The sequence below is a fragment of the Sabethes cyaneus genome, chromosome 3 (genome assembly GCF_943734655.1).
Source record: "Sabethes cyaneus chromosome 3, idSabCyanKW18_F2, whole genome shotgun sequence".
In the NCBI taxonomy this organism is placed as follows: Eukaryota; Metazoa; Arthropoda; class Insecta; order Diptera; family Culicidae; genus Sabethes; species Sabethes cyaneus.
In genome coordinates this window covers 77,437,700-77,506,010 of record NC_071355.1, presented here as the reverse complement: position 1 = coordinate 77,506,010, position 68,311 = coordinate 77,437,700, and the positions used below count along the sequence as shown (strand labels likewise).

Below are 68,311 nucleotides of genomic sequence, written 5' to 3'. Positions count from 1 at the left end.
CAGAAACGTCCCGATCAACGTCTGTTACAGCAAAGAATGTATTCCGATCGAAGCGCAATTTCTGATCGGATCCGGCTCCGATCGGTATGTAGAATAGAGGCGATCATTAAAAAATAGTGCGAATTACAGAGGCCCCATGCAACTGCCTTGTGGGACACCAGAATTTTATTGGCAAACTCAGTAGAACATCATTTGTCGAGATTTACCCGCAGAACTCTATCGCGCAAATACGAACTAATCCATACAGTGAACTTCTGTGATAAACCAATTGCCATGGTCTATCCGATCAAACGCCGCTTTCAAGTCGGTACAGATTGCATCAACTTGAACCATGTGTGTAATGCATGTAGATCAGGGCCCAGCACTGTCGAAACAAATAAATAAAGCTGACTTTCTCCTACCTTCGCATCATACATAAAGCGATTTATTGAATAGAACGTTTCAAGCAAACATCAGCTGAAGTTGGTGACTGGTTCAAGTGACGACGACTGAAAGTCAGGCACGATTTGTCGATATTGACTAGAATAGACATTATATGCGTTATATTGTGGGAAATGTTACTCAAATTCAATTCATTGGCGTTAAAAGTCACTGGCCGTCCACAAAATATTTGGTAGAAAAGTGAAAATGAAACTTTAAGCCAGATCATCACGATGAAAAGAAACCTATTTTACTGACGCTGATTGAAGTCAGTTTTGAACCGAAACGGTGCTGGTTTAGTTGAAACCCGAAGCTTCATTACTTCGTTGTCGTTGTCAGGCCTTGATGTAGATGTAGTAAAAGATTCGTGCAAACAGATCAACCGGATATAAATCTGTGTTGATCAGAGTAGAGATATAAACCTTTATTCTTGTTTGCAACCGTATCCTGCATTCGTACGAATAGTTTGTTTTGAGCGAATCAGGAAGCGCTATTCTCAAATTCGAATGAACAAGAGGAAGGGCCGTTCGAAGGTACGAATTGATTCGAACGAAAACAAGAATACGAATCGGCTTGACTTTCGATCGAATATTATTCGAACGAAAACAAGAATAAGGGTGATAGTTGATTCGGGATAAAACAAACGTGCTTACAATCATTTCGAATAGTTTAGAAGCAGTACAGACAGAGGCTAGTTATGCCACGATAATTCCTTACATTCCAACGATCACCACTTTTGAATACCGGAAACATAACAGACTGCTTCAAGATTGTAGGAAATTTGGCTTGTTTCATGCGAAAACGATGCACCCTTCATGTTTTTATCACCACCTGGTAGGCACTGCTATGCTTGAACTCTTTATTGAGCGCCAACCTGGCCGCTATAACTTCAATCCCACGCACATCGGTTCTGCCCCCAGCATAAGCCTTCGAACCCTATATGGCATTTGATGCGAACGAGACCAATTGTCTCATTCCATCAGAATACCGAGCGACGACCGTTCGTTGGCTGCATGTTCCTAGACAAAGTTGAGTCACATCCTCTCGTTAGGACATTTGTCAGCGCATTAGATTTTAGCAGTCAGGTTCGAGCGATTGTTCTCTGCGCTACTGCTTCCACGAATAGATCTTTATCGAAGACTGTCATCTTCCACCTACAACCAGTCAACCATAGTCCTCGCGACGGTGGCTTTCATCGGATAATCTTGTACCGTATAGCTATGCGTGTCTTCATCGAACACCCTGCAGCCCATGTTAGCCAACAACGTTGGGCTGCAGAAGGTAAATGACCTATTGTTGTTGTACCCCTCTGTAGAAGGTGCTAACAGAACTCTCGTTTGCTAAGTCCGGTCAAACTATTTCGGTGATCAGCTAGGCGGAGCGTAACGACTATAGTTGTGAACGCCATTGACTACAGCGATCACGTACGGTCGGTCGATCGCTACCATTCGATCCTTGTCCGTCAACCGAGGGACACGGTTGTCTGCGATAGTGATATCGCACTTCGTCTCGGCTGTCGATTGCCAGAACAAATGCTGCGCGTGAATTAATCTGTGAACCTCCACTTTATTTCTTTATGACCTTCTTGAAGACTTGACATATTGGCCACGCTAGTAAAATGAATTATGGAACAGTATTACTATACTGGGACTGGGTAGCACTTTGTGAAAACGAAAATAGAAGTGTAACGTTTGAATGAAAGATTTCAAATGCTAATAACTACTAAACTACTGAAAGAAACTGAAGAAATTTATATGTCGTTGGATAGATAAAATGATCAGCAATTTCGTGGAGGGGGTGAGAGATCAATGTTATGGTGGGCGTAAGAGGGGGGGGGGGCTATTTGGTCTGTACAAATGAAACACAAATTTCCTCAAAACTCGAGAATTAATCAAGCAAATAGAACCGAATTTGGCATGTGGGGGTCTTAGAAAGTAGGATTTTTTTCTATGCTGTACTGAGACCCCTACCCCTTCTAAGAGGGGGGGCACCAATATAAATAAAATACCAATTTCCTCATAAATCTCGAACTAATTAAGCAAATGGAACCAAATTCGGCATGTGGGAGTTTTAGAAAGTAGGATTTTTTTCTAAGCTGTACTGAGACCCCTTTTCCTTCTAAGAGGGGGGGCTCTCAAGCAAATGAAATACAAATTTCTTCATAACTCTTAAACTAATCAAGCAAAAAGAACCAAATTTGACATGTGGGACTCAGAAGGCTGGAATTTTTTCTATGGTGTACTGAGACCCATCCGTCTTTTAACAGGATGGGCTCCTACACAAATGAAACACAAATTTCCTCATAACTCGAGAAATAATTAAGCAAATAGAACCAAATTTCGCATATGGGGTTTTTTGGAGGCATGAATTTATGGTTTGAGATCCTCACCCCTGTGGTAGGAAGAAATACAAAATAAATACAAATAAAACAGAAATGTTCGCGTATGTGCCGTATTTTCTGCTATGTAACAAGCGGTAAGCTGTGAAAATAAACTGGTAAAACCTTCTCGAAGCAAAAAACAGTGAATCTACGCCGCTATCTTACGTACCTGTTGCCATTCATGTCAAAAAAGAAGGACATTTGAATGGCACGTCATATTTGCGATGAACGTGATTTGGCTCTAATACTATTTGTAACCAATGGCCCCTTTAAAGGCCACAAGCAAGTTAAAGTAAGATCATTGAAACATGTCAAGCTACGCATAATCATATTTAATACAATAATCTGTGGGCTGGTCCTTCATTACTATTTCAACCTTTATGATGCACACAAGTGATTTTTAAAATAAATCTTTATGTCTCAATGGTTGCAGGTTTTATACTTATGAACCCCCGTCCACGTATTTTCAAAGCCACCATTGCATTCAATGAAGAATTGAATCTAAATATTTCGCTCTTCTCTTTAAAACATTCACTTAATCAATGGCACTCACAGATTCTTATAAACATCCATATGCCAGAAATGCAGTTTACATTAGTCTTTGATCTAATGATCTGATATAGTCCTACGTCACCCTTTCGTACAACCCTTAGGGCTGTATACCTTGTAGTTTCCTGGTTTATTGGCAAATTTTGTTGACAGGATACAACCGGTGGTTCTTCGAATATATGCCAGTCATCAGCTGTTAGTAACGTTTGCTGTCCTCATGTTCGTCATTTAGATCAACACGCCGAGTAATTCTAGACGTGCTCTGAATGTCCGTCGACACAGAAGGTTGATCGGCGTAACTAGCAGTGACTAGCAGTAAACCATAGTGTAAGAATGGGTCAGGACATTTCCGTTATTATAGGTAACTGTACTAAACCGATAGTTGGAAATGGCAATCTTTTTAAAGTCTTAAAATTTATTGCCAAATATTAACCGTTCCGTTGGAAATATGGTGATTTTTCAATTTCCAGTACCCAGTAATTGTGCTGGTGTCAATTTATTTTTTGTTAAATGTATACAACGTGAAAACTACTATATATTAATTTTGACAAGTCATAGCAGTTTCTCCTGCAATGTTTACATACCAGTGTATTATCGAAGTAGAACTAAACGATATCATTTTCTGCAAAAACAATATCGGTGTGTGTTTTAAATTGAACCCTCGGATCAATAATTCCTTTTTGGTTTTTCCGTTTTTTTTTTCTTGTATAAAAGCATTTCCAAGACAAAAATGTTATCTTCAAACTGACGAAATTTTCTCTGCATAACCTGGATTATCTTCTTGTGAATAATATAACACTGGGAGTAGCTTAAGCATTTCCCTTTCTTGTCTAGGGAGGGGTTCAAACTTCTATCAGAATCAGGCTTCATTCTCGATTTTTTGCTCAGTAGATGCTTATTTAACTGCAGCGCCTCAACTAAACAGAATTCGAAAAAGTAGTGTAAAAGGCAATTGTAGAGCTAATTATTATCTACATTATTGTTGAAGAAAGTAAAGTTTTATCTTTTGTATTTACGGCACTATGCGATTGCTACCCCGTTGGTAACCAAATGAACGCTCTTTTTGCTACCAACGGTGTAGCAGCCCCATTGCGCCGTAAATACAAAAGATAGAACTATACTTTCTTCGACAATAATGTAGATAATAACTAACTCTACAATTGCCTTTTGCACTACTTTTTCGAATTCTGTTTCGTTGAGGCGCTGCGGTCAAATGAGCATCTACTGAGCAAAAAACTGAAAATGAAGCCTGATCAGAACAGGCTTCTGACCCGAGAAATATACATTTAATGTTTTAGTTGCCTGGATAATTCTCATGTTTGGTTAAAATTTGTGCTTCATTTGTATGAGAGTCCCCCTTCCAGAAGGGCGAGGGGCTTCAAACCACCATTGAAACATTTTTTGCCTTCAGAAACCTGCACCTGCCAAATTTAGTTCCATTTGCTTGACAGGTTCTTGATTTATGCTGTATTTTGTGTTTGATTTGTATGAGAGCCCCCCTTTCCAGAGCGGGGAGGCTTCTCGAACCACCATAGAAAACCAAATCCTGCCTCCAAAAACCGCCACATGCTAAATTTGGTTCCATTTATTTAATTAGTTCTAGAGTTATTTGTGCTTCATTTGTATGAGACCCCCTCCCTTCCAGCAGGGGAGAGATCTCGAACCTTCATAAGAACTTTTCTCGGCCCAAAAACTCCTGCAAACAAATTTTCACGCCGATCAGTTCAGTAGACAGTAGACAGGCAGAAAGAAATTATTTTTATAGGTAAGTAGATGTTTATCGAGGGTTCCACATTTCTACATTCTTCGTAACACGCAAAAGTTTTACCTTTGAAGAAAACACTCATTGTGCAGTTCCAGCTCAAAACGCTGAAAAAAGGCCATTTTGACTCGACCTTGTTTAATTGGAATGAAATTTTCCTAATGTGCACCACGCAAGAACGCATTTTCCGCTAAAATTGATTTTTTCGTCAAGAGTAACTTTTCAAAAGGGTGTATTTAGAAATGAGATTACATTTTTTCAAAAAATCATCTTGAAAACTACTTGCTTTTTACTTTTTTGGCGACAATCCGCTTATCGAATCCATGCCGAATTCAGGAGCCGTCTCCACATTACTCGGTCTCGGACTGCCACTCTCCAGTCGCCCCTAACACCCGCTGTTCTAGCATCTTCGTCAACAGCGCTCATCCAAGGGGTATGGGGTCTGCCTCGAAATCGTCGGCCTCTGTCGGGTTCTCTGCTAAAATTTAGCATTTAATATTTAATTATTTAAAATTGTTTTCGCTGGTCTCTCATCCGGCATCCTTGCTACATGGTCATTTCATACCCTAAAAACTTGATGGCAATCGGATAAAAACTTGAATTTTACGAAACAACATTGTGTGTTGCATTCGACTATCGATTAGCCGTACCGCCATCCGGGGTGACATTGTGCCACGGGGGTGAGATTGTGCCAAAAACCAAAAATGTTTATTTGTGAAAATTTATTATATCTATAGAAACTGGTGATCTAAATTCAAAATGATGATGAACATAACATATTTATTCATAACTTAGAATGGAACGCAGATAATATTAGCAAACTATTTAACCTAAACAGAGTTTCAAAGTTCGCGATCAAAAATACTCGGAAATAACGCTTGTAAAAAATGTCCGCCATAAACCAAGCCAAACAAGAAATTGCATCAACTTGCTATTTTGAAGGTATATAAACTAATCATTTACAATGTATTGAAAGGTTTTTATGCGGTGGATAAGTTTTGATTACGAAAATAAAAGGGGAGTCTCGTCATGGTTGGGGCACGTTTTGGAACTCGCCCATAACTTTCGTTTCAAAACGAATTTTGGAAATCTAAATACATCGTTGCAAAGGTCTAAGAATAAGGTATATTTCCGGAAAGTTTTGAACTGATTGCTTGAAAAATAAAAAAGTTATAGGCTTTTACGTGAAAACAAAAAATGTTGTCATAGTCGGACCATGTTGTACAGGTTGGGTCACCACAGAAAATCTAAGACATACGTATTGAAATTCTACATAGAGACATGAAAAGAATGAATTCCGGGAACAACGGCTCATATAGGTACAAAACGCCTATTTTTAATTGCATTTTTGCGAAATTTTGACGATCTTGTAAAATCAATATTGCTACAATCGCCTTTTCCGAAGTGTACAACTACAACGAAAAAAACAACAAAAATCTAGGTTTTTATCGTATTAATTTTGCTTTATTTCATCACATTTTACGTGACTGACATTCTCTAGCGATTATTGCGTTTCTGCGCTTAAAATTATAGCGCTTTTCTAGTATTTCACCTTAGCCTTCCCAAACACCTTACTGGAGGGGATTTTCCTATAGTCTTCGTGTGCAGCACAACACATTTCACACATTTTCAAAATTTATCTCGATAATTGCATTTCATGTATCATTTCTTGAAGAAAAGTTCATTGCGCCTGAAAAACTTTTTTTGAAAGATTTAGTCACTGAATTCAGTACGGGTGTTTTGAATACACGATTGAAACTCACAATATTGTGAAAAGTTAGCTATCTTACTGTGATAGCAGATTTACAATGGTTGTATCAAAGATATCATGAGTTACTAAAACTGTAAAATCGTAATGGGCCGACCATAACAGTGGCCCAACGATAACGACAATACCCTATTTTTCGAAACTTTGCACTTTTCGAGCTTCACGGGGGTGAGATTGTGCCAAGCCATAATGATCGATCCAAGTTGTGGATTTCACATACACAACAAAAAACATCAGTATACACCAGTTCACTCACATTCTTTACTATTAAGTACAATATTTTGACAGATTAGATTGCATCATCCATTTTGGAACAAACAGCATCATAGGTCTGCTAAATAATTTAAACTAATTTTTACTTTTTCTCTGGAAATTTCAGATGCTTTGAATAAACGCTCTATTATAAGACGAATATATTATACCGTATATAAACTGCCGGTTTTGAGGAGGGGAGAGGGGGCGGGATGGGCCACATGTTCTGCAGCCGAGGGTTCTCGAACGAAGTAATGGCAACTTTTGTTAAATGATCAAATAGGTATGCCCCCTTAGAACACACCAATTCATATATATCCCCCTTGTTAACCCTAGAAACGCTACTGGCTATATAAAGGCTGTCCATTGATCTAAAGAACAAAAACATGCTTTTTGGGCACAATCTCGCCCCGGATGACGATACTTCCACTAGTACGACGAGTACAGTGAAACGAAAACTGTCAGAGGCTGGTTCCCAAATCAGCCCCAATGTTTTAACTAAAGACGATGACGAATCGAGTTCTAGGGTACCTCGATTATCCTTAAGCTCCTGAGGAACAGTCGATAGGAGTTCTGCGCTATTCGAATTCCATTTTCGCAGCATAAATCCTGCCGAACTCATGAGCTCGATGACCTCTGCCGCAAGCATCTTTCCTTCTTCCAAATCATCTGTACTTGTCAGTATAAAATCGACGTAAAAGTCTGTCTTGATGACCTCTGATGCAGCTGCGTGTGTAGCTTTTCCTTCGCACGCTAACTTCCAAAGATACTTGGTTACCACGTACGACGCTGACGCTGACGCTGTCCTATATCTCTTTAATTGAGTGTTTCAAATCACAGCAGAGCGTGCAACCGATTAGCGCCTAATCGGTTGACCGAGCAGAGGGATAAATTTAATAAAGCAAGTGTTTTTCCAAAAGAAGGATGGAATATGGATCAAAACATTCCCCCGCCTTTCATTCGGTTTGCGCCCTCAACGTACATGAAAGCCAAGGACAAGGAAACATATGCGGCAGCATGTTGCCTAACTTGCCTCTAGCTGCAAACTGCAAATGTATGAAACAATGCACCTGATTTGTACTTTTTGACTTTCGCTAGCACACCATCGTCCTACGACGAATTTTTGTAACATCCGTGAAAACTGACTGAATTAAATGTCGGATCGAAACACTGACAATGCTAAGCGATGACAACGGAAGGGAGGAAATTATGACAGTTTTATTAAAAACGTGAAACGAATCGCCTAGACAAATTGACTTATAATTTGAGAGGGGTGATTTGTGCCATCTACGGACTTACCTCGGAAGGGTGAGCCAGGAGTGTATTCAGAGTATGTGGTGAAATCACTGTTGCTTTCCAGCTGAGTGAACGATGTTCCGACAGGAAATTAGCAGATTCTGAGCATACGGCTGTTGTGGATAATCTACCTCTCAAAAGGATTAAGCCATGGTTGGTACAAGTCGATGCTAATTGTTCTTTCTAAGCTAAATGTTTGTTTCGAAGCAAAAATGAAAGTTCTATTTTCCGAATGGCGAGAGGGTAATAGTGCACCCTTCTCATTTCCATTTGAGTTTAATATTTTGGATGAATATGATTCAACCGTGCAATTGGCGTGTGAAAATCAACACTCGCATATGCAGTGAAACTAATTTCTGTGGCGTAAACAATTTGAAAATTTATCACCGCTATCCCATTGCTACTGTAGTATGTTCAAAAGCATCTTTCCTCCATTCGAGATATGCCCGACGGCCGACGGCTCGTTGCGTACTTTACAATCTATTAGTTTGCTATTAGATTATTACATATTATTGCTAGATAGTGGAACATGTTATAAAATGTTTATCAAATCATGATGTAAATTAAAGATTGTATGTAGTTTTGTAACTCATTTCAATTATTCGCAATAAAACTCACATCAGATGTCCTAAACTATTAATAAAACAACTTACCTTAATATCACGATGGTCACTCATTTTTTATTACTTATTTTAATTACTGTATTATAGACACGTGAATTTCTTATTCGCGTCTGTCACTAATATTTGTTGATTGTTACCAACAATTGCATGTTACATGTTGCTTGATAAAAAAACAGCAATTTGATACTGAAAATGGTTTTACTGTTTGTTCGATACATACCTGATCCAAACTCTGCTTTGTATAGGGCCGAAAATCAGTTTTTTCTAGATCATCGAATAATACTTTAAATGAGTGTTGTACAAATATTGACTTCTATACTTAACTTTTGTTAATAACCATGCCACATGGGGTCAGTCCCGATGTAGTGGTTAGCTCTCACGCCTCTCACGCCGAGTACCTGGGTTCAAATCCCAACCCCGCAGAAGTCACGAATGACCCAAGCTGGTTAAAGTGACTATAATCTAACAAAAAAAAAGCATGCCACATCATATTTTAAGCAATTCCATGCGAAATCTTCCTAAAAACGCTAAATTTTGAAGTTAATCTTACTGATTTAGATTAAAGGGTGTCCCACATCAAATTGCATCACGGAAAAACGCTATGTAAATCATAGTTCGGTTGTTTTCAAACTTTCAGACAATAAAATATAAACCATTAGTAAGTTTTTGGCATATTTATTTCATTCTACTTCAATATCATAACGGTATACTCGCATCTTACGCTTAGCTCCACTCAAACGGTTTAGTACAAAATCTAGCTGCAGCTTCTTCTGTACGGAAACCCACTTTTCTTCATGTCTTCTTCAGATTTGCCGTCCTTGGGATGCTTCCGTAGTGCCTGCTTCATAATAGCCGTGTATTTTCGATGAGCCTTAGTTCCGGTGCGTTAGGGAGGTTCATGTTTTTGGGAAAGTGCTCCGTTGGCTTCGTACCACTCCAAGAAAATCTTTTGAATAGTCGCACAAACCTAGATCCGGCCAGAAGTCCGCCTTGACGTAAGTCTCATTATCCATGATGAAACAATGAGGTTTCGTCAGCATCTGGGTGAACAATTTCCGGGTCCGTGGCTTTCCCACCATATTTTGCCGTGCGTCACGAATTGGAGCCTTTTACACTTTGCACGTATGCAGGCTCTCCCGTTCCTTGACTCTCTGAACCGAAGTATTAGGATTCCGCTTAAACGCTTACACAACACGCTTGAGATCCTGATCACTAATAGAACATCCATTCTGACCGCATTTCTTCTTCCAATGCTCAGAGTTTCGTAGTAACGTTTAATCACATCACATCCATCACAATTCCGAGTTGTTTTCCGATGTCCCGACGAGAGAGTTGAGGATTTTCCAGGTGCTTGCGTAAAATATCACTTCACGACGTTGTTGATTTTCGAGTGACGCTATTGTTTCCAATTTTTAATAAACTGACAGCGATAAAAATAAAGTGTAAACAATGCACTCTAAATTACTTTTATCCAAATTTCAACATTACTTATATCCAACAATTTTCATTTCTTTTTTCTTTTTTCAGTTGGCTTTCTCTTTATGTTGGGGAAGAATAAATGCTTAATGCGAAAAATGTAGATTCAGGCAAACTGAAAATTCTTGATATTAGGTGAAAGTCGAACTCACAGCTCTCAATCTCTAGTCGAGCATGTTGTTTAACCAATTACACCACTAAGCTGTCTATTAGTGGTGTAATTTGCTGAACAACACACTCGACTAGAGATGGAGAGCTGTGTGAGTTTTTGCGCATCCTCTTAAATTAAGTGCTCAACAAACGTGCCCATTTCTACAATCGTAAGGATATGGCCAGGTGTCTGGTGAACTTTGAGGTACACTGTGTCAGCCGCCCATAGAATTTACGGTCGTCTATGCTATGCTGCGATACAATACCACCCCGCTAATCCGACAAATTTATAGCCGGATTATCGAATTTTGACTCGATAATCCGGCAGTCAACTGACGTCAATGCGGGTTTGAAATGTGGTTTTGTTCACGTCCATACGTAAACAATACCGGAAACTTTTGAAAATTTTGGTCGTAAATACGCAGCTCTTAGTCAGTGTCGAAATAAGCACAAGCACATCAGTCAGGTTAGAAGGAGCACCATTTACCATTTATTTAAAAACAGTGCCATCCTGACTCTAACGGAGACGCCAAACGAAGGTAGTTTTCGATTGAAAGAAGTTAAGTACAATACTTTTTAATTCAGAATTTTCCGGATTAGCGAGATCCGGATTATTGAGTCGTCGAGACCATGCTTGGCATACACTTTTCGCTTCGATTTTGCTCTTTTGATTACTGCATCTCAGCCAAGCAAAATTTGAAAAAGTGATGTATGGGGCGTTTGTAGAATTTGTTTTTATCTACAATATTGCTGAAGTAAGCATTACTGTGCATTTTGTATTTATGGCGCTATAAGGCTGCTACCCTCTTGGTAGCAAAAAGAGCGCTCTTTTTGCTACCAACGGCATTGCTGCCCTACAGCGCGGGAAATACTAAAGATAAAACTTCACTTTCTTCAGCAATATTATAGATAATCACTAGCTCTACAAATGACCCATACACCACTTTTTCAAATTCTGCTTGGCTGAGGAGCAGTAGTCAAAAGAGCAAAATCAAAGCGAAAAGTGTATGCCAAGCCTGGTCGAGACTATTTAATATCGGATTAGCGGGGGGATGCTGTACCATATTATTCACGGAAAAACGGTGGAAAATTAAATTGGTCAATTTCACCCCAAAGCGATGTTTCATAATTTTCTTGTAAAACGTTTTCCAACTAATATTTAACAAAATATTTCAACAAAGATTACCATCGGTATCTTGTGAAATTCTGTTTTCGGACGAAAAAATGTTCCTATTACACAGGGCTGTCATTCGGTCACATTCCCCATTCCCAAAAAATCCTTCATTACTTTCCCTTACCGTCCTTTCATCAATTGTAGAACCATCGTTTCAAAAAATATTAATATATGCCTGACCGCATTTCAAGGTCATGACTAAAATCACGAGGTATGGTCGATGTGGATGTTTCTCCAAAAATTTTAAGGTTCCATTGCTGCTCATTGAACTTGGTGTCAACTCTATATATTACATCGATGATTTTTGGAAAACCGATTTGCTTCCTATCGTCAAAAGCCCTACAAGAATACACCAAACGGCTTCCAACAAGATTGTGCACCGTCTCACCATGCTAAAAGCGCATAGGCTGGGTTTGAGCAGGGATGATCCGATCACTTTGACTCAATTTTAATTCATTTGACACTTTGACAGTACCGTCTCAGCCGAGCAAAATTTGACAAAGCTATATGTGGGACATTTGTAAAGCAAAGCAAAGCCTAGGTGCTACATTCCGTTATCGAAACTTGGCCTTCTGTTTTTATACGACAGACTTCGCAGCCAGCTGTTAGAGTGCAGGACAATTGCAGGGCCAGTTGCTACAATCCTATTGACACTAACAGCCTCTCCAAGTCGAGATTCGAACATACGACGACTGGCTTATTAGGCCAGCGTCATACCTCGAAACCAACTGGGGGACATTTGTAGAACTAGTTATTATCTAGTTGTTATATTACCGTTCACTTAGTTACTAATGAGGCACTAGCATTGTAGCACCGTAACTACAAAAAATATAACAAAACTTTATTCAGCAAAATTGTAGATAATACCTAGTTCTATAAATGTTCCATTTAGCCTGCGTCTATTACCGCTCCACAATTTTAGAGCAAAAGTTTCGAGATTTTATTCTCGGCATTACAAATACAATAAATATTGTCCGCAACGAAACCGAGATTTCGAAAATGTTATTTAATCGTACAATGTCATGCGACCAGTAAACAGGATAAAATCATACTGACTTACCTTTTAATATGAGAAGAACACAGTTATAATTTGTGCTCAGCGGATTTTAGGCCACAACGTCTGTAAAAAAGATAAAATCTCGGGTAATTTTTCAAATAGACCTAAGTGACAATGAGAGATTCTCTTCGCGTCTCTAGTCTTCTGCTTTTCACGGCTGCATAAATGCATAGAAAAGGAAATTTTCAAAACATTTAGCTAACTAGTGACTCCGGCAACTGAATCACGTAAAGCTTATGTGTTAAAATGCATTAGTATCGCCGTTTGTGTAGAATTGTGTAGAAACAATTGTGTAGAAAAATTTATTGGCTTTCTAAATCTATACCTATAAAGAAAGGATTTCTGTCTGTCTGGCTGTCCGTAGGTTGCTTATAGAATCGAAAACTACTGAACCAATCGGCATGAAAATATGCATGTAGAGGTTTTTTGAGGCCAGGAAAGGTTTTAGTGATGGTTAGAAACCCCTCCCCCCTAAGAGGGGGGGCTCCCATACAAATGAAACACAAATTTCTGCATAACTCGACAACTAATCAAGCAAATAGAACAAAAGTTGGCATGTGGGTGTTTTCGGTGACAAGAATTTATTCTATGGTAAATTGAGACCCCTCCCCTCTTTATAAGGGGAATTATAACTCCTCTCTTTAAAAGGGGGGGGGGCTTCCATACAAATTTCCTCATAACTCGAGAACTAATCAAGCAAATGGAACCAAATTTGGCATGTGAAGGTTTTCGAGGGCAAGAATATTTTCTATAGTAAATTAGGACCCCTCCCCACTTTAAGAGGGAGGGCTCCTGTACCAAAGAAACACAATTTTCCTCATAACTCGAGAAGTAATTAAGCAAATGGAACCAAATTTGGCATGTGGGTGTTTTTGGAGACAAAAATTTTTTCTATGATGAATTGGGACCCCTCCCCGTTTTAGGAGGGGGGATCCTATACACATGAAATACAAATTTCCTCATAACTGAAGAACTAATCAAGCAAATGGAACAAAATTTGGCATGTGAAAGTTTTCGAGGGCAAGAATATTTTCTATGGTGAATAAGGACCCCTCCCCACTTTAAGAGGGGGGGCTCCTATACAAACGAAATACAAATTTCCTCATAACTCTAGAACTAATCAAGCAAATGGAACCAAATTTATCATGTGGGTGTTTTTGTAGGCAAGAATATTTTCTATGGTATATTTTCTATGGATTTCCCCACTTTAAGAGGGGGGGGGGGGCTCCTATACAAATGAAAAACAAATTTCCTCATAACTCGAGAATTAATCAAGCAAATGGAAGCAAATTTGACATGTAAGTGGTTTTGGACGCAAGATTTTTTTCTATGGTGAATTGAGACCCCTCTCTTCTTTAGAAAGCGAGTTATGGCCCATCTCCCCTTTAAGAGGGTGGGCTTCCATACAAATGAAATGCAAATTTCCTCTTATCTCGAGAACTAATCAATCAAATGGAACCAAATTTGGCATGTGGGAGTTTTAGATGGCAGACATTTTTTCTATGGTGAATTATGACCCCTTCCCCTTTTAAGAGGGGAGCTCCCATACAAATGAAATTCAAAATTCCTTATAACTTGAGAACTAATCAAGCAAATGGAACCAAATTTGGCATGTGGGAGATTTTGGAGTCTTGAATTTATTTTACGATAGTTAGAGACCTCTCACCCCTGTGGTAGGGGGATATGGACTCTCATACAAATAAAACAGAAATTTTTGCGAAACTCAAAAACTAATCGAACTCGAGAAATTCGAGACTCTTCCATAAAACATTATACATGAACACAAAAACTATCTATAGTAACACTAGATCATTCAGGACGAGACGGTCGCGAGTGTTGCCGGTGACCCGCCGTCGGGTCTTAGTCACTTAGTTACTAATGAGGCACTAGCATTGTAGCGCCGTAACTACAAAAAATATAACAAAACTTTATTCAGCAAAATTGTAGATAATACCTAGTTCTATAAATGTTCCATTTAGCCTGCGTCTATTACCGCTCCACAATTTTAGAGCAAAATTTTCGAGATTTTATTCGCGGCATTACAAATACGATAAATATTGTCCGCAACGAAACTGAGATTTCGAAAATGATATTTAATCGTACAATGTCCTGTCATGCGACCAGTAAACAGGATAAAATCATACTGACTTATCTTTTAATATGAGAAGAACACAGTTATAATTTGTGCTCAGTGGATTTTACGCCACAACGTCTGTAAAAAAGATAAAATCTCGGGTAATTTTTCAAATAGACCTAAGTGACAATGAGAGATTCTCTTCGCGTTTCCTCTCTTCTGCTTTTCACGGCTGCATAAATTCATAGAAAAGGAAATTTTCAAAACATTTAGCTAACTGAGCAACTCCGGCAATGATTTACGTAAAGCTGATGTGTTAAAATGCATTAGTATCGCCGTGAAAAGCGAAAGAGAGGAGACGCGAAGAGACTTAGGTCTATTTGAAAAATTACCCGGGATTTTATCTTTTTTACAGACGTTGTGGCCTAAAATCCGCTGAGCACAAATTATAACCGTGTTTTTCTCATATTAAAAGGTAAGTCAGTATGATCATTCCATGTAGAAATTATTTGTCTAAGCACATTACGTACTAAAAAAATAATTGCTTTGAACAAAATAATTTACTGAAGTTTTTGGAGCGTCTTAGCAGAATACAAAACCTAGACATTAAATAAAAATAAAACTTATCCAATTTAATTCTTCTATGTATATTTTATTCTTGACAGATACGTATTTCGCCTACGACCTACTCAGTGTCTGTTTTCGAATTCGAAAACGTTTCTTTTTGTTTAATTTCCAGACAAAATAATTGATATGGAATAGAAATGCTGCTGCAAGCAGTTGCTCCATATAGTCCTGCAAAGCTTTGACCGGTTTTTAGGAGCAAAATCGATTTACCTGACACCATCTTAAACTCAGCATCTTTATTACATGCAAGCTGCCACACCACATCGGGGGCGAATGAAACCGTTCTGTGCACAGGACGCGCCACATTCCATGCTGAATAGACTCCGCCCCACTAGTAACACACTTTGGCAACCAATGGTGAAACGTGTTCGCCATCCGTGCGCGTTTGTATGGCTCACAGACGGCGTCCGTCCTTGCTTTGCTGGTGTTTGTGGCCGCACGGATGCAAAGCGCCATTTGTGCCACACTGTGCTCGCTACCGTCACCATGGAAGCCGAAGGATGGTAACGACACGGTACTGATGGATATAAATTTATTTTGCTCGAATTTCTTCTTCCGCGGTGTTCCAATAATAGCGTTGAATTGTAAAAACAGACCGATTGTAAAATTATAAATTTTTACCTTGATATGATAAAAAAAGTAGTAACTATTGAATAGACGTTTCATTTTCGCCCAAATTGTAATCAATTAATGTAGTCAATAGTCAGTAGTCAATCAAGAGGGCCAAAGCTGTTTTGATTTACTAGTACTTTGATTGATTTTATTAGTACTCTGACTCAAGCGGGTCGTTCCTTGAGATCTGGAAAAACTATTTTGAAATCATGCTGGCAGTTGGGTAGCAAACACAAAAAATTTCATCAAAAACGTAATTAATCTTTTTTTGCTCGCAGTAGAAATATTACAACAAAGATTTACACTGAACTGTCGTACTGTCGAGATTCGGTCATATTGCGGAGGTTGGTATCCTTACAGAATGTTACCTTTCTACTACGTCGCGCTACCTTTACGACGATGGACAATTCGCATGTGCGCTATGGAGGTCACGAAGGAATAGCACGTAGCAGCAATATGACGCCCATTGGCGCATCCCAGCTTCCCGAAGCGGGCTGTGCAAAAACGACAGTGTGTGAGTGAATGTATGAACACAGATGGAAAAGGATATTAAATTTATATTAAAAAGGATGTACGGAAGGCGTTAGACGTCACTGCACTGGCGAGGGGTTGTGATTTAATGTAACAGACAGTGCCAGCCGGGGGACGTAGTAGGTTATACCGAAGGAACTTCAGTCTTCCGCCGGACGTCGCATCGATTGGACCGAATTTTAGGACTACAAGCCAAGTGGTGCAAGTTATGAGTGGTTTTTCCGGTGATCCACACCATCATTGGGACAACGCTAACGGTGTATGTGATTGATTTGCTCATAGATTGCTAGTGTTGACAAGTTTGGTGCTGTATTTTGATAATTCTTTGCTGATCTGGATTTCTCACCATTCATGCTAAAGCACATGGAGCCCCCATTTCCACCGGAAGTATCACCGTTTACCCCGATTTGGGGTCAGGAGAACCCATCGCCTATGGTGCACTATCCTGAGTTGATGGCCGCCGGATTTCCTTGTGCCGATTTAGGTAACCATCCGAAGATTTGTGAAGCTTAATAATTATTACCTTGTATTTGTTTAGTGTTGGATGCAGAAAATATAAAACGTGTTTTAATCAAATATCCGTGCTTACATGAAAACAAACATTGAGTATAGTTTTGTTTAAACAATTTTAGATTGTTGCTGTTGCGAGCGATATAATTATATTCGCGAAAGATTTTCTCTTTCTACTAATCTGTACACCAAACCTGCCAGTCATTTAGTCATTTGACACTATATGATTTTTGAAGTTCTGTTCATCAATATAATAGAATATATGGTGATAGGTCCTGGAAAACATAATTGTTAAAAATTACACGAGCGCACTCGGTGTCAAGTATCGGTTCGACTGCGAAAAATAGAGATGGTTTTTATAAATTGGTCGCTTTTCTGCAAAATGATCAATTCCAAAGAAAAATAATCAAAATTTTATGGTTGAGTCTCTTAGTAGAAACTCAACTACACTAAAGTTGTTTTTCACGTGGTTTGTTTTTACGCGAATTTTGGAATCTACGCGGTTTTTGACGCGATTTTCGGAATTTGCGCGGATGTGCTCTATGAGTCTATGTTTACACGTAGTTTTGGAATTCGCGAGGATTTTTACGTATTTACGTCCGACGTCGCCCTAGTAAATATTTATGAATTTAGGCCTCTACGTTTTATTCGGCTCAAAACCCCGCGAAAAAAACTAGGCGTGACCGTGATGCAGCTACAACCCGAGCAGGAGCGAAGTGCAAAATAATATAAAAACAATATCAAACTGTGTTATAATGCTATATTTTGTTATTGAATAGATATGGAGATACATTGATAACACATTTTGTTATTGAGTAGATATTTAAAACAGTGGTTGTAAGATGAGCTTAATAACTGATTTTGTTATCATCAAGGTGAGTTAAAATAGGTGATCTAGATTTCACAGTTTGTAGAACAGAAGTACGCGGAACGATTGGTTAGCAACCATCGACATTGTTTATACATTCAACAGTTTTCGCTTTGAAAATTTCGGTTATCGTCAAGGGTAACCCAGCGGAGGTGAAAAACAAATTTGAACATCAGTAAACCTCTCTTAACTAACCTTGGTTATCATATCATATTATGACCTTAAAATGACATTCGATATATTTCATAAAACTTCATTTTATTGATTAAAGAGATTTAAGATTATAAATGTTTCATAAAATGATTTTAAAATGATCTCAAGGTTTGCTCAAAATTCATCTTTTTTTGAAACTGTTAGGCCCCTTGGCGAACGAGGGGTCCACTATTTCGAGGTATCAAAAGTGTAATTCTTATTTTTTAACCATTTTCAACCAATTAAGCGCAAAAGTTCAAATATTTGAAGACCTCGTGTCAGTAGTGGCCCGGTTGCAGCGAGAATTAGCGCAAATATGCTAGCGCCACGTAGTGAGGCAATTCCGCGATACTATAATGCAATGAAAACCCGTTGATGTACTGAACAACTTTGTCGAAGACACCAATTTTCTATACGATCAGGATCACGAGTTATTCCATGTTGGAACCAATTATAAGTCAATTCCCATATGCTACGCAGACTCCAATAAGGACGTTCGACCGCGTTAATGGAATCACTCGAGACCGTCCTTATTGGAAACGTTCTTATTCGAAACCGCGTTATTCGGGGGACTGATGTAGAACTCTAAGTTAGACATGAAATAGGACTTGAAATGATATATGGAATTGGATTTGAAATAGGACTTAACATTAAACTGAAATCAGGAATAAAATTAACCCTAATATCGGAGTTAAAATTGGTCATTAAAGTCAAAATTTGGAAACACAATAGTCAGAATATTAGTTGAAAGTCAAAACTAAAAATTAAAAATCAAAAATAATTAGTCACAAGCAAACAGTCAACAGCCATAGTTTAGAATATAAATACAATACCACCCCGCTAATCCGACAAATTTATAGCCTTTTGACTCGATAATCCGGCAGTCAAACTGACGTCAGTGTGGATTTGAAATGTGGTCTAATACGTAAACAACACCGGAAATTTTTGAAAATTTTGATCGTAAATACGCAGTAAGTTTGTTTTATACCCAGTAATGCTCAATTTTATCAATAAAATAATTTGAAATTCTTAGTCAGTGTCGAAATAAGCGCAAGCACATCAGTTAGGCTAGAAGGAGCACCAATTACCATTTAGTTAGAAAAAGTACCATCCTGACTCTAACGGAGACGCCAAACGAAAGTAGTGTTCGATTGAAAGGAGTTAAGGACAATACTTTTTAATTCGGAATTTTCCGGATTAGCGAGATCCGGATTATTGAGTCGTCGGATTATTGAATATCGGATTAGCGGGGGGATACTGTAGAATAACTTCAAAAGTCAAACGTCCAAGTGTCCAAAGATAAAAGTCAAGCGCTAAAATTTGAAAGCCAAAACTAAATTAACGAACGTCAAAAAGTAAAAGCCAAAGTTAAAAATCATATGCCACAAATAAAAATACAAAATTCAAAAGATAGAAATCAAAAGAAAAATAAAAACAAAAATTGAAAGGCAAAGAGTCAATAACGCGTCGTAAGACGAAATCAAAGGTCAAAAGTTTTTCGACTCAAAAGAAAGAAACCAAATATAAAAGTCAAGGGTAAAATCGAAAGTTAAATGCTGAAAGTCGAAAGTCAAGTCACAAATGAAATCAAAACTTTAATCAGTCTTAATCATGGTAATAAGTCTAAGACTAAAATTCTAAAACCATAAGTTAAAAGTTGAACGTTGAAATTCATAACTTGAAAAACAAACATTAAAAGTCAAGTTAGAACTCAAAGGCCGAAGAGAAAATCAGAAGCTATGAAGAAAGTCCATAACGTCAAAATTTGACTCAAAAATCAGTAAAATAGCAAACCGAATAAAATACAAAATCGAGAATTCAACAAAAATTAGAAGTCAAATCAAATTTCTACATGCGAAAGTCAATACAGTTGGATTTCGAATTTGGCATGGTTCGATTTTAGCATGCCTTGATTTTGGCAGCAAAAGTATCGAAAAAGGGTCTCGATTTTGGCACGGTTTCGATTTTGGTAACATAGGTGACACGCATTTGCTGCCAAATTCGAAATCCTACTGTATTATCAAAATATAAGAATAGTACAGGCCATGTTGCGAATCGACCGAGAAGTCAACCATGCCTACTCACACGCGAAAGAGTATGAGAAAAATAGCATTCAACACTTACGTCGCACACGCGGGCCTATAAGAAACAGCCGCCGGTGCTGTGTGAGACATTTTGCTACCCACGCACTCGCGCACGCTCATCCTCATATCATCTTCCTGCATACTTTTTCTTCCTCTTAGCTTATTTATATCATTTTTTATCATGTCTTGTCCCATTGTGTTTGGATACTATCAACTCTTTTGTTTAATAAGTTTTTTTTTCTACTACCCTACCGTCAATTGTAAAAAAACTACTGTTATAAAAAATGAAATGCAAAACGTTTGAGGGATTCATATTCAAACGGTTTTTGGCAACAATGTTCTAGACATCACACATATTAAAGAATGGTAAGACTAATTGAAAGTAAACCACGCATCGGTAGGTAGTAGCATAAGCCATCAACTCTGGACCTGCCGAAACAATCCCGAATGGGTTCCATAGGGTCAAACAATTATCAAAGAATACTATTAAAACTTACAGTGATGTCCTTCGTGGCCTACGTTACACTGTGAGGCACTCTAGAACGGACTGGTGGTCAATATGCAATTGGCACCTCCATCACCGCAAAACTGTAGCCTATTCCGCGCATTTGATTTAGATGACTCAGACGTCTTTTATTAAAAAGCAAATTCGTAAGATTAAATAGATTCAAATTCTTTTACTGCTAACAAATTCGAATGCGATGTGCGATGTGAATGCGATTTTCACAAAAACGAATATTACGCATATTTATGCATAAAACCGACGAGTGGCTGGTAAACGGCTGAATAATGCGTACCGTCGGTGCCATGTGCACGTGTAGGCATAAAATAGACCCTACAGTGGTTAATAGCCTCTTATTCAGCAACTCCTATTCCTACCTCCTCGTGGTACCTGCCGGGATACGAGCAACTTTGGTGGAGATCGGGTAACCAACCCCGGTGGAAACCACGGTCGTATGCCGAAAGGAAAGGAGGGCTCTTTCGAGCTTCGTTGGCCCTCCGGCGAAACAGGGGTTGGTGTAGCATGCTTTGCAAGCCGTCACCACGAAAAATCCTAAAGCACGGAACGAAGAACAAGGAAATTCTTTCTGGAACAATCGGAATAGACCCACGCGACGAAAACGGACTATGGATTGGAAACTCGGGACGTGGAACTGCCGATCTCTCAACTTCCAAGGGAGTACTCGAGTGCTCTCCGACGTTTTGATGGCTCGCAAGTTCGACGTCGTAGCGCTGCAGGAGGTGTGCTGGAAGAGCTCAACGGTACGTACGTTCAGAGATGGACATACCATCTACCAGAGCTGCGGCAACACACACGAGCTGGGTACAGCTTTCATAGTGATGGGCGAGATGCGGAAACGGTGGTCAATCAATCCTCGAATGTGCAGGTTGAGAATCAAGGGCCGATTCAATATAAGCATCATCAACGTGCACAGCCCTCACCTCAGAAGTACCGATGACGACAAGGATGAATTCTACGCGCAGTTGGAGAGTGAATACGACCGCTGCCCAAAACATGGAAATATGACATCAAGATCGTCATAGGGGATTTCAATGCTCAAATCGGCCAGGAGGAATACAAACCGGTGATTGGAAGGTTCAGTGCACACCAGCGGACCAATGAAATGGGCTTATCGACTTTGCCGCCTCCAAGAAAATGGCCGTACGTAGTACCTTTTTCCAGCACAGAATCCATCACAAGTACACCTGGAGGTCACCAAATCAGACAGAATCACAGATCGACCACGTTTTGATCGACAGTCGGCACTTCTCAGACATTATCGACGTCAGATCCTATCGAACGCGCTAACGTTGGCTCGGACCACTACCTAGTGGTGGTTAAGATGCGCCCAAGACTCTCCGTTGTGAACAACATTCGGTACCAACGCCAGCCTCGGTTAGATCTCGCGCGGCTGAAGCAGCCAGACGTCGCCGCAAACTACGTGCATTCACTCGAAGCTGCGCTACCGGAAGAGGACGAGCTGGACGAAGCCCCTCTCGAAGACTGTTAGAACACTATCAAAACAGCCATAAGCAGTGTAGCGGAGAGCTCCATCGGGCATGTGGCCCGGAATCAGCGGAACGATTGGTTGTAGGAGATGAATGTAGGAGGGTGATGGATGAGGAGAACGCTGCGCGGGCGGCCAAGATGCGCAGTGCCACACGACAGAACGTGGAAAGACACAAACAGAAGAAGATGCAGCGAAACCAAATCTTTCGGGAGAAAAAGCTCTACCTGGAAGAGCAGGAATATGCAGAGTTGGAGCAGCTGCATCGTTCTCAGGAAACGCAAAAGTTCTACCAGAAACTGAACGGATCACGCAGAGGCTTTGTGCCGCGAGCCGAAATGTGTCGGGATAAAATGAATGAATGGCGGTGAAGTGGAAAGTGAATGGCGTCCAGGTGGAGAGCCATGGCGGCGGGGAAAGCGATTTCGACGGTGCAACAAACGGGGAAGAGGTGCTAGCCCCAACGATAGGCGAAGTTAAGGAGGCCATCATGCAGCTAAAGCACAACAAGTCAGCTGGAAAAGATGGCATCGGAGCGGAGCGTATTAAAATGGGACCAGAAAAGCTGGCTGTTTGTATACACCGGCTAATTGATAGAATTTGGGATACGAAACAGCTACCGGAGAAGTGGAAAGATGGGGTTATCTGCCCGATCTATAAAAAGCGCGACAAGTTGGACTGTGAGAACTATCGAGCGATCGCCGTTCTCAATGCCGCCTATAAAGTGCTGTCCCAAATCATTTTCCGCCGACTATCACCAAATGCGAACAGATTTGTGTGGAGTTATCAAGCCGGCTTCGTCGAAGGTCGGTCTACAACGGATCAAATATTTACACTGCGGCAAATCCTCCAAAAGGGCCGTGAATACAGAGTTCCCACGGCGCATCATTTATTCTTTGACTTCAAAGCCGCCTATGATACCATCGACCGGAAAGAGCTATGGAAAATCATGGACGAGAACGGCTTCCCCAGGAAGCTCATCAAATTGATTAAATCTACGATGGATGGTACACAGTGCTGTGTTCGGTGTTATGAACCGAGCGGATATCAACACGCGGGGCACGATATTCAACAAATCTAGTCAATTCGTCTGCTCTGCCGATGACATGAATATTATCGGCAGAATATCTGTGGCGGTGGCTGAACAGTACACCGGACTAAAACGCGAAGTAGAAAAGATTGTGTTAAAAGTAAATACGTCTGAAACAAAGTACATGCTGGCCAGCGGAACCGAGGCCGAACGACACCGCTTGGGCAGTAGTATATTGATCGACGGCGATGAGTTTGAGGTAGTCGATGAATTTGTCTACCTTGGCTCACTGGTAACGGCGGACAATGATACCAGCCGTGAGATTCGGAGGCGTATTATCAGCGGAAGTCGTGCTTACTATGGGCTCCTCAAGCAATTGCGGTCGAGCAGACTAAGTCCCCGTACAAAGTGCACCCTGTACAGGACGCTTATTAGACCGGTTGTTCTCTACGGGCATGAAACATGGAAAATGCTCGAGGAGGACCTACGAGCTCGGAGTTTTCGAACGAGTATGGAGGCGGAGGATGAATCATGAACTCGCACAGCTCTATGGCGAACTCAGTATCCAGAAGGTGGCTAAAGCTGGACGGATACAATGGGCAGGGCATGTTGCAAGAATGCCGAACAACTACCCTGCAAAGATGGCGTTCGCCTCAAATCCGGTAGGAGCAAGACGAAGAGGGAAGAGGGTCAGTCCCGGCGTAGTGGTTAGCATTCACGCCTCTCACGCCGAGGACCCGGGTTCAAATCCCAACCCCGCAGAAGTCACGAATGACCCAAAACTGGTTAAAGTGACTATAGTCTAACAAAAAAAAAGACGACCAGGAGCGCAGCTAGCAAGATGGTTAGACCAGGTGCAGCGAGGTCTGGCGGAGAGTACTCGGTGTCCGAGGAATTGGAGAGCGGTAGCCCTCAACCGAGACACTTGGAGAAACTTTGTTCAACAGGCTTTGTCTTAGGACGGCAAGCCACCTTAGTAAGTAATAACCGACGAGTGCACTGCTGCACATTTCATTATTGAAACGCTACTTGTCAGCGTCTGACGCTATTAAAGAATAAAGGTTCAATGTAAAGATTCAAAGTTGGTTCATCCAAGCGCACTGGTTTGGAATCCATCAAAAAAGAAATAAGGTCGGTTACTTTTTAAAAAATACGAATAAAAAACCAACAAAAATAAGTTGACAAACTGTCAAGTGACTTGCTGCCAAGCGAGAATGCTGAATGAACGACCAGCGAAGATAAAGAGCTCGCAAAAGGCCGACGACTTCGAATCGAATCTCGCATCCGTCGGGTGTGCGCCTTCAACGAGGAAGCTCGAGCAGTGTTCGGGGCCATTGGAGAACGGAGACCGATTAACTTCTGTAGTTTTTTATTACGATTCTTGAATTAACACGGTTTTTCACACTCCACGATACCCGAATGCGAAAAAACTTCAATATTCAGTATTGTAATATCTGAAATTGTTTAAAAACTTCCAACGCCCAAAAGGGAGCCATATTTTTCGTTTTTGTTTTTTCTTTTCAGTATTACTTGTATTGCTCAAATGTTTATTACCAAACGTTTCTTTCTCAGCCATTTGGCCTCGGCAGCAAGTGGGCAGTTTTGTGGCCCAACGACTTTCACCCCGAGCCGCTCAATCAGGATCACAGTCAACGACCAAAAAGACTCGCCGTCGGGTGGCCTCTATGGCGCAGCGACGGGCTGCCAACATTCGTGAACGACGGCGAATGTTTAACCTGAACGAGGCTTTCGACAAACTGCGAAGAAAGGTAGCAAATAGTCAACGGTCAATGGGTTTCTGAGTATTCTAATCCGTGTTTCTAAAATTTGCAGGTACCAACGTTTGCGTACGAGAAACGTTTGTCACGTATCGAAACATTGCGATTAGCAATAACCTACATCGGCTTCATGTCGGAACTGTTGAATGGAACTCCCACTCATGACGGTCGTTCTCCAGAATTGTATCCGACTCTCGTTCATCCGCATCATACCAATCACATTCATCCTTCATTTCATCAGCGAGAATACATATCTCCGTACAGTACTCATACAGGCTGATTGGTGCCATTATGGTATTTAGCTTCTTAAAATTATTGTTTTGTGATATGTTCTATTAGGTGTAATTGTCGGTTCTTCCATCACTAATAAACATTAAGTATATCAATGGCAATATATTGTTACAGGTAATTTGAACGTTGGTTTTTTATTGCGTTGACAATGTTACATATTACACGTTAAAAATACTGCTCTAGTTTTATACAAATCGTTGAAAAGATCACTACGTATTGATTTTTAGCACCAAAGCAAATTTAACTGTTGAGTGGAAGATATTCTATTCCAGTAAGCCCCATACATCGAACAATTTCAACATTGGTTCTAAATGCTGCTGATAAAGTGAATTGTTGTAAACGTCGAGTCTGAACTTGACATTTTCTTCCGCTTCACCGAAAAACCCATCAAAATTGGCATTTTCATTTTTATCCGCCAACACGATCGGAAGAATCCCGAACAGAGATTGCGTTGCGAAGAAGCCGCGTTTAAGAAGATCTATTCGAAAGTCTCGCAGACTGGGAATGCGCTCCGGATAGTCTAGCTTTTGTAAGCTATCTGCTAAACATTCATGGTAGTACTGAATCAGTTCGTCGAATTGGCTCGTCTTCAAATCTAACGTGGTCGATGATATGATGTAGTAGTAGAGGTCACAAGCCGGCGATCCGTAGTATGGACCTTGATAGTCGATCTGAAATCAAATTTAGTTTCTTATAAATTATGTTCGCACTTAAACGTTGAGTTAAGCTTACCAAGAGAGCATCTTTAGGTTCGCCTGTTTCCCGGTAACTGTACATGTGATTGTTAGTCCAAACATCACCATGGCAAAGAGTCACAAATCCAGAGTCATCTTTTGCTGTTGCCTCCTTCATTTTATAAAATAACCCTTGTAAAGCTTTCACCTAAAAAAGTAAACCAAAATACAAGTGTATAATAATTGCCAAAATGGTTAAGTGTGTTCCTCACCATTTTATTCTGATATTTTTCATGCCCTGGCCATGCTTCCATTGATTTTAGGAACACTGGTTCTACTGCTTTTACATATTGTTCAAATAAGGCTTTTCCTTCCTCCTGCACCATCCCTTTATTGTATAGCGGATTAATTGGACCATTCTGAAGCAAAACTTCGATAAATTATATCAAAACTTGTAAAAAAGTAGTTACTTTCAAACCTTTCTATAATCCACTGCTCCGGCAGCGTGGAATTTCGCCAGCTTAGCCAACAGAATACGCGCATGATCCCAATCGGCCCCTACCTGACGGTTCGCCACCTTATAGCCCTTCGCGCATAGGTCATCTAGAGCGATGATTTCCACATCTCCGTCGACGGTTTTCCAGCAGCGTGGACCAAAACTAACGCTTTCGCCATTTGCTGCCCACAGTTGCTCCAACTTCGGTAAGAGCTGCTCATAGGCAAACTTTTCCTTGATGAATACACTAAATGCTTTCAGGCCAGGGTTAGTGATCATTGCTTTTAGGAGCAGTTTGAGTGTTTTGCTGCTGCCATCTGAAAAGTAAGATACAGTATTTACGTTATTCCTGAATAGAAAATTTTCGAAATTTTCATTACATTTATTGTTCACAAAGATAAACTCTCCACTTCATATTTAAGCTTATTAGCATTGTTTTATTTTCTATAACTAGTTGGTCATTTATTGGGGAATACTAATGAAACCTTCTGGATTTAGTAGCTTTTATCGTCTGGTTTCTAAACAACTTTATTTAATTTACCGCCGTCTAAACATAGTCGAGTAATTCGGGGTCAAAGTTGAGGTATTTTTGACTTTAAAAGATCTACAGTTTCTAAACCGGCAAAGATAGAGGTATATTATTTTCAGCAAAGTTGTGTATTTTTACTATTTGTACAACTTTGTAGAACATGAAAAAGTTATACAACAACTACGAAAAACGCTAAAATAGAAAAACTGATTTTAACGGTTAATTAATAGTAATAAGAAACAGGAGAAAGAAGATTACTCTCTTCAGCAAAATTTCTTGCAATAGTATGCTCTAAAACTTCATAGAACACATCAACGTGCTAAATTGAAACTGAAGAAAAATAAAATTAACTTTTGAAGGGATTAATCAAAAATTGAACTCCACCAAACAATAGAGCTTTTAATTTCAATAAACTCTTCAAAAGATAGACCAACCTCGTGTTTTTAGTCTTGACCTTGAAATGCGGTCAAGCATATAATTAATATTTTTTGAAACGGTGGTTCTACAATTGATGAATTCCCCTACCATCCGTAGGGGAAAGTAATTAAATTTTTTTGGAATAAACGGGAAAGAGCGCAAAGGTGAGGGTGGGGGGTTATTGGTAGCTACGCATAACAAGCGTGGACAAAAAGCAGGAGTCACAACGACTACTTGTCTAAGTCTAAGAGGATTAGACTCAGCTTTCACTGTGGCGTAGATTACCTCCGACATCGCAAAGTTACTGGCTATAATATCAAAGTCATCTGCAAAGCCTAGGAGTTGGCAATCCTAGATGAAAATCGTACTCGTGCTCGTTGGATCACCCCGAGCGATGTTAAACAGCATGCAGGACAAGCCGTCTCCTGGTCTCAACCCCGAGATGCGCACAAAAACCATCACTCGATCCAATGTAGCTCTGATCAGTCACGTCAGTTTATTCGGAAAACCGTATTCGTGTATTATGGTGTACCATGGCTGGTTTCGATCGACTGTATCGTATGCTGCTTTGGAATCAATAAAGATGCGATGAGTGGGCACATTGTACTTCCGACATTTTTGCATGAACTGCCGAATGATAAAAATTTGGTCCGTAGTTGCGTGCCTGGTAATTCCCTACAAAATCGTGAGCTATCGATGACAGCGGGCGTAACAGGATCTGCAGCGTTAAACCAACGTTGTGCAGCGATAGTTGCAGCAGTCGAACCGATCACTCGTTTTGTAGATGGGACAAATCATTCCTTCCATCCAGCTTCTCCCCCTCCTATGAAATGAGAATACAACTGGTGCAAAGGAAGATAGGTCGTGTTCGGAGAAAATTACGAGCAATGAGTCATCTATGGGTAAGGGGATAGTAATGCATCAGGCACAAAGCTCTCTATTAATGAGGAGAACTTGCTGCTTAAATCAGAAATACTGATGATTCAGGATTCAGGATCACATCAGGTAATGAGTCAGAATTTGTGACTCGAGCAGCACGTTCTTCGAGCAGTTATGCATACTCGATATATTAAAAAAATAAAACGCATAGTTTAATCTAACAAAATTTTCGCACCCGAAATTTTTCATGTTCAGCCTTTAGTGCTGCCCAACAAGCGCAATAACCAGGAAGCTATTATAGAAGTAATTGTTTGCAGTTCTTAGCAATCATCATAAAATCCAGTATAGTGGAAGGTGTTTCTTATCATACCGGGCCGTGAAGACGAAAATTAAGTGATCTAACAAAGCCCACTTAAACGTGCATCGATAAGCTGAGGATTATCATCAAGGGTCCCTCTGCGCACGATACAATAACCTCGCTGTCTAGACTTTGAAGTGAAGTAAGATAGCGCTAAGGATACAATAAGACGCAAGTAACAATTCAATTCATTTATTGTCCGATAGCGTAAGGCAAGCCTTTTTTAATCTGCTATCTCCGATCTTATTATGTCAGTATTGTACAGTTTTCTATTATATCTAATACTAATGCTGAAAAAGTATTGGAGGCTTGGAACCAACGAAAGTCATAAGAAAGAAACGTTGAAAGCAACAATTTAGACAGTCCGAGAATATACTACAAGAATACTGATCAATTTTCTACAAATTTATTCAGCTGCAATCACTTATTTGTAACTATAATAAGTCCATTTATTATGTATCAACTATTATTAGGATGTGCTTCAATGTGTTTTCAATAACAAATACTCGTGTTAAATATTTTTCCTAGTTGGGCAGCAAAATCACAGTTGAGAGGTCATACAGAAACGCAGAGAAACCCGATAATATGACGTGATAATGATAGATGTCACATTACCTGTCCAGGATTTATGTTCCATTCGATGTGGTCCAATACTGAGCAACGAAATATATAAAAGTGCAATGCTGTGCATTGTTTCCGGTAGCGATACTACCGCGAATACCGAAAATGGTATTGGCGATCCTGCCGATATGAATTTCCGGCACGGTTGGGCCAATCACAGATGTATCTGCATATTTTTCGTTTAGGGTGTATTCAAGAGTCAAAACGGTTTGCAAGTTTGTTTTGAATTTTCGTTCGTTCGTCCTTGTGAAGATATAGGATATAGGATATCCGACCATGTTTGGATTCAGTACCGTATCACCTTAAGAGTCGTGGTAATGGCCGTGGAGTTGTGATAAGTCTATTTTTGAAAAATTTAGACAGTGTGATATTTTAAAGAAGCTGAAGCCACTCGGAATAAACGAAAGATTCATCTTTCATACCATCAAGCGATAGAAGGAAACCGGTCCTTGGTAAAAATTCCCCAAACCTGGCCGTAAACGCACTGTAAGGACACAAATAGTGACTACTTTTTCATGAAAGTATACTTAAAAGAAGCTCAAGTTTTGATGTTCATGCAAAAACAATCATCTGCAATCATAATTATAGCCTGTTTCTCAGAGATAATCAAACCGATTTATACGCTGTTAGTCTCATCTGAAAGGTAATATAGCCGGATAGATCACTATTGAATTGTTTTTTAATTGGACCTTTAGTTTAAAAGTTATGAGCGATTTTAACCAAGATAATTGATCTAGTTTCAATTATTTTAGTATTAAATGAGAGGTCTTAACACTGCAAGTGTATCTGCCAAATTTCATAAGGATTGGTTCTACTAGTAAAAAGATATTTAAAAATGATTGATGAAATTTATTCAAGAAAACTTTAATGACCAAACATTTAATGGGACCAAACCAGAAAAACAGAATAATTTAGTAAAAATGTGTAATTTTTCAACGGGTGTTTCTTTGGAGCAGTTAATTAATAAAATATAGCACATTTTCATATACTTTTGGGATGATCGTGAATCCGTCACAGGGTGACACAAATTTTTGTTTAATAAACTCCAAAAAATAGCGTTTTCACAAAAATTGTAGAACACACTAAAATAAGTAACTTTGCTGCATGTAGTAACTATCTATCTCTTACTGATTGCGAAGTTTAATGATTTGTTTAAAGGAACCATTCTAAAATCAATTCTGTACAAAAATTTTGCACACTATGTTTTTATTACATTCAAATGTTCTACAAAGTTATTTAGTAGGTTAAAATACACTCTGAAGATTGTTTATCGCTAGGATGCATATGGACGATAACTATCACAGCGTTAACAAACAGTTGAATTAAGTTCCAAAGACGTGTCGATTTGTATATGATCATTTCCAGCTCAAAACACTAAAAAAGTCATTTTTACTCGATTATTTTCGTTTGGAAACCTAATATTCAATAGATAATTTATTTTTATTTTACTTTTAATATTTTTTTATTTTTAGACTTCACATCTGAATAACTTGAAAACGGCTGGGCCTAAGAATAAGAAGCAGTTTATGTAAGAATTTAGTTCAAGGTGATGCCTATAGGCATAGATAGAATTTGACTCTGTCAGTTTTATAAAAATTACAAATTTAGATACAAATCAAAAATAATATTTGAGTTGGAAATGCTCATATCAAATGACATATAAGATGGTATAAAAAAGGTTTCTTTCACCACTAGGTGGATTAAATCGAGTTTTTACATTTACTCCTGGTGAAATTTCCTAACAAAAACCGGTATTTTTTGTTATTTTTGACGATTTTTAGCAAGAGTCAAAACAATTATGTACGTGCGAGGCTACCAAATCTCTTTTTACTCCGTCAAAGCCAATTATGATTTTCGAGCCGCATTTATCGCTCATATTAGGAAAGAACTAGAGGTCAGTACACCTACATAAACAAGTTCCGCTCTTTCCCCTTAACGCCTGGGCTCAATCTGTTAGATGTTAGATCCTATCAACTCTTTGTGTCATGAATGTCTTCTATCGTTCCCTCCGTCAATTGTAAAATCTACCGTTATAAAATCTTAATTGTATGGCTGACCTCATTCAAGGTCAAGACATAAAACAACGAAGTTTATCTATTCCATAGGAACGGAGCTTTTCCCCGAACAACCGCGATGAGTTAGAATACTCGATCGGTGGTTTCTACAGTAGACGGAGGAAGAGCCACAATTTATGTCTAAAAATAACTCAACCTGCCAAGGATTGGACCTTAGAGAGAAATGATTTACGGCGGCCATTTGCTTCGAAACAATTTGCATTGCTGTCCAATTATACAAAAAAAATTCAAGAACGGTACAGTGAAGTTAGCGCATAAAGTGTTGTAAACAGTAAAATTCATAGTAATCTTAATGTTATTCCATTAATATTCGTTATGCATTTCTATGCGGGTTTCCAAGAAGAATTATGCCAGATATGCGCTCTCGTAATGCTCGGTTATGCCTCAGAAGATGAAACATTATTTGCGTTTGAAAACTAACATTGATCAATGGTTTATACTAATAGGTATGTATAATTAACCCTCTAACGGGCAACACCGTAAAAACGATGCGATCAAGCTAACGACTATTTTATCATGAAAGTACACACAAAAAAACCAAAAGTTCTGATTTTCATGCAAAAATAATTATCTGGAGGAGCGCCAGATAAGAAAAAGTTCAATTTCTCTTTTTCTTTTTTCATGTCTAACGCTCTGCCCAGATATTTTTTCAATTCAAATATATTACAAAATTAAAATAATGCATAAAGTTTACTCATAGAAAAACTTTTTAGGTCAATCTAGATGCCCTTTTCCTTCAAAAGTAAAAAAGGGAATATTCGCGCATTAATTATTTTCGGAATTTTTCGAAATTTTTGTTTTTTAAAGATGATAACTTTTGAGTGCATGGTCAGAATGTTATGATATTAGTATCAAAATGTCAATAAATCTGTTCTGAACACATTTTGCATATTGCCAATTAAAAACAAATTTCGAATGCGGCTCTGGAGCTCCAAAAGCGAAGGCCGTCTACAGACGGTCTTACCCGTTAGAATTCAATATTTCTCTTTCTAATGTATGCAAAAAAAAACTTGTCCACGCGGACATTTTCCATACCGCCTGCCCCCCTTCCGTGGACAGGTGTGGACATTTTCATACCCCCCACACCTCTCTAAGCTGTCCACGTAGTATATGGATAGCCCCTTACCGATATTTTTATGAGGTTATAAAATTTGCCAATAATATCTCGCAAAATTAAATTATTAGATATAGAAACTTAACAAACTTATGAAATGTTTTCACGAAATAATTTTTAAACTATGCAACTCAATTGTAAAAAGACTAGACAGGATGAGAATAAATGTTGTAATCGGTGAAACTACTGAGAAAAAGGCAAATTTGGAATAACTTCCAAACTAAAGTTATAGCGATGGCGAATATAGCGAAATTTTAAAAAACTTTTGAAAAAACTATTCAACCAAAAAATTTACAACTTTCATCAATAAGATAAAAACTTGTCTGAAATGCATTTAATAGCATACAAATCGATTAAACCATCTTCGAAAAATACACGTCTATTTCACAACATAACAGAAATTTATACATTTATACCCGAAAATATACTGTACATACGCAAAGTAGCTTAAATGAGTTATACTATCTGAATCGAATAGCATATGTTATTTGAATCTAGTTTTACCACTGACTTTACCCTTTAACAAAAGTGAAAAGATTTGTTTATTTATTTACTTTTTTAATGAAGCTTTTAACCGGTGGTTGGTTCGCACCAAAGTGGAAAGATAAAAAATCACCTTCACATTCTGCATCCACATCCGCACGGTATAGTTTCGAGGTATAGTTCTCGCCAGCTCCACCTGTTGCAACGATTGATTTTATCTTGACCTTAAACTTGCCCTGCTCCAGCTGGAGTTTATCCACAAAAATATCCTCAAAGAATGCTTCATTTAGCCAGGTGGGATTTCCAGATTCGGCAACAACTTCCACTTCTTTGGGTTCTAATTCACCATTCGTGTGTACTTCTTGTGAAGTCATTTTTTATTTGTTTGATATTGTTATAACACGATTGTATTCTGAATTCCCAGCGTTTTGGCACTTCACCTGTGTGTACGCTCCGCGCGTGCGCAAATTAAATCATCAACGTCTCGACGTCAACGGCAATAGCACCAAAACGACGCGACAGCGCGCGAGTAACTGACAATGTGGTTGCTTTGCAACTTTTATGAACCATCCGTTGAAGATTTTATCTACCCTTGAAGCCGCCAAAAACAACACAAATGAATGACAATATGATTGTCCACACCACATCGTAGTGGTCGTGTGCCGGTTACTGTACCGTATTTATCTCTTCAACAATGATAGCACACTTAACTGATTACAGTACAGCTTCTGCTATGCTAGTCTGTCGGCCTGGCAGTGGAAACAACAAAATGACGTAATACCTGGTGAGTTTTTTAGTTTGATTTACCGTTCTGGTGGAATTATAGGAGTAGAAGGGGCAATACCGCCATCGTAAGTTTGAAAGCGTATATTAACTGTATGTTTTAAAACTTACCGAAATCCTGCAGAAGGAATTACAGAAAATATTTCTCTGTACCATTAAAAATAGTTTTCGTTAAGTTTGACCAATATTTTATAACTAGTCATTGCATTAAATGTCTAAAAATATCTCATGTATTTGTAGATGGGATGATACCAAACATCATTGACACAAAGTCACTGCGCTAAATTGAAAAAAAGCTGCCAAGGGCATTTGAATTGACTATTCCTATGTATAGTGAGGCAGAGCTTGTGGTAGGATAACGACCCCATTAGGATAGATAAACAAATATACTACCAGTTCGGTTTTGTTTGGCACGTTTTATTATTGGTACGGTTCGTTTTTGGAACATGTGCTAAAATCGAACTGCTATTTAAAGGCAATTCATATTGTTTTAAAATAATCGTCTGTTATCAAAAATAAAGATAGCGACAATGAAGGATATAGCATTCCAACATATAAGCAGGTAAGCAGTTTGAAAAAGAAATTAGTCGGATTTACGCCACGTTGAAAGTTTTGATTGATTGAATGAATAAATGATTATTTGTATGTGATGTTTTTCAGTTTTCCACTTTATGAACGTTCCAAAAATGAATAAAACGTAATTCATCCATCTATCAAATTTGTGATTCATAATGCCACGCGAAGCCTGAATGTAATTTTTTTTATCTCAATGGCATTCAACAGGAAAATCCAGACTTCCTCTATTGAAATATACTTAGGAAATGTAAAATTATAGAGGATCTAGGATAGACTCAGAAGTCAAAACCAACATTAACAGAACATTTCAATACCATTATTATGTATTTGGGCAAAATGGACTATTCTTGCATTTCGCACAGTATGGATTGGGTAGATTTGATTCTTTTAACATTTTGACAACTATTTGAGTTCAATTCACGAGCGGCAAATAAGTCTTTATGCTATATGATTACCTATTATTATGATTTTTAGGGATAATAGGGCAAAATAAGTAGGACTGCGTCATATTTTAATAATCCAGCTAGCATTTTTATATGTATAAAAAGTTAAAAATCAGCATTACGTACATATATACATGCTAATAAATCGTATTTGATGCGGCAAAACTGGCATATTCGTACTATTTTGGAGGCGATATACGTAATGAGGAACAAATATACGCGTTTCAGTTATATAAGTAACTATATACGATAATATCCGGTTAAGCCCGGCTCGCTCCGTGCTGCAATACGATTTTGTGCTGAATATCGTATGTGTGTCATTATTTACGACAGAAAATCAGCTTGGGCGCACTTTATTAAGCATTGCTTACGATTCTGAGTTTATTAAGAAAAATTTACGATAATTTTTGTACTCTGATATACGAGTTGGTGCTGGCTGGGAAGGTGGCACGCTAGGAAAGTAAAGATAATCATGACACAAAAAAGTGATAGATTTTGTACCTACGCTTATACCTGCTGCATCAATATCCGGACACTTAAGCAGGTCATATGTTTAATATGCTCCGTAAACAATAATTTCGCAACATTCTCGTAATTGCTTTGTACTATAATCAAATATAAAGCTTAAATTTGCAATAACATGTCAATTTTACAATGAAAACTCAATAAAACACATTAATATAAGAGAAATAAACAGTCTTGTCTTGTTCATAAATCCGGACACCTCACATCTCAGTGAATCAATATCCGGACACTTTTGAATCATTTTCCAGACAGGTAAAACTTTCTCGTATTTTGTCTAAGAAATGTATGCCTATCAACATAACAGAGATGGATATAAAACTATGTGGGTCTATTTGCCCACCAATACATAAACTTCTATTTGGTTTGAACTTGTATGATAGAAAGAGAAACACATATTTGTCTTAATCTATAAACCTACTCTAAGCATCCTATGGACCTAAGAAAGATTCAAATCAGCCAATCAGGCTCAAGGTGAAAAATTACTACCTTTTCTATTACCTGAACCTGTATAATTGTTGGCGTCTTTTCTTTTCCTTTGCCTCGTAGGACGAATTCTTTGGCTACTACCTGTTTTACTCGCGACAGACGGTCTAGACTAATGAAACAAGGGATGAAGCTGGTTGTATTGAAATCATTGTTATTTTGGGTTTTGCCGATTATATAATGCCTATAAGCAAACAACTTATCACTTGTAAAATGTACCTAGTATTAAATAATCAGCTCTCTAAACATTTTTTTAATTTTAATGCCACTTTGGTGTCATTAACGGTACGCTTTTAGTCAAGTGCTACACTGACGCACTTACCTAACCAGAGAACGAAAGTGATTAAGTACTTCTACATTAAATGTCTTGAAGTATTTTGGATTTCGAAATATTTTGACGGTTCCATGGATCGAGACTCCTTCTTTTCCCACGCCTTCTGCCTGGTTCAACGTGTCCTTTCGCATTTTCTAAGAAAAACGTTAGGTAGTTACCATCAATATTCAAACATGTCCGGATTTAAAAACATGGTTTTATATCCGGACAGCGTAATTATTTATAAAAATACACTTTATTTCAACACGTTAATGAATGACACCATTTCAATTAATTAAAACTAACCTTCTTTGTTGATACTTACCTAAAAAGTAGGTTTCTTTGTAATAATAACCTCCCAAGACCTTAAATTGCGAAAACACTACTGTTTAGTAATCTGAGAAAAACTCGCAGAAAAAAGACACTGTTCGACACCAACGTTACGTTTGTATTTATTTAAGTTATTCCGCGCAGCCTACTTTACTACCGATTATGTTTCAACAATCTTAGATATATTTGCAAAATAATCTACATAGCTACATCTTACAAATTGCATATATTATTACTTAATAAGGATAAATTAGTGAAGGTGTCCGCATATTGGTACCGTCCGGATTTTGATGCAGCAGGTAGCTCAGCCAATTTGAAATATATTTTTATGGTTCGCATACCATGCTGCATCAAAATCCGGACGGTACCAATATCCGGACACCTTCATAAATTTATCTTAATTGTTACAGAAATTTATGTTATTTACGAGGTGTAATTATGTGGAGAGCTTTTCAAATATATCTAAGATCGTTTAAACATAAGCGGAAGTTAAGTAGGCTGCGCGACATAATTAAAATAAATCCAAACGTAACGTTGCTGTCAAACAGTGTCTTTTTTCTTCGAATTGTTTCGGATTATTAAGAAGTACCTAGTGCCTTCAGTTTTAGTGGTTTTGTGAACTTATGATCACTGGTACAACAGTTTCTTAAGCTTAGAATTGATATAAATAGTAAGTTTCAAACAAGTGAGAAAGTATTATTCAATAAAATGCTGAAATAAAGTGTGTGTGAAAATAAATTTAAATTAATTTAAATTTAAATCATTTAAATTAATTTAAATGATTAATTACACTGTCCGGATTTTCAACCAAGACATCAAGATGTTTTTAAGTCCGGACAGCTTAACTATTGATGGTAACTGATTAACTTTTTTCTAAAGTAATGCGTGAGGAGATATTGAACCAAGCAGTAACTGCAGTACGAAAATGAGCTTCTATTCGTAGAACAGCTAATAAATATGCAATTCCAAAGAGTTCGCTGGAGGTCAAGGTGAAATCGAGATATGCTGGGAATCGAAAAGGTATTCAGCCTGCCCTTTCAAACGATGAAGAGAAAGTCGTATTGGAATACATCAACGTTATCTGAGCTTCAACAGGCTGACATTGTTTCTTCAAATGTTTCAGAAACCAGTACGAATTTACCTCCAAAGATAGATAAGAGACACCGGAAATGGCGTGCGTTTCCAGCAGTAGCTACTAGTGACGAATGGATGGAGATGTATCAAGCGGAAGCCAATGAGAAGCAGCAACAAGAAAATTTGAAGAGAATGAAAATTGAGGAAAGGCATTCGAAGCAGATTAGAAGGGAACAGGAGAAACTCAGAAAGATCGAAGAAAGACAGATGACGCAAAGAGCCAAGATGGAGGAGATTATGAGTAAACAATCTATTATTAAAAAAATGTTATAAATCTAAATAAACTAACTAATAAGTCTGAAACTTTCTACCGAATTTACTCACTGTAAAATACACTTTCTATTAAATTCTTTCAGTTATTTAACTTTGGAATAGTTAATCACCATCGTTCTGGGAAGGCAGGTATTTACCAAAACCACGGATGGAAAATCAGTGATTTGGATCAAATCTGTCAGTTACCCCCACATGCACAGATCATAATCTGTACAGTTCATGACAGCCAGTAAATCTTTAGCATTGATCATAAGATTTTGTTCTCTTGACAACTCTCAGCAGTCGATTAGAGTTAGATCTTACCTAGTTGCGATAAAAAGGTTTACCGCACTGCTTGAATCGAAAGGCACACACTACACACAATCGATTGTCTGTATCTATTATATTTTTCACTACGAGCAAGCAATAAACAAGATCTGTTGTGAAGATTGTCATATTCTGTACAGATTACGACAAATTGTTTACCGCTTACAATGTCAATAAAACTGAATCAGATCGCTCGTATGTTCATTATTGCTAGAGTCGTTTTTTCCATCCTTGTTAACGACACAAAAGTGTTATTAAATGTAAAAAAGTAAAGAAAAGTAATTATTAAACGCTTATTATTACAATTGATGCGTTTTTACTTGTAGGTATTAATTTGTTAACCACAATATAAGAAATTTTTACCTGTCCGGAAATTGATTCAAAAATGTCCGGATTTTGATTCAATCAGATTGAGGTGTCCGGATTTATGAACAAGACAAGCCATTTTATTTCGCTTATTTTAATGAATTTTATTGAGTTTCTATCATTAAATTGATGTATTACTGAAAGTTCAAACTTTAAATTTGACTATAGCACAAAGCAAATATCGAAGTGGTGCGCTATTAATTTTTACGGAGCATATTAAGAATGTGACCTGCTTAAGTGTCCGGATAGTGATGCAGCACGGTATCATTCGAACCACAAAAGGTGTGCCTTTCGAATAGTCTTCATCAAAAGATTCAATTTTGCAAACAACTCCTGGAATTTCCACGTAAAGTTGAACATTTTATATAAATTCTCTACAGTTTTCACCACATCATTTCCTTGTTAGTTTTCGTTGCTAAGTTGCTACAGGCAACACCCTCTAGCCACGTCGCTGTTAAAACGGAAGAAATTAGAAAAAAAGAAGGAACATTGAAAATTTGTTTGAATGAAGCCAAGACTACTTGATCACATCATCTGTTTCTATGCAGCATGTTGTACGTCAATTGCACCATCGCATCATTAGAATGACACCAACAGTTAGTGACAAGTTGACCAAGAAGAAGAGCAAGGCAAATGAATAAAGGGCCAAACAGAATGCTGCGTCAACGCGTCCGTCAGCGTTATTCTGACAGTTTTCCCATGGGTTTACTGTCAAATTGACGCTGACGGATGCGTTAACGCTGCATTCTGTTTGGGCCTTAAGTCACGCCATAAGGAGAGCTAGAGCAGTGTTTTCCAATAAACGTTCAGCAGCATGAACTGTTTAATCAATGATATCTTCAAATGTACAACCACTAGGTTTTCCGGTATGGCTCACTACCAGAAGTGGTTCACGATTAGCTCTCGCGGGCTTTAGATCTCTATTAGTTTATTGACTTTAAATTTAAAGAATTGGGTAAGCTAGTTGTCTCTGAAGCTACCAATGTTGTTATCTAGTACACTTATTCTAAATTAATGTTTTAGAATAAGCTCTATGAATCATCAGTCAGCCTTTTCAAGGGCTATACGGGACTTCAAATTATTTCATTTATTCGCTTAACAAAATAGTTTTTTAACCAGGAAGGATTATTAAATCAAATGCAAATAAAGCAAAAGGTGATGCTATCTATCGGCTGCAGTTTCTTAGGAGTCCAAAACCCAATGAGATAAATTTTTTGAAAGGCGCTAGTACTTATTGTAAGCTAGGCAATTATCAAAAATTGGCTAATTGACCTGAAGAATATTGAGGAACCACAACGGGTGAACAGTACCGTAGGCTTTTAATGATCTGCACCAGTATTTTATTGCATCAACTTTGCTTAGTCCTACGTTAAACAAGCGGTTGAGTCTTGAAAACAAACTTCCACTTTTTTTTTCATTTTTTTTTTGCAGGCGAATAGGTATCTTGTAAGATTCCAATCTAACGGCTTCAATTAATTGGGATTACGAGTTCTTTTTTGCCCATCGTGCATCGTTAGACTAATACTGTTAACGAAAATATACCTATGTATAATCAAATTTCCTCCGCTACTCAGTAAACTGGTGATTCACTATAAGGGAAAATTTAAAGCCAAGCCAGAAAAACTGAAATCACGAGTTCCATCTTAGTAACTTTATACCCATTTTTTTGCTGATGGTTTAAAAACTAATGACCTTTTGTATTTTCTCAATATAGGACAACATGGAAAGGACACTTATAGCGTATAACAGCGATTATAATGCGATAAAAGTAAATTTACGTAAATAGATAAACTAATGAATAAGTTTTTCGAGTAATCATTTGAGCCACTAAAACCAGTTTAAAAAGTTTTGGCCGGATGTATGACTCAAAGATGATTGTTCGATTTATTATGATTGATTATGTAATGTCAGAAATCACATAAAATCTGGACTCATGTTTGATTTGATTGAAATGATCTTACAAACTTTTTTCGGCAGATATATTCGTACTCTCCACAGCTGCTGCTGATAAGTGTGTGAGCAAATTTCATTCACCTTCTAAGGGTACAGTATTATCAGTATCGCGTGCGCCATCCGCCGTTTCCATAAAAGGGAACTGATGAAATGTCTTACAATCAGTACTTACTGCTTATTGTTATTTATGGTGTGAAGCGTGTGAAACAGTATCTAACATCGTACACACTAGATTGATTGGCATATTGTTATCGCGCCACTCACTACTGGCCGATAACACAGGTTTGCCAACTCATCATTTTGGTTTCCTATTGAATTGTTGTTCTAGCATGGGATCACATCCACATGCTACCGCATTATAATCAGTGTTGATACTAAAATAAATAATTGAAAACAATTTTCATTGGTTTTTATCATAATAATGTAAACCATAGATATAAATAGGCTATTACCTGCATCATTGGCAACGTTGGTTTTCAACGCATGTTGGTCAATTCAAGGGAAATATCAATGTTCAAATCTCGGCTAGGTAAAGTCAGTAGGATCGTTGCCCTAGCCCCGCAATTGTCCTGTACTATATAAGTCGTCTGTGAACTCTGTCGATAAATAAGGGTCAAGTCTTTGAAAGACGTTTAAGCCCAAGACTTTGCTTTTGTCAATAAAATATTGAAAACTACTCTAAACCTAAATTTACCAAATGCTCTGAGCATAGACATCACAAGAGGCTTCCAAAACTTTTAGCATGAACTTACATTATGGTCCTATATAGAAATAATTAAGAATATCTGTTTATTATCTACTGAACAACTTTTTAATAATATAGTACTCGTACTGCCATGTTTTATAAACTTTTCAAAGATTTCAAATTGTGCAAAAAAATAAATCGTTTCGAATCGCAACCACATAATGTTTGTTTCGGTTAGGATTTAGTCGCATAAAGTAGGGCATTTCTCAGCATAGAAAAAACGTACAAAAAAGGAAGGGGTGTCATTTTTTAGTGTTTCGTGAACTTTAAGGAAAAAACATGAAAATTGTCAGCTGTCCGGATGAATTTTCGAACTTTTCGTGTGATACCACCCACCATTTTCTGCACAGTTTCATCTTGTTTCACCACTTTTCCATTTGAGCAGGTTTTTTGATGGTTCTGTCACATTTCTTCAGTTTTCCTTTGATAGGATATGTTGCTGCTTCGTCGTAATTGCCTATTCCCGTCCTATCCAACACATATTATTAAAAATATTACCATTTTTATGACTCACAATGCAAAACTAGTTATTTCCTAATATTTTAGTTTGTTGTCTATCATACACGATCAATCAATGTGAGCTGAGATCTATTTAAATGCTTTTTATCATTAAAGAAGTCCTACTAGCCAGCTGGCCGTTTGTCTACACCGACTAATTGTTAGAATTTGGGATACGGAACAGCTACCGGAGGAGTGGAAAGATGGGGTTATCTGCCCGATCTACAAAAAGGGCGACAAGTTGGACTGTGAGAACTATCGAGCGATCACCGTTCTCAATGCCGCTTATAAAGTGCTGTCCCAAATCATTTTCCGCCGTCTATCACCAATTGCGAATAGATTTGTGGGAACTTATCAAGCCGGCTTCGTCGAAGGTCGGTCTACAACGGATCAAATATTTACACTGCGGCAAATCCTCCAAAAGGGCCGTGAATACAGAGTTCCCACGCATCATTTATTCGTTGACTTCAAAGCTGCATATGATACCATCGACCGGAAAGAGCTATGGAAAATCATGGACGAGAACAGCTTCCCCAGGAAGCTCATCAAACTGATTAAATCTACGATGGATGGTACGCAGTGCTGTGTTCGGATTTCGGGTGGATTGTCAAGTTCATTCGAATCACACAGAGGGCTTCGTCAAGGTGATGGTCTTTCATGCCTGCTGTTCAACATAGCGCTACAAGGTGTTATGAACCGACCGGATATCAACACGCGGGGCACGATATGCAACAAATCTAGTCAATTCGTCTGCTTTGCCGATGACATGGATATTATCGGCAGAACATCTGTGGCGGTGGCTGAACAGTACACCAGACTAAAGCGCGAAGCAGAAAAGATTGGGTTAAAGGTAAATACGTCTAAAACAAAGTACATGCTGGCCAGCGGAACCGAGGCCGAACGACACCGCTTGGGCAGTAGTATATTGATCGACGGCGATGAGTTTGAGGTAGTCGATGAATTTGTCTACCTTGGCTCACTGGTAACGGCGGACAATGATACCAGCCGTGAGATTCGGAGGCGTATTATCAGCGGAAGTCGTGCTTACTATGGGCTCCACAAGCAATTGCGGTCGAGCAGACTAAGTCCCCGTACAAAGTGCACCCTGTACAAGACGCTTATTAGACCGGTTGTTCTCTACGGGCATGAAACATGGACAATGCTCGAGGAGGACCTGCGAGTGCTCGGAGTTTTCGAACGACGAGTGCTAAGAACGATCTTCGGCGGCGTACAGGAGAACGGAGTATGGAGGCGGAGGATGAACCATGAACTCGCACAGCTCTATGGCGAACCCAGTATCCAGAAGGTGGCTAAAGCTGGACGGATGCGATGGGCAGGGCATGTTGCAAGAATGCCGGACAACTGCCCTGCAAAGATGGTGTTCGCCTCAAATCCGGTAGGAACAAGACGGCCAGGAGCGCAGCGAGCAAGATGGTTAGACCAGGTGGAGCGAGATCTGGCGGAGAGTACTCGGTGTCCGAGGAATTGGAGAGCGGTAGCCCTCAACCGAGTTACATGGAGAAATTTTGTTCAACAGGCTTTGTCTTAGGACGGCAAGCCACCTAAGTAAGTACTAGCCAAATTTCCTACGTTTTTTCGTACGACGAAGAAGAAAATGTTGACTAATCGTTTTAATTTCCGTCATTAATAAATGAAAATAACTCATGCAAGGCATTGTCATTATTCTACAGCCAGGAAAACTTACCTGACCAGCAGAAATTTTGCAGAATAACATTTGTCATGCCGTCCTACACAAATACACGCGCGTTAACTTCGAAAACATTGTTGTGATTTTTAGGTTGGACGATGAAAAATTTTGATGAAATAAGAAATAAGGTCAGTTGCGTAATTTCAATAATATACTTTAATAATCGCTTTTCAGTGCTTTCAAAGTTGATGAAAATTAGAATGGCTTTACTTACTAGGACGGGAATTTGAAATAAACCCTAATTGCCCAATATCTCTCGATGGGACGAGAATCCGGACAATTTGGTGGATTGATAGTTTTTTCAATAAAATCGATCTTGTTCTCCTTATACCACTTGCCGACATCCCGGCTTTAATGGCAGCTTTCCAAGACAGTCATATTTGATGCTAAAAGTTATGACGCTCATTAAATCTGCCCTGATTTTTGAATCGGTCCTAACTGCAAATGAGAGATTCTCTTCGTGTCTTCTCTCTTAGTCTATCACGACGCTGCAAATACACTTGACGGCTTCTTTTTCGCATGATATGATTGTTAGCGTCATATGCTAGCTAATCGGTAAGAAAAATTGCATTGAAATGCTTTCATTCAACGGTACTAGACATAAGACAGGAGACACAAAGAGAATCTCTCATTTGAAGTTAGGACCTATTCAAAATTCAGACGAGAAATATTCTCGAGCAAAAACGCATCGATTCTCATGCATTTTACCAACGTGTGGGGCGTGATGACCATCATTTCTAAAAGCTATTAAACCATTATTGTATTCCATGTTTGATCTATACAATCAATATTATGTAATAAATTAAAGCTGCCCATAAACTATTTCAAACATTCTTTAAATAATTTGGACTGTTTTGTTTAACCATAAAAAGTCGTTCATTAAATGTTCGAATTCCTCTGTAGTCATTATCCGACAGAAATATGTTGATCAATGTATTTTTATCGAAAACAAATAAATACCTAGGTATGCATTTTTTATTTTGTTACAAACATTTTATCAATCACAGTATCAATTTATTATGCTTGGGCCTTTATTCATGACTAGCAAAAATTTCGTCATGACCAGTGAGGTCAATAATACGGATACAGCTCTGCTGAGTTGAATTCGATAAGCTATCACTGATTGCCAGGACGTAATGCGGGTCTTTTTTGATTCCATACGATGCTTGGTGGTGATGGTGGAGATTTTGTGGTAGGTACTGCAGACTATAGCGCGATTGATTGTGATTCGTAACATTCAACATTCTCATTGTTTCTCATGGCACCCTTGGAATGATTCATATATTGCTACAAAACTACAATGATTTTCAGCAAGAATTTTGCATGAATGGAATAAATAGCTAAAGACAATTCTATTTCATGACTTGGAAGAAACCTTTGAAGCGAATTGATTTTCGATTTGATTTCCAATGACATCAAAATTATTGTCCTAGTTCGACCCCAACGGTGCCGACAAAAGCTTGCTCACGCATCGCATTTCTATTGACTGCAAAACAGTTCCATGTGCGTCTTGGGGACACTCTCGCATCTCTTTGATACGTGATGAAAATTGAAATAAGGTGACGGTTTATCCTGCACGCTTTTCAACATCGCTCTTCAGGGGGTGATGCTAAAATCGGATATAAAATGAGAGGCTCGATTTTTAGCAAAGGTATCCAACTCCTAGGTGGCAACTTAGGCGATGTTCGAGCAGAAGGTCCTGCAAATATTTGGTGGAGTACAATCTGAAATCGGAGAGTGGCGGTGGGGATGTGGATCACGATCTACAGGCTCCGTTTGGAGAGAATCCCATCGTGCAACTGATGAAAGTCGGTAGGCTAGGATGGGCCAGACACGTAATAATAATACCGGACAACGGTTTGACGAAAACCGCCGTTCTCTTCAAGAATCAAACCACCAACAAGGAATAGAAGAACCAAAAGAGCGAGTCATCGGCCAGATCGGCAGCGACTTGCAACTTCTGGAAAATTGGCGATGATTGATCCAAGATCGAAATGAATGGAGAACACTGCTTAAAATAGTACGAGCCACCCCGGCTCAATACTCACGGTAACGAGGCTGTCTACAAACGCACAGCCTATCTGTCACAGAGTAAACATAAGAACCGTTATGAAGTTGGGCAAACCAGTTTGTTACTCGCCAGCAAAAGGATGCGACATGCGAGAGATCACCTCTTACTGCCGTAAAAATGCCGCGAGACACCGGCCTTCCAAGCGGTATTGCCACTTGAATAGATCACTAATCATGGATCTTAATTTTCAGGTTTAAACATTTGGTGATATCTCCAAAACGCCCAATCAACATCGCGCTTCGAACATGTTCTAGTTAACGGTTAGCACTTTGTAGCACTTTTTATCTCTCTCTATTTATAAATCTGTATAAAACTTAGTGGACGTAGATAGTGTGGATAAGATGAGTAATTGTCCTAATTTTGGTTAAAGTCACAGAGATGGTCGATTATAGTCAGCGTCACTTGAAATGGAATAACCTACATTAAAACATGTTTCGCCGTGAAAACCTAGATTATATTCTGGTGCTAATAAACGAGCACGTTAGTTGACTAATCACAAAAGTTGTGATAACAAATTAGTTTTGTAAACCCAGTAACGATTTGAAACTCAAGTGCAGGCGTACCCAGTGGCGGCAGCGGCATTATATTAAGAATAAGCAGCAGAACATAAGAAACACTTTGAAATTTATATTTCAAAACATGAAACGCACCATGACATTACGTTTTAACTCATAAACAACTGTGAATATTGGCAACAGTTAGTGCTGAGTCTCCCAACCATATTTTTTGTAAACGAAATTTTGGGTCGTATTAAATCCACCATCCAGTTAGGTAGCATCATTAAATAGAACAGCTGTGATGCACTGAAGCTGGAAACCACTTCCCAACCAGTGTAAACACAATTTTTACCAGAAATCTTATTTAAATTTAGGACGTCATACATGTATCGAAATCAAGCACACGTCTTGGCGATGACTTGCTGAAATTATAAACAAGAGACCAACGCAAACCGCCACGGCTGCTGATTAGACTCTAATCACACTGGTTTGAAATCAAGTTTGTCTTACTGTTTGTTGTTTGCAAAGCCGCTGTCAAATCAGTTGCCCACGAAACACCAATGACGATGGCAGACGTTGCGTGTAGTGCGATCCCAACGTGGATGAGTAAGGATTTTTTTGTGGATGTGATTGAAGCGAGCCTTAATCTGAAACCGGATGAGTTCCAAATTCAGAATCTTACGGTAAAACATGCTACGGAAGCCGGAGATAATTTTATCTCAAAACTGTACAGGGTGACCGTTGAGGTTCTCTGCTCGAATGGGTCGTCTCAACAGGTTCCGCTTATTGTGAAGACGAAGGCTGATTTTGGACAATCGGGAGCATTTGTTGATATGTTGGACGTTTTTACCAAGGAGACGGAAGTTTACACAAAGATACTTCCTGCGTTTGAACAGCTCTATCGTGATCAAGGGCAGGCTGTGAGCTTTGGTCCCAAGTGCTTGAAAAATACTAAGCAGCCTGCGAGCACATTGGTACTGGAAGATTTGCAGCAAAGACAATTCAAGATGGTCAACAGACGAGAGCAGTTAGATCAAAACCACGCCAAGGTGTTTCTGCGTAAGATTGCCCAATTTCATGCGGCTTCTGCAGTGTACCGGGAGAAAAACGGAAACTTCAGCGACATCTTCAAAGAGGGAGTCTATACGAAACAATCGGAAAAGGTTTTCCTGGAACATGCCAGAACACAACAGGAATCCAGCCTTAAAGCGGTCCAGTCGTGGCCGAACGGAGATTTCTACGCTGCATTAATGGTCTGCTGAATAATGTTGCACATCGGTGACTTCACTAATCAGATTTCTTAATTCGCACAGATCGATGGTGGATTTTCCATGTTCAGCGAGCTGATAGCGATTACGCAGCCCAACGTTGACGGGTTTAATGTGTTGAACCATGGAGACGCGTGGTGCAATAATATGATGTTTCAGTACGATAACGATAATTCCATCAAAGAGATACTGCTGGTAGGTAATTTTAACCGATAAAGATTGTTATAGAGTGTGACCAAGAAGCGTTAATATGATACCAAAATACTCGATGGCAACAGTATTAAAATAATTCTAAGAATTTAACAAGGAGTAATTCTCATTTCCAACCAATCTATACCTATAAAGAAGGATTTCTGTCTGTCTGTCTGTCTGTCTGTCTGTCTGTCTGTCTGTCTGTCTGTCTGTCTGTCTGTCTGTCCTGTGTTCCTTATAGAATCAAAAACTACTGAACCAATCGGCGTGAAAATTTGCATGTAGAGGTTTTTGGGGCCAGGAAAGGTTTTAGTGATGGTTAGAGACCCCTCCCCCCACTAAGATGGGGGGCTCCCATACAAATGAAACACAAATTTCTGCATAACTCGAGAACTAATCAAGCAAATAGAACCAAATTTGGCATGTGGGTGTTTTCGGTGACAAGAATTTATTCTAGGGTAATTTGAGACCCCTCCCCTCTTTATAAGGGGAATTATAACTCCTCTCCCCTTTAAGAGGGGGGGTTTCCATACAAATTTCCTCATAACTCGAGAACTAATCAAGCAAATGGAACCAAATTTGGCATGTGAAGGTTTTCGAGGGCAAGAAAATTTTCTATGTTGAATTAGGACCCCTCCTCACTTTAAGAGGGGGGGCTCCTGTACAAATGAAATACCAATTTCCTCATAACTCGAGAACTAATCAAGCAAATGGAACCAAATTTGGCATGTGTGTGTTTTTGGAGACAAAATTTTTTTCTATGATGAATTGGGACCCCTCCTCACTTTAAGAGGGGGGGCTCCTATACAAACGAAATACAAATTTCCTTATAACTCGAGAGCTAATCCAGCAAATGGAACCAAATTTGGCATGTAGGTGTTTTTGGAGGCAAGAATTTTTTCTATGATGAATAAGAACCTCTCCCCACTTTAGGAGGGGGGGCTCCTATACAAATGAAATACAAATTTCCTCATAACTCGAGAACTAATCAAGCAAATAGAACCAAATTTGGCATGTGGGTGTTTTCGGTGACAAGAATTTATTCTATGGTAAATTGAGACCCCTCCCTCTTTATAAGGGGAATTGTAACTCCTCTCCCCTTTAAGAGGGGGGGCTTCCATACAAATTTCCTCATAACTCGAGAACTAATCAAGCAAATGCAACCAAATTTGGCATGTGAAGGTTTTCGAGGGCAAGAAAATTTTCTACGGTGAATTAGGACCCCTCCCCACTCTAAGAGGGGGGGCTCCTGTACAAATGAAATACAAATTTCCTCCTAACTCGAGAACTAATCAAGCAAATAGAACAACATTTGGCATGTGGGTGTTTTTTTTGGTGACAAGAATTTATTCTATGGTGAATTGAGACCCCTCCCCTCTTTATAAGAGGAATTATAACTCCTCTCCCCTTTAAGAGGGGGGGCTTCCACACAAATTTCCTCATAATTCGAGAACCAATCGAGCAAATGCAACCAAATTTGGCATGTGAAGGTTTTCGAGAGCAAGAAAATTTTCTATGGTGAATTAGGACCCCTCCCCACTTTAAGAGGAGGGGCTCCTGTACAAATGAAATACAAATTATAACTCGAGAACTAATCAAGCGAATTGAACCAAATTTGGCATGTGTGTGTTTTTGGAGACAATTTTTTTTTCAATGATGAATAGGGACCCCTCCCCACTTTAGGAGGGGGGGGGTCCTATACAAACTAAATACAAATTTCCTCATAACTCGAGAACTAATCCAGCAAATGGAACCAAATTTGGCGTGTAGGTGTTTTTGGAGGCAAGAATTTTTTCTGTGATGAATTAGGACCTCTTCCCACATTAGGAGGGGGGGCTCCAATACAAATGAAATACAAATTTCCCCATAACTCGAGAACTAATCATGCAAATAGAACCAAATTCGGCATGTGGAGGTTTTTGGAGGCAAAAATATTTTCTACGGTTAATTAGGATCCTTCCACACTTCAAGAGTGGGGGCTTCTACACAAATGAAATACAAATTTCCTCATAATTCGAGAACTAATCAAGCAAATGGAACCATATTTGGCATGTGGGTGTTTTTGGAGGCAACCATTTTTGCCATGATGAATTAGGACTTCTTACCTTTTTAGGAGGGGGGGGGGCTCCCATTCAAACAAAATACAAATTTGCTCATAACTTTAGAACTAATCAAGCAAATGGAACCAAATTTGGCATGTGAGAGTTTTAGATGGCAGAATTTTTTTTCTGTGGTGTATTACGACCCCTTTCCCTTTTAAGAGGGTGGGCTCCCATACAAATGAAATACAAATTTCCTTATAATTTGAGTACTAATCAAGCAAATGGAACCAAATTTAGCATGTAGGAGATTTTTGAGTCTTGAATTTATTTTATGATAGTTAGAGACCTCTCACCCCTGTGGTAGGGGGATATGGACTCTCATACAAATAAAACAGAAATTTTTGCGAAACTCAAAAACTAATCCAACTCGAGAAATTCGAGACTCTTCCAAAAACATTAATCAATAACAAGACCACAAAAACTATCTATAGTAACACTAGATCATTCAGGACGAGACGGTCGCGAGTGTTGCCGGTGACCCGCCGTCGGAAGCGCCGCCCACTGGGGGGCTTGCAAAACTCGAGATAGTGACAAAGATCATCCAAAATTCATGATTTATGTACAACACAGGTTAATTTGTGGCAATACGAAGTTTGTCGGGTCAGCTAGTTAAGTATAAAAGTTCCAATATTGGAAGACCTCGTGGCCCGGTTTCAGCGATGTAATCTAAACCATTACTCAATTTCATTACACTAACGCTTCAAACTATGTCAGATTTTAACATCACTAATAAATAAATTGTTTGCTTCCAGCTGGACTATCAGGTGGGAGTCTGGTCATCACCGGCAATCGATTTACTCTACTTCATCATGTCCTCGGTGAAAGGAGTGGACCGGCTACCTCAAATGGACAATATGATTTACTTCTACTATCAAAACCTCGTGGCAAACTTGAAACTCCTAGGATTTTTCGGACAAATTCCTACCCTCAAAGAATTGCACCTGGATGTGATCGACCGTATGGTTTACGGATTCGCCACCAGCATGGGACTGCTACCGATTTGTTTGATGGAAAAAACCGAAGATGCCTCGATCGATATGCTAATGTCTGCCGAGGACGCGGGACGCGCGTTCCGGGATAAAATGATGGGAAACCCTGCTTATGCTAAGCAAATGGAAGAACTTATGCCGTTCTTCTACGAACACGGTGTGTTCGATTTACGGCATAGTGGATTTCAGACTCCGAGTGGCGTTGAAAGTGATTTTCTAATGCTACCTGGCTGGATGCGAAAAGAATTTTTCCACGACATTGTCGAGAAAAAGCTTCTTCTTGGTAAAGAACAGTTCAGCATTCGAAACATTAAAGTGGAAATGGCTACCAAAAAAGGAGAAAACTATGGCTCAACTATGTACCGAGCGATTTTGAAAGTAGAAAACAAAGCAACTACTTCTATTGATACATTTTCCGTCATCATTAAGACACGCCCAGACGGATTGGCTGCCGATTTCTGTCAAGAGATGTCGCCATTCAGCAAAGAAATAGATATGTTTACCAGGCTGATTCCAGCTTTCGAGAACTTGTACAAACAGAAAGGGGTTCAGGTTAAAATTGGACCACGTTGCTACAAAACGTGCCAATCCGTCCCCAGTGACATTATAGTACTGGAAGACCTTTGCAGTGCCAATTTCGAGCTGACGCGTGGACAAGCTGGATTGAAAAAGGACCAGGTAGAGGAAACTCTCGATAAACTAGCACAGTTCCATGCCGCATCCGCGGTGCATAAGGAATTACAGGGCGACTATTCTAGCACATACAAAGAAGGATTATACAATCGAAAAAATCTGCCCGTGATGGAGGGCATGTTTTACCCAGCCTACGATGCATGTTTGGAAGGCCTTAAATCATTCCCTTTCGCGAAGGATTACATCGATACTTTACGCGAGCTGCGGCCAGTGGCATTCAGTAGAACGTTAGAAACGCTCGTTGTTGATCCAAGTGGTTTCAATGTCCTCAATCACGGTGACTTGTGGATGAACAACCTTATGTTCAGACGCAACAGTGATACCAATCGTACCGAAGGAATACTTCTCGATTTCCAAGTGTGCTTCTACGGCTCTCCGATGCTCGACTTGAACTTCCTTCTTTTCAGCTCAGTTGAGAAGGACATAAAGCTTTCCAAATTGAACCATTTCATTCGCTTCTACCATGAAAAGTTGATATCCTATTTGACGTTGCTTGAATATGGCAAGCGGCTTCCTACCTTGAAACAGCTGCAGATTGATTTCTACGATCGTTTAGTCTACGGTTCGCTATTACAAGCCGAAATAAAATATACTGTATCCACTAACAATTTCAATCTATTTGCAGGTGCTGCTACCATATTTGGTATTGGAGCCCTTGTGCTGATGGGACCATCCGAGGATTCAAGCTTCGAAATATTTCATCAGGACAATGAAGCGGCAAAACGATTTCGAAAAACTCTCTATACCAATGAGCGTTACATTAGTACAATGGAAAGTCTACTGCCATATCTAGCCAAAAAAGGTGCTTTCGATTTAGGTGCGGAATTGTGCAGTGTTGCAAGGAAGAAGGCTTAAACGATTGAGATTTTTGTTAAGTGGTAATGGCTTTGTTATATTTTCAGTATTAGAAATGTTTTAAAATAGAAATTTATCGGGTACTAGAAAATTATCTCCAATTTTATATTTGACTAGCTGAGTGTCCGATTTTGTTCGGGCCGACTTTCTAATTGCCCACAATCTGCATCCACTGGTACATTATATTCGATCGCCTAATGCAAAAAAAAACAAAACTATCCTAGTTTTCTGGTACGAACCTTCTGGTGACGAACACAGTTTGAACGATGGCACGTCGAAAAGATTTGAGTGAGTAATTTTCGTTGAAATGGGGCTACTACTGACGCGAGGTCTTCGAATATTAGAACTTTTGTACTTGATTGATGGAAAATGGTTGAAAACAGAGAACTAAAGGTTTACAATTCTGATGTAATGTCCAAATCCAAGATGGCCGCCGATTTTTTTCACTTCATTTGAAAGCCCTATTATTCCTCTTTACAAAATCGCGTCGTTTGTAGTTTATTTCATAGCAAATTTTGGAAACAATACATAATGATTATTTGGCAAGTGTGAACCTTATTACAGATAACTGGTTATTTTTTTATTTAATACCAATGCACACCTAAATTTATAAACGTTTCTTGTAGTATTTCTTCTCAGGTTTCCAACGGTGATATTAAAATGAAAATCGGTTGAGGGGCTCATGGTGAAAACGACGATTGTTTGATAAAATTCAATATGGCGACCAAATCCAAGATGGCCGCCAACAAATTTTTAACTCCATTTGAATGCCCTGCTCTTCTTTACAGAACTATGCCATTTGTTAGTTGTTTTATTGCAAATTTAAAAAGTACCATATGATATAGATCTCAAAGTTTGGTAATAATTTTACATTTTTTTTTAAATGTCGAGCCCCTTGGTGAACGAGGAGTCCACTATAACGAGGTATTGAAAGTGTAACTCTTATTTTTTAACCATTTTCAACCAATGAAGTACAAAAGTTATAATATTTAGAAACCTCGTGTCAGTAGTGGTTCTGTTTCAACGAGAATTTTTACGTATGTTTCATCGTCCATTAAAATGCATGTTTTGTACTTGGTCAACACTTGCTCGTACAGCTTCCTAAAATAAAGCAAAGCCGTGGGTTAAACCGTCATTCTCCCTTTACCCTTCTTTATCGACAGACTTCGCAACCGACTGTTTAGAGTACAGGAAAATTACGGGGCCAGTGTAACGATACTACTGACTCTATCTAGCAAGTACCGCTTAACCGAGATTCGAACATACGAATTACGAATACGAATACGAATGCGAATGGCTTGTTAAACCAACATCGTACCTCGAAGCTAACTGGGCAGTTACAGCTTCCTAGTACGGGTTTTAGCAACCAGGTCTTCTTTCAGCGCCATGTTGGGGTGCTTTCTGGTACGATACGATTCAACGTAAGGGTCTCCCGGTAATGTTTAAGTACTGTATTTCCATTCGATTTTCGAAATTTCAGGAATTTTGCGATCTTTCCTCCTGGCCACGCCGGGTTCTCAATGTGAGTGTGCAGAATGTTTTTTCGCCTTTCGCGTTCCATCGTCGGTAACTTTTGAATGTGTCCTTCAATTTTGGTGAAATTTTTATTGCTGAGTAAACATCCATCCGGATCAAAACGCTGCCAATAGTTTCTTGATGTGACAACTAGGGGCGCTGCAGTGAATAAAAGTGACCCAATTCTAACTGAAACACACTTAATCCTGTACTCTGGCAGCCGGCTGCGAAGTCTATCGACAAAAAAGGATCAAGTCACAGAACAGAAGCCCATCTATGATATTGGCAAAGGAAGATACATTTTCTAGCTACAAAACATTTAACGCGTAACATCCTTGAATACGCCACCATCCAATAAGTCCAATAAGTTGATCGATTCGGATTCGAACGAAAACACGATCAGAAATAATTTAGCGTTTCCAGTTATACATGGGCCTTTTAAAAAACCAAGATTAAAGACTCTTTTCATTCTCAAACAATTCCGGCTTCTTATAAAATATCGAAAAGTTTTTTGTTCATTTAATCACCTCCTAAAGACTGCGGTAATCGTAAAAATCCTCTCTCCACCATAAACGGAACCAGCTTTTCCAATGTTCGGACGTAATTACTGTTGGAATAAACCGTCTTCCTATACTCTACCGCATCTGGCTCTTCCGATGTTATCAAATCCATTTTCACTTCAGAGCCTTGCATAGCCAACATGAACGCCAAAGCTTCCATTGCCAGTATGCATGCCAGAAGTCCATGCTCAGTTATATCTTTTTCCAACACCTGTAGAGATGGTGCATCTGTTTTGGCACCCATCTGTTGCAACGATTGAACCAAATGACAGTGGTAGTGCTTGACAAGATGATCAAACATTTCAGTGCGAACCTCGACGGCTGCGGAAGTAATGATGAAGTAGATCAAATCAAATGACGGTGTTCCATAAAATGCGATTTGGTAATCAACCTAGAATAAATTTTCAAATCAGACGTCTGCTTCCAAAACTACAAAACTTTTACTGTAAATTACATAAACCGCTTTTTTTCAAAGGTATTGCTTACATACCATTAGAACGTTATTTCCGCAGAATTGAAGATTGTTAATCCAACAATCTCCATGGTTTAATACATTGAATTTCGCGGGATCGTATTGGAGCAATTTACAGCAAGCAGAATACATTTTACCTTCCCAGAGACGCTAAACAAAAATGGTCAATTACATAAATCTTATTCATAGACTCAATTGGATGATTATTCTAACCAGCGTGTTCAGCACATGCTCGGGAAACCGCATTTCTTCTAGAGTCCACACGAATGATTTGTAGAGTTGGGAGTAATATTCTTCAAATTGGTCCACCAGCCGGTCTGCAAACATCCCGTCCTTGAAATTATCCGAATATGTACCATTCTGTAACGTATTAATGGTTCAAAACTTCAAAACTATTTACAATTTATTTTGTATAAATATTATTACCTGTTCATAGTGTACAACGGAGGCTGCATGGAATTTTGCCAGCTTTTGCAGAACCTGCTCGCATTCTGTAACATTCAAACCACTACCACAATCTTTCATGCTAAAACCAAGGGTTTTCAGATCCTCCATGACCAGCACAGTGTACCGCGATGATGTCGATTTGAACAATCTGAATATATTAAAAGTTTAATAACTGTACTTAAATATACTCGTTCTGGCATGTTCAAACCTGGGACCAAATTTTTCTTTATCGTCCAGGCACAGCTGTTCGAAGGCAGGTAAAATCTTAGAATAGACATCAATCTCTTTGGGAAAAGCTATCAAATCATCCACCATTTCGCCACCAAAAACCATATCTGACTTTTCCTTCACTACGTAACTCAGAACTTTCCGCTGTCTAGTTTCACTTCCGATATCAACGGTGATAGTAACTCGGTGCGTTAACGACATGTAGCCTACAATTTTCGAAGCAACGTTTGCAACCTTTAGATCTATGATCTGAAAGTATTCCGGCGGAATTTGCAAATCCGCGGCAACAACGTCCAAGAAAAATGTCCCGTTCTTCCAACCGGCGTCCGCTGCACGCGATGCTATTTCACAATCCGTCGACATCGTGACGCTGCGAGGTGAGTGCGTGTATGCGCGCTTATTTCAAATTGAACCGTACTGACTAAAGAAAAGAATGTGACTGAGCATACCCCATGCCGTATATATATGACAGGAGAAGATTAAGTTTGTCGTGCCAAATAAGATATATTCGACCCGATAACAAAGAGCGTAGAGGAATATATTTTCTACATTCTACATTTTGCGAGATGTAGGGTAGATGCTCCAGTAATGGAGGGATTATGTCGGGGGATAGTGTGTAAAGACAATTTGAACGCTCAATTTATCAGTTTCCAATTGAACTACATGATAATATGATGCACCATAGTGTTGGCTTTGAATACATACCAAAATTATACCATTCTGCTGGTTATTATATCTCAAATATTGCTTTTTCTGACATTAGTATGTGCTCCTAAAGTAGTGGTAATGTTCCTATAATAGTGGAAAATTTGCCTATAATAGTGGAATGTTGTTTACTGCCTTAGCAACGCTTGCAATGAGCATGGCAGCAGGTGGATAACAACGTAGGCTTGTTAAAATGCTATGGATTGTTACGAATTTCTTAAGCAATTGCACTCTATTGGACTGCTGAAAAGGAATTTGTAATTTTTGCACCAACATCTTGAATTTTAGCTGTGTATCTTAGATAAAGCTGTTAACAAATATATATTTAACAATGGAAAACGGAAATTATCTCGAAATCCGCCAAAATCATGGTATATTTCGAGTTTCCACCACTACTGGTACTACCACAACTACTGGAGCATCTACCCTATATTGTTAATCAAACAAAAAATTTTGGATGTAAGCAAAAAATTATTATTGTGTACTATAACTTGTTTAATTTTTATAGTAAACAAAATACATTTATTTTAATAAATTGAAATTCCATATGATAATCGTGTCGTTGTACAGCATTTATTCTCTCTTTATTAAAACGCATTGCTCGGGTAGCCTAGCAGATAACAAACATTGAATATATGTGCAAATCATACTTCAGCAGTGTCGAGTGAAACAAATCAACGAATCATATCAGCTGCTAAAATAATATCACTATAAGCCAGGCTTGTTATTTTCTCGCACTTTTTAAACAAAAAGCCAACTTTCGACTTGTGCAATTGATTTGAATAGCTTCAACATACTTGATAAAGTCCCCTATGTAAAGAGTAAACGGTGGTCTGCATTGATACACGTTCACGCATGGACGTTGTGCACTTTGGGTGAGAAATTTCCGAATTTTCTCTCGGTAACCACGGAAACAGGTGCAAAACAAATCAAATAGTTGATCGATAATATCGATATTTTTTTCTCTACCGATAATTACACAGGTCTGCATAAAAAAAACTGCATAGGATTTTTCAACTGATTCTTATAGATTTTTGTCCCCTGAATTCAGAAAAAATAATAAAAATTGTCCATCACGTCACGTTTTCATGTAATACTTGTCGAAAAATCTTAAAAGTTGGTCTTAGACATAAAGCAGCAGAAATATCCCAGATGTAAATTATATTAAAAAATTGATTTTTACATCAGAATTGTATTTATTAATGTAAACCCTTCCATGTTTTGGAAGAAAATCATACACGATGGAGAAACTATGGAGAGTATTATTTTAAAGCAAATTTGGTGCTCTCAAATACATCCACCTGCGCTCAGTTGACTGTACTGCCTTATAGAAGCAAATTTGATAAAATCATGTATGAAAGATTTGTAGAACTGAATGCAATCCACAATCTTTCTGAATTGAGTACTCCATTACTTTCGTATTTACGTGGTAATATTATTGCAACTTTATCCTTAGCTCAAACAAACGTTCTATTTATAAAACAAGGCTTAAAGGCCGTCTTTTTTATAAATGGAAAAAATAATGCACTACTCTATTCAACAAAATTGTAGATTATATTCAGCTTCTTACATATCTTTTACAGATTTTGCTTCTGTGTGGCACAGCAGTTGAATTTGCATAAGTGAGCGTACCTGAGTACATTAACCCAGTGTTGAAGGGCAAAAAAAAGAGTAAATATAAAAATTACAGTCCAGTAGTACTTTTCCTGTATTTATTAAGTAAAACTTTACTGAAATAACAGAAAAAGATTTTATTTAGGTTTTTTAATGCGAATCTGTGATAATAAGTTTTCCATCTAATTTGTGACTTTTCCATATAAGAAGCATAATTTGCAAAAAATCTGTACGTGATGGAGAAAAACGGAAATCAGTTTTGGATTCGGCACCCCAAAAAACATATGATTCATCTAAAATATCTCATGCATCTGAAATTTTTTTTATTTTTGCAGAACTGTGTTATATAAACATTTAAATAGAATAATGATTTTTGTAAAAAAAATGAATTATGCAAAAATATGAAATAAACGTCTATGTTTAGGTCACGGCGGTTTGCTTCAATCGTTGTAAATAGTAAAAGTAAAACATAATTCTAATGTTCACTATTTTTGTAAATACACATTGTAACCGTTGGCGGAACTGTGTTATCTGACTCATAACGCACCCCTATTTCCGAAATTCTAAAATCTCTCATGCTTTTATTTTTGGAGTAAACTGTAAACATGTAATTTCTTATGTTAAATAGCTAATATTTGTATGCTCTATCACTGAGCATACTTTGTATGTCAGGTAACACAGTAGCGCTCATTTATAGGGTGCTATAGCCATAAATAATAGTCATGCCGTATACCAGTTATATCATCTGTGCTTGAGAAATTAAATTGTGCTTGAGAAAATTCAACAAAACTTTTCAAAGACGAAATAAACTAATTTACTATTCGTCAAGCGCACGTTTGTCTACAGTTTGTGTCCCCACCCAGGTTACCAATACGCTATACCAATGTTGTTCAAATGCTAGTCAATAAGCATTTAAGTTACCTCAAATGCTACTTAAAAGCTATTTTGGCGAAATACATGGCTACTTTACTGCTAATCCTCTTATAGTGCTAAAATACTTATTTGCAGCTGATTACCGGCAAGAAGAATTTGAACAGAATTTTGGATGCCAATTTAATGCAGTTAGCTTATTGGTTACCTGGGCAGTCATCTTCGAGGTACTGTAGTATCGTAGAATAACTATATTTTCTTAATCTAGTAGAGTCTATGTCTACCGACTTAATGAATTCAAGATTATTAGGTACGATTGTGATTAGCGTGAATTGCAGATGCTATTTGGGTACAGTACAATTAGCGACGAGAATCAATGGCACATTAGGTAAGAATAATCTCGAGAACAATTTATTAATTTAATACGCCTCAATGCGAGAAATTTGAATGAACCTGAGAATGAACACAGGAGTGTGAAAGAACTAGTTTGCTTCAAAAAGTTGCTTGAATGCAGGAATTAAACTTCTGAAATCTGAATTGGAAAAAGTAAATTAAGTTCTGGCATAACGAGAAGAAAAGAAATCAGTTTTAGTCAAATTGAATTCCCAAAAGATCAACCAAACAACCTGAGTATTTAAAGCATGTTTAAAAAAGGGAAAGTAGATGTTATACCATGGAATAACTATACCCAGTAAACAATTTGATTTGTATATTTTGATTGCAACTGAGAAATAAGAAATCATATCTGAAAGAAAAAGTTATATTTCATACCACATAAGACATATATGTATCAAATTGGAAGCAATATAGGTGCGTTAATATTGACAACCATTTGTAATTCTATCTTGAGTAGTTTTTAGAAGACGCAACTTAATACTCCAGAATATATGATAAAGATATAAGTTAATATTTCAATCATCTATAGAGTAGGGCGGGGCATAAGTGCGATGTTTGAAGTTGTCATCAATTTTCATGAGATATAAAGAAGGACAACAACATAATATATTTTATAGTAATGCAGTAACTTAATGTCTTCACATTCAACTATAAATCATCTGCGGTAATAGTGTTTTGCAAAATAAAGTCTTCTTTCTTCTGATCAAGTGCAGATTCGCACTTTTACCCCACCAGCGGGGCAAAAGTTCGAAGCTAGAATCCATGAAATTATCCCAGCAGTAGCTAACAAAACCACATTATCTTCAATCTGCGTTATGTTTTGGTAAGGAATATTCTCAATTTGAACCTTTTCTATTTTGCGCTGGTGTATTGCAGCCTCCCTTAGATCGAAACTTTTCCAAACCTTTGTGTTTTGTTTCATCAGCGGAAACACATTGTTTTTCTTCGGCCAACATCTGTAGAGCACACAGTTTTCTGCAGATCTTTCATTTCTAGTATCTGTAATATAGTGCCTAAAGCTGTATATAATTAGCTATTCATTTTTGCCTCGTCCATGAATCGTACTTTTACCCCGTCCGTGAATCGAACTTTTACCCCGCTAGGTGCTTGACGGGGTTAGACAAAATTACGGAAAAGCGAAATATATTTTATAAATTATTTTCGCCGTATTTTCAAAACAGATATTTACTCGGAATCTGCACCGATAAATCACTGAATCGCACTTTTACCCGCATCGCACTTTTACCCCTCCTTACTCTACTGCTTTATAAATCAGTCATGAGTTGTATATGAGGTATGAGGACACGCACGACTGCATTTTACATTAACATTATACAATTCCACTGTAAAATTGACAGGCATGCGATTTAATGTGAAGTTTCTTATATGATCTTGTATTATCTGGGTATTTTCTTTATCTAGAATCCATAGACCATCCATCCTATTAAATTACTATAGGTTATTACGATTGTGACTAGCGTGAAGTGCAGATGTAATGGGTGTTCTATCGTACAGGCACAATGCTGGTCCTTGTCTAATAAGCTAGAATTAGGCATCAGTAGGATCATTGCACTAACTCCGTTTGTCCTGTACTCTAATAATAGGTTACAAAGTCGACAAAGAGTCAAGTCGAAATGTAATATCCACGGCTATCCTTAAGTTTGTTTACAATTGCAATGACAATTATCAAACTGATATCTGTGCTAGTAAAACAACTCGTTGTCTAAGCAAATGTAGTAAAAACCAAATAAAAGAAAACTTATCCAATTTAATTCTACAATGTATATTTATTCTTGACAGACACGCATTTCGCCTACGACTTGCAGGCTTTCTCAGTGTCTGTTTTCGAACTCGAACTCAAACAGTTCGAAAACAGACACTGAGGAAACCTGCAAGTCGTAGGCGAAATAAGTACCTGCCAGTGGGGCTCCGTAGCCGCAAGGTTACCGAGTCTGCTTTGACAAGCGAATGGTCGTGGGATCGAATCTTAGTAGAATCAAGCCATTCGATGTCAAGTGACTTTGCCATGGGCTTATTCTCAGGATCCTCCATTTACCCTTCCTTCATGCTGAATTCTATATTTTCCCTCTGACGCCTCTTGACAGTGCAAATGTCCCTCCTATAGTTAAGTGTACTGGTCAGAGGAACGATTGAGTCCTCGCCAGGGACGGCTATAATATGGAATAGTACTGACAGCGAGGAATATGTGGGTAAAGCAGATCAAGCTTTAAAGGAAGGGTAAACCCCAATACACACTAGCACGTCTAAAACTTCATAAGCATATCGCTCATTCAGTAGCGATTATAGCAAAAAGAACTGCAGTGCAGGGCATACAGCAAACACCCGGGCGATATCATAATAGATCAACTATACTGGTCGCAGTTATGAGTCCATACCTAGGACAGGACATGGCATGTGACTTCTTCTTCTTCTTCATCTTGTTTTTCTTTTGGCGATTCCCTTTCAAAATTTACTACGGCAAGCGAAAAGTGTTTCCAAGAATGCAGCTGCAGTTTATGATAGAAGCCACTTGTTCTAGTTGATCACTAATTACACAAAAATTGATCCAATCCGATCGAATAATACTTACATTTCGATTTAGTTTGTTTTATGTTAACACTCCACGATAAACAAACTCTTTAAAACCTAGTAACGTGAAAAACTTGATTGTTTCAGGGTTTGCTGTGGTTTCCAGCAACACTCTTGCGCTTCCCTTGTGAATTTTTGTTTCTACTGTTGCACGCATGAAATCAGCCAATCAGGGATGGCACCTCCTCAGAAGAAAAAAAGAGAAGAGAAAAATTCAAACTGTGCTCAGTCTTCAACGCGATTTATTCTGCTCCGTTTCATTTTAACTGTGCTCTTTCTTGCTGAACGCAGTTGTATGAGCAACCGCACACTGTGCTACTCATTGAGGAGAATGTTAATACACTTTGAATAAGTTGATGCGATGCGCTGACGTATGACAACTAAGGGTAGTTTTAACATGGGTAGTGCGTTGAGAAAAAACGACGATTGTCAGTAGCGGTCATTGCCGTCAGAAAAATATTAATCCATTAATGCAGTTGAATCATGATTCTTACATTTAGTATATTCAGTTGAGTTTGGCTGCCCGTGAACGCAACTGCATCATATGGTTAGGCATGTCACAACGGCAACAGTGCGAAAAATGTTATTTAGATATGGCAACATTTGAATTCCCATGCATATGCTTCTTGTCGCGTACCAACAGGAAAGTCCCATTATAAACAAAGGCAATTCTCCGCTAAGATTCAAAATATAACGACTTTTGATTGTCTTGACGCCTCTGAGTCTATAGCTGCTGTACGCGCACCGGTTGTTTTGTTTCCAGGTTTACTGCTGTAGCTACCGAGAGGACCGGGAGCAAAACCGAAAGTTGCTCATTTAAAGAGCGCATTAAGAAATTTTTCTGCAAGTCAGTTTTTCTCATTGTGTTTAGTCTGTTTCTCATTGTGTGGATTTACTTCTCATTTCTGAAAGCAGTTCTGCTCATTGTGTGGAACAAAAAAAGTTGCACTTTATGCACAATGAGTGAGGAAATAACAAGCCTGCAGCCAATCAGGAAGCTGGCTCCTTTTTGACGGCAAATTGGCTCCTTTGTGATACAACGTGTCATGTCCTATTCTAGGTCCATGAAAAAAGTCCATGACATGAAAAAAGTACCTGTCAAAAATAAATATACATAGTAGAATTAAATTGCACACAGAATTAAATTGGATAAGTTTTCTTTTTATTTAATTCAAGACTTTTTTTCTAAAAATACGTTAGAACTAGAATGGCGTCTTTTGCGAAAGAGGATTTCCAGTAGTAGACGTAGTCCTACGTCAAAACTCAGAAGTAAAATAATTAAAAACCGCTTTTTTTTAAGCCTAGCTGTATTAGTTGTCAACTAATTTAACTGACGGTTGATAACATCTTACACTTATCCAACTAAAATGATACCGATACAAATTTTTATTTTATTTAACAAATCTAGGAAAATATGTGTACATTTAGTACCTACCTATGTAATTAATTTGAAAATATACGGTGCGCAGAATTTGGCGCGATTGTGGTACTAAATTGAGGTTTAATTTTTTTTGTTTAGATTATAGTCACTTTAACCAGTTTTGGGTCATTTGTGACTTCTGCGGGATTGGGATTTGAACCCGGGTCCTCGACGTGAGAGGCGTGAATGCTAACCACTACACCGGGACTAACCCCATTGAGGTTTAATGTTTTACCTTTGTTATACTATAACAAAGGTTTAAAAATTGGTCGAAAAACACGAAATTGATCCGAGGCCCGGAGGGCCAAGTCACATATACCAATCGATAGGGTTCGACGATTTGAGCAATGTCTGTGTGTGTGTGTGTGTGTGTGTGTGTGTGTATGTATGTAATGATTTTTTCTATCGCCTGTTTCTCAGAGATGGCTGAACCGAATGGTTCGCTATTACTTTTGTTTGAAAGGTGTTATTGTCTAGTAGATCACTATTGAGTTGTTTCGTGACACGACGTTTCGTTTAAAAGTTATAAGCAAAAATGTGAAAAATACGTGACACGGGTTTCTTCAAAACTACATGACCGATTTCATCGATCTCAGTATCAAATGAAAGCCCTTATTAAAGCTAAATTGTCCAGGAATTTTTAATTGAAAACAAATAAGTAGTTTAAAAGTTATGCATTAAAAACCTGTTTTGACAAGGTAATAATTATCGCCTGTTTCTCAGAGGTGGCCAAACCGATTAATGCGCTATTAGTCTCATTTGAAAGATAATATATCCTAATAGATCACTATTGAATGGTTTTTTGATTGGACGTTTAATTTGAAAGTTATGATCAACCGTATACACCACACCAAAATTTACAATAATTTATAATGATTTTAACCAAGATAAATTACCTAATTTCAATTATTTTAATATCAAACGAGAGGTTTTGAGACTACGAATATATATGCAAAATTTCATAAGAATTGGTTTTGCCGGTCAAAAGATATTAACCCTCGAACACAACATTTGTATTTGTAACACAGTTACTCGCGCGCACAATAGCCCCAAACCAAAGAAAACGTGTGCACTAGAGTTTTGACTGGAAAAACTTGGTTTTAGGTTTATCGAACCTTTGGAAGAGTTTCTTGAAATTGGAAGCTCTATCGTCTGGTGGAATTTAAATTTTTATTAATCCCCCTAAAAGTGAAATAAAAAAATATTTTTCTTCAGTGTCAATATAACACATTGATGTGTTCTGCAAAGTTATAGAGCATATTATTACAAGAAATTTTTCTAAAGACAGTAACCTTCTATCTCTGCAGCGAAGATAGAAAAATCTTATTTATTGTATATGAATTTGTAAAATCAGTTTTTCTATTATTGCTTTTTTTGTAATTGTTGCATGACTTTTTCATGAACTACAAAATTGTACAAATAGTAAAAATACACAACTTTTCTGAAAATAGTATACCTGTATGTTTGCTTGTTTAGGAACTGTAGAACTTTGATTATAAAGAATACCCTAATTTTGACTCCGAATTACTCGACTATCAGCAGACGGATACATTTTAAACATTTTACATTTGCTGATAGTTTTGCTGCATAAATTTTCCCAACAATTTAAATTATTAATGCATTGAATAATTATGATATTTTGCTCACAATGAGTTTGTTGAAGAATATACGTTAGTTAAACAACGATTTGTAATTTTATAACAATATGGCGTTGAAAAACCTACACGTGTTGTATAAAATATAACAGCGTGAGTTAATAAAAATTGATGAAAATTATTTAAGAAAACTCTATTGATGTGATTCAAATAGAATGGCATTACAGGAAACTATGCATAGTTCAAAAGCCTATAAACTAGACCTTTACTAGACAATGTATATGTTAAAGGACAAGATTTCCTCTTACAACTTACTTTTATTTGCACTTACTCAGATTAATAACAACTTACTTATCCTTACTCAGCAATTTCATGATCCTTTTTTCATCAAAATTTAAAAGTGTTCCTATTTTGTTCATATTTTGTAAACTTATTCAATTTTCAAAAATATTATGTAAACTAACGCACTACGCAACTACAACCAATAGATGAATTATTTTCCGAAGACGTGTCGATTTCTATCTCAAATAGCAAGTAAGACCGTATAACAAAGGTTCCTTTCACCACTAGGTGGATTAAATCGGGTTTTTTGTTCTATATTCCATGACATCTCCAAAGCCACCTCGATTTTAACTATTTAACAAAAATTTTAAAGTTACTAAAACTACTAGTTTTGACTTTAATGTCTAGTTAATCGAATCAAAAAAAATTAAATTTCAATCGAAATAACCCAGCAAATCGAATAAAGTTAGTGCACGTTTAAGTATTGGTTCATACTTCGGATTGGCAAAAATAACCTTTCGAAATGCTTCGCCCACATCGTTATCCTGTAGAAACACATCCATCTCTGCGTTTTCCGTTTTCTCCATCATTGCCAACGGCAACAGACAGAACACAGCGTTGACACCTGAAATTGATAACATGCGGTGAATAATAATACAGGAAATTACGAGCATTAAGGGCGATAAAAACTAGATCAACCCAGCCAGCAACGGTTATCTTATCACCTTCAAGAGTGAATTGTTCTAGTGGGTAGTTGCAAACAATGTATACTTACTGTGGAATCCCGTTCGAACAATCTCGACGTGGATTTCCTGTAATGATGGTATGTGATCCACATATTCTAATTTAACTAAAGTTTCCCGAAGAACATCATAATATTCCTAAAAGTGTGAAGAACTCAAATTAAAAAGCTGGTACACATAAGAAATTCGCTGAAATAGGTACCCTGATGAATTCTAACCAACATTTCTCCCGAAGCTCATACTGAACCGATCCGAACAAAAAGTAATTTAAATCTACACCAGGTGAACCATAGTATGCTAACTGGTAGTCTAACATTAGTACATCCTCAACAACTCCATTTTTGTACTTAAACATCATATTACTAGTCCAAACATCATCGTGATTGAGAACATTAAACACCGTATCGTCCCTTGTGTATACTTGACATCCTTTAGCTATAGTCGTATGTGGCAATTTTTGCAATTTTTGAAGGATGTTTCGATACTGTGGATCGTTCCAACTCTCCACTAATCGCGCGACCTGACGGGCACACATTTTATAGAAAACTAAGAAATCCTGTCGATTCGGATTAGTATTAATAGCTCCTTCCAGCACTGGTTCCATGATTTGTGGTTGCTCTCTGTACACAACGGCAGAACACGCATGCAGTTTGGCTAACTTTCTTAAAACTAATCGGGTTTCCTCAACCCCTAAGCCACGCTTTCGATCCGCCATTTCAAAACCACTATCCTTCAAATCTTCAAATACCAACATAGTCTTCGGATCATCAGTTGTATAGAAGCAGTTCGGTGACAGAGGAGACCCATCGCCGATGCCACGCAGCAGCTTATGGATCCTTGGCAGTATATCCCGATAAACGGCTATTTCTCGCGGAAAAATGTTATTATTTTCCATTACGATTCGCTGAATTTCCCCGGACGGAATTACCTATCATAAAAAAATTTTTAGGCTATTTCTTTTAAAATTGCATCATCGCTTACCTTTAAAATTCTAGAGCATTTCTCGCGCCGGTTTCCGCAAACATACTCAATCATAACCCTATACATTTCACTAGCATAATTGTCTCCTTTTTTCGTTGCAGCACCAACGTTAAAGCTAACGATTTTCAACTCCTCCTGTTCGTTTGATTTATACTCCGAACGCAGGATCTTCTCCAACAGTTCACGGTCAATCCAGCTGGTAGGGAGATCCATTTTTCGAATTTCACAACTTATATCACCGAATCAGAAATGTGAATGAAGTGCTATCACCCAGCCGGCTAAACAGAAACGTGCAGTAGCGAATAGCGTGACTTATACCTGTTAAATGTTTGTGCTTATGTTTATGGTTGTTTGTGGCGCGACGTCGCGCTTATGTGATTCGTGGACGCGGTATCACACAAATACGTAAAATAGGTTTACATATTCTCAGCTGCGATGTTGAACTAGAGAGTGGCTTAGTATTAGATTTCTTCGACACACTCTTTATTCTCCCGGTTATGCTATCGCCAAAAAGAGCACACCCAAAGTTTTTCAAATCAACAAAAAGCAGCGAAAATTCAAAACAGGTGCAAAGTATTTTTAATTTTTTGTTTTGTTAAAATTTTATTACTTTGAAAGACTTAATAATAATTATTAAACTTTCAATTCGAGATATTTTGTCTACGACACGTCATAGAGACGAAAAACAGCATTAAAAGCAACATTTACATTGTGACAGAGCATTTAAAATAATGGATTGTATATGGGTCATTCCACGTTAAGTGTCGAATTTGAACTAAATTTTGTCAGATTGTCCGTTTCAGGTCAGTAAGAAAAAAACCTTAAGTTTGGTGCCGATTGGTCGTCCACTCGATTAATGGGAGTACTTCCATTTTTAAAGAAAAGACACGTTTTGTCAAATCCTCTTAGGTATTTTCTTTTGCTTGTTGTGTTTTGCTTGGAAATATTAGAAAGAAAACATGTTCATGTTTCCAAAGGAAATTGCAGCGACCGTGCTGCCAAGTATTTTTAAATTCGATTTAAAAATTAATTTGCATTGATCTCTCGATAAGTACAATTTTATTTAAAAAATTCCGGTTCCATCGTATTCCTCAGATTTTTTTACATAAAAATCATTCATCACCACTTGCCAATCCAGAGTTACAGCGATTTGAAGCAAGCAATCCTCGATTTTTTTATAAATAATCAAGAGTAAAATTGCATTTTCTTGAAGCACTGAGTCTCTGCAATGTAAAAACACTTTGTGTTATTGTTATAGCAAGTATACCCCACATACACTCAAGTACTTTTTTTACACGGTTTGGTTTTTTGAGTATTAAGAACGGGGTAACTTAGAGACCATTCATTTATTTCTCAATACCTTTGGAAGTAGCTCGACACGTAGATTGTAAATAGTTCCTTAACTGCACCGTTTTCGAGTAATCGAAAAAAACAAACCGTGTAAAAAAAGACTTGAGTGTAATAAAATACAAATCTGTTCAACTTTGAACGAAAAAATAATTTGTAAGTTTTTAATGTCGCGAAAATAAAAAAGATTAAAACATTTGTTGTAAATTTCTTTCAATATTTGAAACCATTTTGGCAAAGAGAGGAAAAAGTTGGGTACGAATTCGGTTGTAATTAGCTTCCATT

General features: G+C 38.2%; 3 protein-coding genes across 3 annotated transcripts; 1 reads left to right on the top strand and 2 right to left on the bottom strand.

Moving 5' to 3' along the window:
* The first annotated feature begins 16,959 nt into the window (after positions 1-16,959).
* Positions 16,960-25,502, top strand: LOC128741670 (protein Fer3-like). Its single transcript, XM_053837632.1, has 4 exons — positions 16,960-17,010; positions 17,112-17,235; positions 25,017-25,213; positions 25,278-25,502. Exons 1-4 carry the CDS (start codon positions 16,960-16,962, stop codon positions 25,500-25,502), a joined length of 597 nt encoding a protein of 198 aa, XP_053693607.1.
* Positions 25,503-25,645: 143 nt separating this feature from the next.
* Positions 25,646-55,847, bottom strand: LOC128739750 (uncharacterized). The gene is made up of 10 exons (XM_053835247.1): positions 55,465-55,847; positions 55,236-55,404; positions 55,023-55,169; positions 54,828-54,959; positions 54,386-54,728; positions 33,293-33,517; positions 26,666-27,000; positions 26,460-26,606; positions 26,246-26,395; positions 25,646-26,184 (listed from the first exon to the last, which is right to left on the bottom strand). The coding sequence occupies exons 1-10, from the start codon at positions 55,845-55,847 to the stop codon at positions 25,777-25,779; spliced, it is 2,439 nt and encodes an 812-aa protein (XP_053691222.1). The 3' UTR covers positions 25,646-25,776.
* Positions 55,848-65,389: 9,542 nt separating this feature from the next.
* On the bottom strand, positions 65,390-66,892 carry LOC128739749 (uncharacterized). The gene is made up of 4 exons (XM_053835246.1): positions 66,680-66,892; positions 65,901-66,626; positions 65,731-65,836; positions 65,390-65,580 (listed from the first exon to the last, which is right to left on the bottom strand). The coding sequence occupies exons 1-4, from the start codon at positions 66,890-66,892 to the stop codon at positions 65,390-65,392; spliced, it is 1,236 nt and encodes a 411-aa protein (XP_053691221.1).
* Positions 66,893-68,311: the final 1,419 nt, after the last annotated feature.

Bases quoted from the DNA above. Each gene is read 5' to 3' on its own strand.
- LOC128739749 (XM_053835246.1), bottom strand. From the start codon at position 66,892: ATGGATCTCCCTACCAGCTGGATTGACCGTGAACTGTTGGAGAAGATC. The intron at 66,627-66,679 runs GTAAGCGATGAT...TTTTTATGATAG, and splicing joins AATGCTCTAGAATTTTAAAG to GTAATTCCGTCCGGGGAAAT. The intron at 65,581-65,730 runs GTAAGTATACAT...TATCAATTTCAG, and splicing joins TGTTCGAACGGGATTCCACA to GTGTCAACGCTGTGTTCTGT.
- LOC128741670 (XM_053837632.1), top strand. From the start codon at position 16,960: ATGAGTGGTTTTTCCGGTGATCCACACCATCATTGGGACAACGCTAAC. The intron at 17,236-25,016 runs GTAACCATCCGA...TTTCTTTCTCAG, and splicing joins ATTTCCTTGTGCCGATTTAG to CCATTTGGCCTCGGCAGCAA. The intron at 25,214-25,277 runs GTAGCAAATAGT...TAAAATTTGCAG, and splicing joins TCGACAAACTGCGAAGAAAG to GTACCAACGTTTGCGTACGA.
- LOC128739750 (XM_053835247.1), bottom strand. From the start codon at position 55,847: ATGTCGACGGATTGTGAAATAGCATCGCGTGCAGCGGACGCCGGTTGG. The intron at 26,396-26,459 runs GTGAGGAACACA...TTACTTTTTTAG, and splicing joins AAAAATATCAGAATAAAATG to GTGAAAGCTTTACAAGGGTT. The intron at 26,185-26,245 runs GTAAGCTTAACT...ATTTGATTTCAG, and splicing joins AACCTAAAGATGCTCTCTTG to ATCGACTATCAAGGTCCATA.